Source organism: Myxocyprinus asiaticus, chromosome 2 (assembly GCF_019703515.2).
Source record: "Myxocyprinus asiaticus isolate MX2 ecotype Aquarium Trade chromosome 2, UBuf_Myxa_2, whole genome shotgun sequence".
In the NCBI taxonomy this organism is placed as follows: Eukaryota; Metazoa; Chordata; class Actinopteri; order Cypriniformes; family Catostomidae; genus Myxocyprinus; species Myxocyprinus asiaticus.
The window spans coordinates 37530203-37602291 of record NC_059345.1 but is presented as its reverse complement, the minus strand read 5'-3'; the positions used below and the strand labels follow the sequence as shown (position 1 = coordinate 37602291).

Genomic DNA, 72089 nt, shown 5'->3' with positions numbered 1-72089 from the left:
ACCGCACATATTTTTTACCACTTGTAGAGGCATGTTTGATGACTTGTTTAAAGTAAATAAAGGTAATTTAGAACTGACATTTTTTTAAGCCATTATTTGAAGATGTTCAATGGCATATGTGCTAACAGAGAAATATTTGACTGATTACAAATGATAACGAAGGTCTGGTAGACCCGATTATCTAACAGCCATTGTAAACATTACAGAATAAACAGCAAGATTTTATATACTAAAACACAACAATACAATCACATAATTTCAGATGTGTAGGTTACTAAGCATTTGATAATATAATAAATATCGGCCTATAGCCTAGCCTATATTTCAGCCAGAGGGGCACCTCAGCCCGGGCAAAGGGGCAGTTGCTCAGGCCAACGAAGCTACCCCCCTGCATACGTGTCCAGAAACAAGAATACTACAGAGAGATTTCATGTAGGAGTGGGATTTGAGCTAACTTTTTTTTACCGGGGAGCATGAGCGGTACTTGGGTTACACCGCTCCGCTTCGCTCACTTGCTCTGCTCTGGAATACATGTATTTATTTGTTTCTCTTTCATTTCTCTCTCTCACTGTGATCTCTTTCTTTTCTTGTTCCACTCATTGATAAACATTCTTTAAATGGATGAGATAAATGGGTCTATTATGTTTGATCTTGCATTGTAAAATAGCAATACTTATACTGGCAAGACCTAGCCAAAGGTTTTATTTTGGACTTTGGTGGTGGAGTAACCCTAAAGTCCAATTTATACTTTTGCATCAAACCTATGGCATAGGCTACACGTATTTTTGGAGAAGTGCACGTCAGGCTACAGCAGTTACGGCACAGCCTGACACCTCTCCAAAAATTTAACAACACGTTGCGTCGACACAGACGTCAACAGCTGTGCTTGATCTGCTTTGTAACCAGAGACTGCACCCCAAGATGACATTTGAGGTAGCGTCACATTTTCTCAAAGATTATTTTAATATCTATTCATCATATCACATTGTAGTTGGACTCGGGAGCATTGTTTTAATCAGGAACATCTGCTGTTTTAATATTCCGTTTATGCTGATGAAGCGAAAACGTGACAAAAAGACACATCTGTTTACAAACAGGCAACTTTCCTGGGGCTTTTACTTGAAATAAATGTGTTTTGTGAGTGACACAATACTTATTGTATTCTACTCGAGAACTTTCTGATCTGTACTATGTTTTGACCGTAAGTTTGACAGTATTATGTACAGTAAATATTTATAGTTCATAAGTTATGAAAACGGAACACTTCAAATTTTTCAGCAAATTAAAAAGTACCTGTTTAGAGTTGGTTATATTGCCTATGTAACAGTAGCCAACTGGTAGATACCTTTGCAGTGTGTAAACCTCACTCCTCTGGCCTCAAGGGGCGCACTAGCGACTGAGGCTAGGGGCTGTAGCCATTAGCCTCCTCGTTAGCACGCCTCCTTCCCATGCCAGAGATGCTGGTTCGAATCCCACTCGGAGCGGGTCGAGGAGGACTGGTTACACCTTTATGCACTGTAAAGTCCAGCTTTTAAGTTTTAAAATGACACACATTTTGTGTTGGTCAAGAGAGTAGGCTAGTTATTGACTAATTTGATGGGGGGTTTTGTATTTCAGCATAGAGTGTAAAAGTATGCCCAAATATTCATTTATGATTATTCAAGTGATTCAAGAGCAAGCATACAGTAAATGCCTGAAAAATTTTCTCTCTGCATGGCAGACAACATGTTTAATAAATAATACAGTATGTATATACATCTCAACATGTTCCAGTTGCACTTGCTATAGATGTGGCTGTCTTGTCGGGCACTTCTCGTGCCCCTTACAGTCTAGCTGATCCCATAAATGCTCAATGGGGTTAAGATCTATAACACTTTTTTCCAATTATTTGTTGTCCAATGTCTGTGTTTCTTTGCCCACTCTAACCTTTTCTTTTTGTTTTTCTATTTCAAAAGTGGGTTTTTCTTTGCAATTCTTCCCATAAGGCCTGCACCCCTGAGTCTTCTCTTTACTGTTGAACATGAAACTGGTGTTGAGCGGGTAGAATTCAATGAAGCTGTCAGCTGAGGACATGTGATGCGTCTATTTCTCAAACTGGAGACTCTGAAGTACTTATCCTCTTGTTTAGTTGTACATCCGGCCTTCCACATCTCTTTGTGTCCTTGTTAGAGCCAGTTGTCCTTTGTCTTTGAAAACTGTAGTGAACACCTTTATATGAAATCTTCAGTTTTTGGCAAGCATTGTATAGCCTTCGTTCCTCAAAACAATGATTGACTGACAAGTTTCTAGAGAAAGCTGTTTCTTTTTTGCCATTTTTGACCTAATATTGACCTTAAGACATGCCAGTCTATTGCATACTGTGGCAACTCAAAAACAAACAGGAAGACAATATTAAGCTTCATTTAACAAACCAAATAGCTTTCAACAGTGTTTGATATAATGGCAAGTGATTTTCTAGTACCAAATTAGCGATTTAGCATGATTACTCAAGGATAAGGTGTTGGAGTGATGGCTGCTGGAAATGGGGCCTGTCTAGATTTTACCAACAATGACTTTTTTCAAAGAGTGATGATGCTGTTTTTTACATCAGTAATGTCCTGACTATACTTTGTGATCAGCTGAATGCCACTTTGGTGAATTAAAGTACCATTTTCCTTCTGAAACAGCTAAATCTGTACATTATTCCAAACCTTTGGCCACCAGTGTATGTAAACATATGATTTAATTAGTTTAAAGCTGCACACCGGTCGAGGAGCCCAATGCAAAGGTATTACACACAGAACACGACAATGCGATGAATAAAGTTGACAGTCCAAAACAGTGGATTTGCAGTAATCACTGTACAGACAAAAGTTACATATAAAGGTTTTTGCATGTTTTTAAGAATGAAAAAAGTGACACTGATGAGTTTGCAGGTTGGTGCATGAAATAAAAAAATAAAAAGACTGCACAAACTGAAAGGGTAACACTTTATAATAACAGTATATAAATTATTATGAATTAATACCTGAATTAATAGTTACTTCCACCTAAATTAATAATGAGTTAAGGAATGGACTAATCAGGAACTAATAAAAAGCTAACATTAACTACAATATGAATCATATGAATTCATGCATTAATAATGGTCACATTAATGACATGTTAGTACATGGTTGATAGTTAATGCATTAATTAACATTAGGAAATAAACTAAATCAAACAGGCTTTATAAGAAAGAATTTGAAGTACTTCAACCTTGAATTAAATGTGCATAATTTAATATGGTCATAATTATAATTTATAACTTTTGAGGTCTTCAATTTTGCCACAAACATCACTAGGCACAATCATGATTTCAAGAGCAATTACATTTTATAGTGCTTGATGCATGCTTAGAGTGCTAGACGGTGCAAGGAAGTGTAATCGAGTTTGAAATCATGATGGCCAAGGACATTTATTGTGAAAAAATAGTTATATTTTGGTCTGATCTCACCGAAAACCATTTGGACAACTTCAGAAGACATGGATTAAACCACTAGAGTCTTATGATCTTCAACCTTTTGCACCAGTGAAATAAGACCAATATTTTTTTTAAAGATCTGCTTATTTGAAAATACAAATCCACTAGCATATATGACATTAAGAAACACAAAATTCAAAGGGAAAAACACCTTTAGTGTGAAGGAGAAAAAAATAATAATACTGAAAGACAAGGGTCAATCTTCCACCAAGATGCTTTAAATGAATTAAATCTCTTTTGAAACATATGCAGATTCAAAAGAAAAACCAAACATACCAACAATCAAAACCAACAATCATTATCATCATTTTGAATTTGAGTACTGATGAAACTCCCAAAGTAACCATGAAAAATATTAAGAAATAACAAAAACAAATATGGCTGCAAGCAGTGATGACGGGCATAAACATCATGGGTCCATTTCCTTCCGGTGGCTTCCGGAAAACAATGCAAGGTGGACATATGTATTTAGCATTTGACATTATTCTAAACAATTTTGAAGCAATTTGGATAAATATAAGAGGTCTATTTTAAAGTCTGTTGTAAGAGCCTCACTTCCTGCTGCCAGATGGTGGCATTATGACCGTGACTCAAAATAGTCAAATATATGTGATTAGCCCCCAAGACTAAACATACATCTCAGTTTTGATCTAAATCACACATTGAACACAGAAGATACGAGACATTTCCTGTTCCCCATTTTTCGCCATCAATTTAATGCATCTTCAATGTCTTGGCATAATGTTTTCTAAATGTAGTGACAGTCTCATGAATTCCCTAGGAGGAGGATTTAAAAGTTCAGAGATTGGAATTTTCAAAAAATCCAAAATGGCCAACTTACTGTTGGGCGGAGCTAATAACTATTATTATGAAAGTTGTCTGGCTTGATGAGAACTATATATGTACCAAGATTGGTGACACTAGGTGAAAACGGGGGTGCTACAGAGACCCCGATACATGCCCATTTTAAAGGGGACACTACAAAGCCTACATGCCCATGTGTGAACGTTTTCCCAGTCCTAATGGCCGACGACTCTGATGTGTGTGCAAAATTTCATGAAATTTTAAGCATGCCAAGTGCCTCAAAAACACCCAAATATAGGTAGAAAGGAATAATAACAATTAATGCATTGCCATGGCAACAGTATTTAAGATATAAAATATTCCTTTACAAGTTTACATCAGCAGTGTCTTGACATTATTCTAAAGAATTTTGAAGCAATTCATGTAAACACAAGAGGGCTATTTCAAAGTCTGTTAAAAGTGTCATATTTCCGCCAGTTGGTGGAATAATAACTGCATCAATGTGATCAGCCCCATTACCAAACATACAGATGAATTTTACTTAAAAAGTTTTTTTTCTTACCAGGAGATGGCAGCAATCTGCCCCTAACAAATGGCATAATCTCCATATATATAATTGAATAATGTAGATATTCATTGAAGTGAATTTAACATAATTTTTTAACATAAATGTCTTATTTTATGTGCAAATTATTTGTATAGTTTAGTAATTTTGAGGTAAATCAGGCAAAAAAAAAAAACAAACAAACAAAAAAAAAATAACAGCACAAATTTAGAGTTTTTAAATAATTGAAGAAAGTGATATAATATTTGTAAAAAAAACAAAAAAAAAACTCCTCATTTCTGTACAATCACACCATTAGTGTGTGGGGTCAAAATTGACCCCCAATACATTTAAAGTAAAACATAAACAAAGAGAATACAAGGGTTAAGCAAGACAAGTGCCAGAATATACAAAGAAAAGAATAATATTTAATGTGTTGCAACACTATTTAACATTCTGGAATCCCTTCAAAAAAATTTAATCAGCAGTGTTCTGACATAACTCTAAACAATTTTGAAGCGATTTGGGTAAATGTAAAAGGATTATTTCAAAGTCTGTTGTAAGTGCCACACTTCCTGCTGCCAGTTGGTGGCACTATGACTGTGGCCTACAATAGCCATATCCATGTGATCAGCCCCCAAGTAATTTATTGCCTTGCCATGGCAACACTATTCAATATATAAAAAATCTGTTCGCAGTTTAGCATCTTCAATGTCTTGGCATAATATTGCCTAAATTTGGTGACAATCACATGAATCCCTTAGGAGGAGTATTCAAAAGTTCAGGGCCTTCAATTAAAAAAAAAAAATGCACATTCAATCCAAAATGGCTGACATCCTGTTGGGTGGAGCTAATGACTGTAATTTTGAAAGTTGTCTTGCTTGATGAGAACAATATATGTAGCACGTTTGGTGACCGTAGAAGAAACTGACCCCACCACTTTTGTCAAAAGGTGGTGCTACAGAGCTCCCCAGCCACACCCCTGTGTTAACTTTTGCCCAGGCCTAATGGCTGACAACTCTGGTGTGTTCAAAATATCATGGAAATTTAAGCATGCCAAGTACCTAAAAAATTTAAATTTACATAAAAAGGAATAATGACATTTCATGCGTTGCCATGGCAACTCTATTTATGATATCAAGAATCCCTTCAGAATTTTAAATCTGCACTGTCTTGACATTATTCCAAAAAATTGAAGCAATTCAGGTAAACATAAGAGGGATAAATTCAGGTAAACTTAAGAGGGATATTTCAAAGTCTGTTAAAAGTGCCACACTTCCTTCCGCCAGTTGGTGGCACTACGACCGTGACTCACAATAGCCACATCAATGTGATCAGCCTGCAAGGCCAAACATATGGCTCAATTTTTATTTAAATCACATGATGCAGGCAGAAGATATAAGACACTTCCTGTTTCCCAATTTGAGATGTTAATTTATCGCGTTGCCATGGCAACACCTTTTGATATTTCAAAAATCTGTTCACAATTTTGCATCGACAATGTCTTGGCATGATTTCGCTCACATTTGGTACCTGTAACATGAATCCCTTAGGAGGAGTATTTCAAATTCCAGAGCATGCATTTTTCAAACAATCCAAAATGGCTGACTTCCTGTTGGGCAGAGCCTATGACTATCAGCACGAAAGTTGTCCGGCTTGATGAGATATATATATATATGTGCAAAGTTTGGTGACTGAAGCTCAAAAGGGATGTGCTACAGAGCCCCCCAAACATGCCCATCTTCTAGGTGGCACTACAGAGCCCCCTCTACACCCCCATGTATTAACTTTTTGCCAAACCCTAAACTCTGGTGCGTGTGCAAAATTGTATGAGTTTTTGAGCATGTTAAGTGCCTCAAAAGTCCCTGAAACCTTGAAAAAACATTATGCAAAAATATAGCTGCAAGCAGCGATGATGGGCCCAAGCACTACGGTGCCATCACCACCTGGTGGCTCTAGGAAAACAAAGAATGGTGGGCACATGCATTTGAGAGGGTAAATATAAGAGGACTATTTCAAAGTCACACAAAGTGTCACACTTCCTGTTGTCAGTTGGTGGTGCTATGACCATGACCCACAATAGCCACATCAATGCGATTAGCTGACATGACATCATTTTGGTGACTGTAGGTAAAAATGGGGGTGCTACAGAGGCAGTCTTAGGGTGTTTTCATACACGGTCCATTTCAGGGGTCTCAGCTCAGTTAGGGGGATATTTGGCCCAAATGTGAACACATCAAATGATCTCAGACCCCTTAAAAGTGAACCAAGCCGAGACCATCTCAGGAGATGGTCTGAGTACGGTTCGCTTGCAGCCTTTGGTTAAGTTTGCTAATAACGTGCATTGTGAACAAAAAGCACTCCGGGATCATTTGAATTTCCCATTCACGTAATACCAAACATGTTTGGCACTGACAGGTTCCAGTACTCAGAAAATGACAATGCAAGCACCAGAGAGATGCAACGAGCCGCTTGCTTTGTTTCTATGGATATGACAGAGGGAGATGCATATTAAAACTATTAAAACTATTGTAAACTGCACACAAAACAAACTCAAAGGTCTTTCTTTAGTGCTCTGTGCAAATGAAGATTCGAGGGTTTAACTGGATGCCTTGAAAGCCGCATGAAAGTTAAGAAATTACGATTTATGAATGGAAGTAACCTGAGGCTGTCAGTAAATTAAACAAATTGTGATTAATCTTATTGTTTGTTGTTAATAAGACTTTAGTTAAGTTAATACGATTTTGCCTCTAAATCCAGTATTTTTGATATAAAAATACAATGCATTCAATTCTATTACATAACTTTTCTTTGTAATAATATATAATTACATAACATTGATGCCAAAGATCAATAAATGACGTTTTATTGAATATAGACACATGTTCTTATGCTGCTTATTCATTTTGAGAGCTTTAAACATGTTTATTTTATCTTTTAAGTTAATACGTAGAGCTATTTGTACTCTTAACATTAAATATAGCCCTAATAATTATAATACATACAATAATTGTTAAAGTGTGTTCTGTCCTACAAATGACACAGAGTGTGAATGCAAAAAGGACTGAGACCCCGTAACTGGTAAAGTGGACCAAAAAGAGATCTGAGCCCACTTACAAGCTCTCAGACAGTGTGAATGCAAAGAGAACTGGGTCCTTTTTCACTCTGTCCACTTTTTGGTCCACTAAAAGGGGTCTTAGTTTGGTTCTTTTAAAGAGGACTCAAGTGTGAAAACACCCTTACACACCCATTTTAAACCTGTTAAATGTCACTGGCTAATAGGTGGGCCGTTTGAGTGTGGCTATAAAACAAATGCTTTGTTCCCATACATCAATGTTCACATACATGGTATCAAATTAAAGCTTAAAAACTCAACTTTCATCTTCTGCAGTCTATTTTGCAATTACAACATTACAGTGAAAACATATTTTAAAATGTTAAAAGAGTGCATTTTTTAAAACATGCGAGCGACAGTACTTATGTTGCATGTTCTCTGCTTATGATCCGATCCAAAAACAGCATGCATTTCATTAGGCTCATTTGAGATGAGCAAGTTCTGCACATAACCAATCACTGGTGGTCACGGACAGGTGCATGCTGGTTAGAAATCTGTCCGACTTGCTGTGATATCACGACCACGTATGTCAAAAATACTCCTGCAAGAGCGAGGCGGACGCAGTTGTAGCAGGCAGGTGGCACAGTTGCTTTTTCCGAGCTGTGTGAACTGCAAGCACGATGGGAAATGACTTGCTGACGACACGGCTTAATGCTCATTGGCTTAAGAACCGTGATGTTTTGTTCTCTTTTAAAATGTTTGATTTTTTTTTATCACTAATATCATGTTTTTAAATTTAAGACCACCCACACCTTAATCTGTGATTCACAGCCAGAGATTTCATTCAACACAGACCAGACACACTGTGGTATTACCAAATGCAGATTGGCTGTTTACCTAGATCAATCCGGCCAATAGATCTCTAGTAATGGTTTGACTGACAGGTCATGTAGGCAGTAGTGTGAGGTTTCCATAGTTACATGGGCTGGTGTTTCTTTTGAGCGATCCAGAGGAATTATCTTGTACTATTTATAGCAGATAAAATATAATATGTTTGTTGAAAATGAAAATAGTTGTTAGCTCCAACTGCTAACAGCACTTACATTGTAATAGGGCTGGGCGATATGGACCAAAATTCATATCTCTGTATTTTTAGGCTGAATGGTGATGCACAATATATATCTCTGTATTTTCTAAAGAGTGAGCTAAATGTTCAGTTGTAAGTCAAAGCCATATGTGAGATGGTAAATGAAGCTAGCATTGCACTTTGTTTCGGGGCAGAAGACATTTTGGGTTGCAGCAGCACAAAGTTTAACTCTTTGTACTGCAGTTTATGGTGCTGTTGTAAATGGTGGAAGAGATCTGAAGTGCTTCCACATTTTGGATGCAACCTGTTTATGGCATTCTCTACAGATGACATGCAGGGGTCGAAATTAAGCATTGTGATGTGCTTGTCCTTTGGACAAGTATATTGGTCATTCACTTGTCTGAGTAAAAAGTTCCCTGTCTGTCACTCACTCGACATTGTGTCGATGTAGTGACACTAGGGGTTTGCTCTTGAGAGCCCCAATCACCTTTGCTTTATTCAGAAAAGGCCAATGAAAACTGGCGAGTGGAATTTGCATGCCACTCTCCGCCCCGGACATACGGGTATAAAAGGAGATGGCGTGCACCACTCATTCAGACTTGTTCTTTCATCACCTTACTTTCTGCTGCTGGAATTACAGCGCATATCAGCGGTCACCCTCGCACGGATGAGTGTTGTGTCACCAGGTGTAAAAAGAGTATATTCAAAAGAGTATATTTTCTCTAAAAGATCTCGCACAAATGATTGGCGTCTTTTGGCACGGCTGGATGATTGGTTTCTGGGCTCGGAGCGCAACTCACATCCGCACCCCTGGGCCTGCACGAGGTGAGTACCCTCGCAACATCGCCGGGTGCCTTCTGGGCCCCGGCACCCAAATTGTCAATAAAAGAGTAGTTTCCTTATTCCCTGGGTCATTCTCCAATGCTCAGCCCTTCTGGCCCTCATGCTCATGACGGCCAGGCGCTGAAAGTCTTTCCGTCGAAAGAAAGCCGGCAAACAGGTAAGTGCGGCGGTTCTTGGGGCCGCTCGCCCACCCCAGCCACAGGCCACCGTTGCGGGCTCGTGGGGCAGCATGCCTCCCCGGACGATCTTCCCAGTGGGGTGTCTGCTCTGCCTCACTGTGAACCACCCACCCTGGGCGTGATAAAACCAATCGTACCCCTGGTGCCGTTAGCGCAGAGGCTGGAAGCCTGGTTAACGCTTTCCAGCCAGTCGAGATGGCTCATCAGGACAATCCTTCTCAGCTACGCGATCCAGTTTGCCAGACGGCCACCCAGGTTCAGTCCACTTTCTGGCGAAGGGAGCGATAGAGCTCGTCCCCTTAGCTGAGGGGGGGGGTGTTGTGCCCGATTCTGGATCTGCGTACCTTGAACAAGGCCTTACACGGGCTTCGGTTCAAGATGTTGACGCAGAAGTGCATCCTGGCATCAGTACAACATCAGGATTGGTTCACGGCCATCGACCTGAAGGATGCGTACTTTCACGTATCGATCCTTCCTCGACGAGCATACCAGTACAAGGTCCTCCCTTTCGGTCTATCCCTGTCTCCTTATATCTTTACCAAAGTCACTTACACTTAGGACAGAGCTCCTTCAATGAGGCGGATGTACGCTCTGAAGTGGCGTCTCTTTGCAAATTGGTGTTTTTCCCACAGGGAAGATCCACAGAGATGTGCGGTCGGGTCTGTGTTGTCCTTCCTATAGGAGAGGCTGGAGAGATGGCTGTCTCCCTCCAACCTGAAGGTGTACATGGCTGCTATAGCAGTGTATAACAATACACTGGATGGGAGACCCTCACGGCAGCATGACCTGATCACCAGATTCCTCAAAGGTGTGAGGAGAATGAATCCCCCTAGGCCGTGCCTGATTCCCTCTTGGGATCTCTCTGTGGTCCTAAGTGCCCTACAGAGAGCCCCTTTTGAGCCCCTGGAGCAGGCCGAGCTCAGCACATTGTCACTGAAGATGGCCCTCCTGGTGGTGCTCACTTCTATCAAGAGGGTTGGGGACCTGCAGGCGCTCTCTGTCACCAGCGAATGCCTGGAGTTTGGGCCGCACACTTTCACGTGATCTTGAGACCCCGGCCCGGTTACGTGCTCAGAGTTCCCACCACTCCCTTTCTGGATCAGGTGATGAACCTGCAAGTGCTCCCTTCAGAGGAAGAAGACCCGGCCTTGTTGTTGCTGTGTCCAGTTCATGCCCTGCACATCTATCTGGACCGCACGCAGAGCTTTAAATGCTCGGAGCAGCTCTTTGTCTGTTTTGTATGGCAGCAGAAGGGGGAAGCTATCTCCAAACAGAGGCTGGCCCATTAGATTGTGGATGCCATTTCTCTGGCTTACCAATAACAAGAACTGCCGTGTCCTTTGGGAGTCTGGGCGCACTCCACTAGAGGTGTTGCATCCTCCTGGGAAATGGTGAGGGATTTCTCTCTAATGGACATATGCAGAGCAGCAGGTTGGGCTACACCCAATACCTTTGCAAGGTACAACCTGCACATAGAACCTGTTTCGACCCGAGTGTTACGGGGTAACAACAGGTAGGCCGGGCAGCTGGTCAGGTGTATCGCTTGCATTTGCACCTTTCCCCTTTTAAGGTGATGATGTGCACTATCTTGTCCACAACAGTTCCCCACAATTGGTGAACACTGGACACCTCTTTAATTTCTTAAGCACTATTCGGTGACGAACTCGGCAGAGGAGTAACGCTGCCATGCCCAATACACTTGGTATACCCCTTTTCAGGTGAGCCCGCTTACTTGGGCTCAGTGCTCCATACATGGTGATTCCCCCCTCGGTAATCCCATATGATGCATTTCCACTGTTTGGTTCCCCTCAGGTGAACTCTGTGTTTCCCCTCGACAGAGCTCTGCTCTGCCTCGGCCACTGTTGCTGTGTATCCTCTCCATAGATAGGGTCCTCCCCAGTGGCATCATTCCATATGTGAACTTCCCCGTTGGTAAGTCCATGTGAGGTATTCTCCACATATTAACCTCCCTCTGGTAGGATGTGGTCTCCGTGGTGCGCTCCCTCCTGGAGAGAGAAGAGCACTTCCCCAGTGCTATTCTAGCAGGTGCTCGGCAAGAAATTGCTTAATACAAAAATCAGGAAAGGCAACCACCTATAGCCTCCTCGGGTAAATGCCTCCTCCCACCCTTATCGGGACCAGGGAGATGCCTTACCTAACTCGCTGGAAGGTCACGACTTGGTTGAGCGCTCACTGTGAGGCATGCAGCAGCCTACCCGTGTCCACTCCTCCATACCTCGTGACATGGTTCAGCACCTGCGGCGTTTCATATAGGAACCCCTAGTGCCACTACATCGACACAACGTTGAGTGAGTGACAGACAGGGAATGTCTTGGTTACTGATTTAACCTCTGTTCCCTGATGGAGGGAACGAGACGTTGTGTCCCTCCTGCCGTGCCGCTGAACTGACCGCTGACATGGCCGGGACTCTCTCTCGGCTCCTCAGCACAAATCTGAATGAGTGGTGCACGCCATCTCCTTTTATACCTGTATGTCCGGGGTTGAGAGTGGCATGCAAATTCCACTCGCCAGTTTTCATTGGCCTTTTCTGAATAAAGCAAAGGTGATTGGGGCTCTCAAGAGCGAACCCCTAGAGTCACTACATCAACACAACGCCTCGTTCCCTCCATCAGGGAACAGAGGTTACATCAGTAACCAAGACGTTACTTGTCCAGAGAAAAAAAAGGACATGTATTGGTTTCATGATCAAGTAACATGTCAGAGTTTCTGTTGTATGTTTTCTAAAATTATGACATGGCTAACCTAATATTATTATACCTATGCAATCAACTAGATTATCTGGGACAGAAATGTAAACTGCTCTGGGTAGAGGAGGTTATTTTATGTTACATGTACATTATACGTTATAAAATAATTAAGTTCTCAAGTTATTATTCAAGAGTAGTAAACAGTCAGTAATAAAATAACAAAAGAAAATCAATGAATAGAAAAAAACACTATAGACCAAAAAACATACAAATTAAGAAAACAGTGTTTTTTTACAGCTTTTTTAAAAAAAATAACAGTGTCAAGTATTCAGTTAAACATTCAGAATTATTTTGACATAAAACTACTACTGGTCTTCCCTGTATGAATAATTCTTTAATATTTTTATACTAGAGTTATACAGCCAAGAGCAGTGAGTCGTTTGCTTGTTATTTTTTTTTTTTTATTAACATTAAGGATACACTAGACAGCGGCAGGTCTATTAGGTTACATTTAAACCTACAAGTCATACATTTCAATAAAAATCAGCTTTTCTCCTAATGTTTATGTTTAGACATCACTCTCTGTGTTTACATGAACACCTGACCAAGACAGGTATTTTTGCAGATTTTTTAAATGTATTTGACTTCATCAATGTTCACAAACTTGGTATCAAATTAAAGCTTAAAAACTCAACTTTCATCTTCTGCAGTCTATTTTGTAATTACAATGAAAAATTATTTTTAAATGTTAAAAGAGTGCATTTTTAAAACATGCGACATGTAAGCGCGACAGTACTTATGTTTCATGTTCTCTGTTTATGATCCAATCCAATGATTGAAGAAAAAACTGCATGCATTTCATTGTGAGAGTCCACTGATGAATATAGACTCAACCATTTTATCCAAAACATCGAAAGTAGGGGGTAAAATGGGGGAAAAAAAGCTGACTGATTCTCTATTTTTATGTTATCATGGAATCAGAAATGTCTCATTTCAATTAAATATTGATACTAATTCATTTTTATGTTATTAAAATCAATGTCTCCCCAATTCTGTGGACTTTTCCATGTATTTTGAGCCCAACCACACCTTGATCTGTGATTCACAGCCAGAGCTATTATTCAACACAGATCAGACACACCGTGGTATTACCAAATGCGCATTGGCTAATTGCCTGGATCAATATGGCCAGTAGATCTCAAGTAATGGTTTGACTGGCAGGTCATTTAGGCAATAGTGTGAGGATGGGCTGGCCTTTCTCAATTTAGAAAGCAACATCAACCACGTGATCATTTCGATCATTTCGACAGAGGAATTATCTTGTATAATTTATGGCAGAACAAAATATAATATGTTTGTTGTAAATAAAAATAGTTGCTGGCTCCAACTGCTAACAGCACTTGCATTGTAACCATTTATTTTTGTAAACATCTTATATAATGTTCTGCAATAAAATGTTGTCACTTCACATGTGGTTTGAGAGGTGTTTTTAATATTAGTTTTATTTAGATCCCAAACATTATATCTTACTCTCCCACCTTTATCACATTTTATGAAAGAAAAAAAAAGACTTGTCCTGTCCTTAGAAAAAGCTTTCATATAAATTATCTTTTTGTATTATTGTTCTCAAATTCATATTGTGTATTTATGCCAATTCCTGCCTAGTTTACTCAGATTATTTTGCAGATGTGAACTTTTGGTAATCATTCACCAGTGGAGCTTGGCTGTCCTCTATTCAACATTTCTGGTACTGCGTCACAGCACACTGCCACTTGACCTACAATTTGGAACAGAAAATGCTTTGATTTTGTAGTATTTTTACATTTCAGCTGATATTTGTATTATTTTTTATTTAAATAAAAAAATAAAAAGTTTGTGCAATGCATTTTCATTACAATAAACTTAAACTTCTATAGTTTTTTATTTCACTTTAAAAACTGATTTCCCTTACACACTAAACTGCCATGGCAACAGTATTTTAGATATCAGATATCCCTTTACAATTTTACATCAGCAGTGTCTTGACATTATTCTAAAGAATTTTGAAGCAATTCATGTAAACACAAGAGGGCTATTTCAAAGTCTATTAAAATTGCTTTACTTCCTGCTGCCGGTTGGTGGTGCTATGACCGTGACCCACAATAGCCACATAAATGTGATCACCCCCATTACAAAACATACAGCTGAATTTTCATCAAAATCATACAATGCACACAGAAGTTATAAGGAACTTCCTGTTTCACATTTTTGCCCTTAATTTATTGCCTTGCCATGGCAACTACGTTCAAAATATCAAAAACCTGTCCACAATTTAGCATCTTCAATGTCTTATTGCATAAGTTTGGTGCCAGTCACATGAATCCCTTAGGAGGAGTATTCAAAAGTTCAGGGCCTACAATTTTCAAAAAATGTACATTCAATCCAAAATAGCTGACTTCCTGTTAGGTGGAGCTAATGACTGTAATTTTGAAAGTTGTCCGGCTTGATGAGAACAATATATGTAGCAAGTTTGGTGACCATAGAAGAAACTGACCCCACCACTTTTGTCAAAAGGTGGTGCTACAGAGCTCCCAGCCACGCCCATGTGCTAACTTTTGCCCAGGCCTAATGGCTGACAGCTCTGATGTGTGTGAAAAATATTATGGATATTTAAGCATGCCAAATTCCTCAGAAACATGTGAATATACATAAAAAGGAATAATGACATTTAATGTGTTGCTATGGCAACACTATTTAAGATATCAAGAATCCCTTCAGAATTTTAAATCTGCACTGTCTTGACATTGTTCTTAAAAAAATATAAGCAATTCAGGTAAACATAAGAGGGATATTTCAAAGTGTGTTAAATGTGCCACACTTCCTTCTGCCAGTTGGTAGCACTACGAATGTGCTCCACAATAGCCACATCAATGTGATCAGCTCACAAGGCCAAACATTTGGAACAATTTTGTTGTAAATCACACGATGCACGCAGAAGATATAAGGCACTTCCTTTTTCCCATTTTTTTGACATTCTTTATCGCATCGCCATGGCAACACGATATATAATAAATCTGTTCACAATTGAGCATCGTCAATGTTTTGGCATGATGCCACCCACATTTTATACCTGTAACATGAAATCCCTAGGAGGAGTATTTCAAATTCCAGAGCATGCATTTTTCAAACAATCCAAAATGGCCAACTTCCTGTTGGGCAGAGCTTGTGACTGTCAGCATGAAAGTTGTCTGGCTTGATGAGATCTATATGTGTACAAAGTTTGGTGACGGTAGCTCAAAAGGGATGTGCTACAGAGCCCCCCGAACATGACCATCTTCTAGGTGGCGCTACAGAGCTCCCCTGCACTTTCAGTGCTTGGGCCCAAATAATAATAATAATCTTAAGATGAACAATAGGGCTTCTGCACTTTCAGTTCTTGGTCCCTAAATATTGATTGAGCAACATAAAGACAACATTTCCTATTTCTATGGTCCGGATGACAAGTGAATTGAGTGGTAGGGTGAGTATGAAATGAAAGGGATGGAGAATAGCATAAAATGGGTTGAGATTAATTTATTGGTTATCATTATTATTTGTGTGTTTTTTATATCACTTTAAAATATTTAGGAATTATACTGCGTCATTCACTGTGGTGAAACTGCAGACAGCTTAAAGTATAAAATATTTCAATTATGACAATATTAAATTTGCATGTTTGATTCAATGTCGAAAGTACTTTACATTCTTTCTTATGAAGGCTGTTTGATGTAGTTTATTCCCTAATGTTAATGCATTAACGGTCACACTTTATATTAGGTATCTTTAACTACTATGTACTCAGGGGTGGGTTTCTGATTTCTGAGGCCCCAAGCAACTGACCAACCCGTGGCCCATTTCGAAAATTGTCCAATGTCCAGTTTGCCATTATAATATAAATATATATATTTCACCTTGTATTCTAATGCTGCAGTGTATTGTTCACCATGTTGCAGAAGGCTGTATTTTTTGTAAGCATCGTAGGCAACATTCGTAACAGTGGGTGCCTCGTGCCACTCCCATAACCCCCCCCCCCCCCACCCACACACACACACACACAAGATGCTGCCCTGGGCAACTGCCGATGTCGCCCATGCCTAAATAAGCCACTGAAGACACCTAATAAAAAGTGGGACATCATTAACCATCAAACATGTTCTAACAAGTAATTAAGGTGGCTGTTATTAAAGCATGAATTCATACGACTCATGTTGTAGTTAATGTTAGCTCTTCATTAGTTCCTGATTAGTCCATTCCTTAACTCATATTTAATTAATGTGTAAGTAACTTTCATTTCAGGTATTAATTCATGATTTTGCATGTACTGTTATTATAAAGTGTTACCACTGAAGGATAATAAGGGTGATGTGTATTATTCAATTTCTTTGTATGAAGCCTAGGCTTCATTCAAGCTGTCAAACCATAAAAAGACATATTGATACATTGTATATAGACTGAAAAATTATCTACAGGTATATACAATGTATCTTTTAGCTGAGAATAAAGTCAATAATGTCCTATATTACTTGATAATGGTTTTGGTTGAATTTAATGTTATTTAACGGAAAACTAGTGAATGGCGCTCTATGGTGTGGCAGAATTTAAGCAACCCAAAGTCGTAGCTGGATGCCACCAAAGGAAGGCCGAGCGTTTATTTACTTTGCACTGCATATTCATAAAACACAAAGCATACAAGTGTTTGTTTTTGTTTTGTTAAACCAAGCAAACTTGCAACTGCATATCAGCAGATGTACTGTATAAAAGAAACAGACATACATTATTTTTAAACTTTATTTTGTGATTGTGAAGGGAGAGTGGGCAGCTGATGAGTAATAGATAAGAAGAGCTATGTGCTGAGGCAGCGCCCTGTGCTACACTACAGGAAAGAATCAGTGCTATTAATTAAATTCACGGGGACCAGGACAAATTTTTTATGGGTTCTCAATGAGTAGGCTGGACCATATAAAGACCTTAGTAGACTCCCTTTGAGCAAGGAGATTTCTGGTTCCAGTAGCATTTCCACTTGAACATGGTTTGAAATGGTGCGATTACAAACTGTTAACAGTTTAGCTAACCGTACTCAACCATGCTGGTGGAATTGTTTTAGTGATTAGATTTCCACCAGATGTAAGCAATCTGCCCCCAATGCATGACACATTCTTATATCTTATATTTTCTTCATGTTTCATATTACAAAACTGTAGGTTTTTACTGAAGTGAAGTTAACATAAATTTGCTTATTTGCATTTGCAAATTAATGGTGTAGTTTAGAAATGTACAGGTAAATAAGATTAGATTAAAAATAGAACTACATGATTTTATTGTTATTATTTCAGAGAAGAAGAAATGTTATAATTTCTTCTTAAAAAAAATAAAAAAATAAAATAAAAATAAAAAATAAAAAATAAAAAGTTACACCTGTTCTATTTCCGGTCAAAAATGACCAAGAACAGTCAAGAATTGACCTTTATTGAAAAGCCTAGGAGGGCTAACATTTTGAAACTCAGAGAACAAGCACATGCTGTAGTGAACAAGGAATTAACAATACACAATAATATATACTGTAAATACACATACACATTTTGATTCAGGAGATGGTATACTTGCTTTATCTTGGTTTATTTTATTGTTTAAACTGACATGGTTAATTTGATGTAACATCCATTTAACCATTAGTTATTTCATGTTTTAAATAATACTATTGAACAAAATGACCTTTGACTGTTGTGTTTTTGCTTGCAAATGATATGTGAATGAGCTTTTGAACACTAACTCACTCACTCACTCACTAAAACACAGACACACACACACACACACACACACACACGTTGGTGCAGCTATCATTATGAGCACTCTCCACAGATATAATGATTTTTATACTGTACGAACTATAGATTCTATCCCCTATCCCTAACCCTACCCCTCACAAAAAGGTTCTGCATTTTTACATTTTCAATAAAACATCATTTAGTATGTTTTTTTAAGCGATTTGAATTATGGGGACACTAGAAACGTCCTCATAAACCACATTTATAGCATAATACCCTTGTAATACCAGTTTGTAACCTAAAAAAAAAGTCCTCGTAAACCACTTAAACCTGCCACTTAAACTAGTTTCTAGTTCACTCAATCTATCTCACACAAAATAACGCTCTCTCCTGTGCAGTGCAGGATCTGCCTCTCTCTCTACCTCTTCAATGACAGCTATAAATTCTTGTCTGCACTGACTTGATGGAAGGCTAACAACATTTTATATTGTTTATACACTCTAGACTATGGCTACATGTTCTCAATTACTGATGAAAGATAGATGGTAACCTGGTTACAAATGGGCTGCACAGCTTGTATGATGTCAAACACCTTTATCAGACTCTGCTGTGTTCACTGCTCTGACTCATCATGCTTTTCTCTCTCTCTCTCCATTTCTCTCTTTCTCTTCTTATCTCATCCGCCACTGTACAATTAATAACTGTCCGCAGTAATGGCTTGTCCTGTACTACACACACGGACAGACACAGAATGATGCTTTTATCATAGTTTTTGAGTGGATGACAGCTTGACTGTTGTGACATGTTTTAGCAGTGAGGCCTCTGTGAGAGTATAAAAGCAGCAGTGAAAGGAATGCTGGGCTCTTTACAGTAAGAGACAAATACACACAAACACACTCGTTCTGATGATACAAACTGCTCTCACAGGAAATTCAATGACAGGAGGTTGAGGGTTTTGTAAGCTAAAATTGGTCTCTTCTTTCCAAATCTCTGAACTGGCTCCAGTAGCTGAGGTTGGAACTACAGTTGTGCGCATGTGCAACATTACTAAGACCAAAACTGTTTTAATTACTTTTTTCAGAAACATTTTAGTAGTTATTACATTACAGTTTATTTTTACAATTGGTTATGTGCTTTTCTGAATTGTAAGTACCCTTTTTGCACACACTTCACACAGTTGTCTTTTGGAACATGCAGCTTGACATATCAGTTACTGTAATTGATCTTCCAAAATTCACTAATACAACCAAAACACTTTATACATGTCTCAAAATTAGCTCGATCTACCATAACATAGCAAACATTCTCACCCAGCAAACACAGTTTGTCATTCATAACACAATGACCACAAAATACTTGGAACATTTGATGTATAATTTATTTATTTATTTATTTATTTATTTTTGCAAAGCATCTTGGATTTTTACAATCATGCACAGGGTGTGTAGGATGGACTCAGTGCAAGATATATTAACAAAACATAAATGTAATTCTCCAATATGGCTTTATTTGGACTTTTCTGAATAGAGTAGGCCAATAATGTCAACACATACACAAAAAAAGCTAAACACTCAATTCAAAAGGGCAATTACTAGTAGTGCTAGTCAATGCAGTCCTCTGCCTTTCGCCACAAGTTCTCATTTACCTCACATTGAATGTGTTTTCTGACGATACACTTTAGGAAGACCTCTAATCTTTGGTCTTCCTCTCAGTTGTGTTGCACCTCGCATTCACACTCCTCTTTCTCTTCCTTGTTCTACTAGTCTATCTGCTTTGTGAGCCATGTTTGAATAACACAGTCATTACAAAGTTGGCCCCATTCACGTAAAGTATATTGATGGCCAACACTGATAAAGCAAAACAGTTGAGTAGGTCATCAGCTAAAAGAGAAATATGGTTTTATCAGGTTTTACTAATTATTTTACATTTTATTTATTTTTTATATCTTGAGGATTCTTCAATATGAAATTAGGGTAGAAATAAAGCATATTGCTATCTAATTTAGTTTATTTTCCGTCTTTCGGATGAGACGTTAAAACAAGGTCCTGACTCTCAGTGGTCACTGAAAATCCCAGGGCACTCCTCGCAAAGAGTAGGGGTGTAACCCCGGTGTCCTGGCCAAATTCTCCCCATTGGCCCTTATCCATAATGGCCTCCCAATAATCCCCATCCATGAATTGGCTATATCAGTCCACTCTCTCCTCTTCACCAACAGCTGGTGTGTGGTGAGCGTACTGGCGCACTATGGCTGCCGTTGCATCATCCAGGTGGATGCTGCACACTGGTGGGGGTTGAGGAGAGCCCCCTGTTCAATGTTTAAAATGCTTTGAGTGTAGTATCAGAAAAGTGCTATATAAATGCAACTTTCTTTCATTCATTCATTCATTTATTCATTCATGCGTTCATTTATTTTACTGTTTTGAACATAAATTTAACAGTTTGGTAAACAGAATGTAAAAGTGTGTAAATTGGCACAGAGTTTTTCAAATGGTTGAATTTGAGTGATTTTGAAAGATGGGGTCAATGAATGCATTTTTTAACAAAGCATTGACAAGATTATCCACAGTGCACTCCACACACACTGATGTTGTGTTGATAGTATAAAGAGTTTTGAAAATGTATACTAGGTATTGAGATAAGCATGTAACCAATTGTAAAAAAAAACTGTATATCATCATAAGAGTAAGGTCATACACGTGTGCCATGCAAAGGGATCAATTTAATTATCAAAGCAAACTGTGGGAGGGATTGAAGGACTAAAGAGGTTATAGTATTAATTCAGCACATTTAGATTATCTTTTCTATGAGCTTCTTTGATCTTAAGACATGATAGGTGTAATGTGCATCCTTTAAAGTCTTCTGTTTTGTGTTTCATCATAAGAGCTAAAGAATGAGGTGAGGAGGTAGTAAAAGGGTGAACAAGCAAATGTAACTAACTGTTTTTATAAGCACTTCTTACTGTGTGTGTGTGTGTGCGCGCGCGCGTGTGTGTGTGTGTGTGTGTGTTTCAGGGTTTCAGGGCTCAAGGTCTACAGCTTGAATGTAAATGTGTTCTTACATAATGAATGAACTTTACGCAGGCTAAAAGACAAACATCAGAGCCTTATACATCAACAGTGTATTTCAGGAGCTGGATATATTCTTCCTCTCTCTCTCTCTCTCTCTCTCTCACACACACACACACACACACACACACACACACACACACACTGCTGCACAAAGGTTTCTTTTAAACCACTCTCATTTTATTCCTAGACAATAATGAGAACTTTGGAAAGAAAAGTATTTTAACAGATAGAAAGGATTTCAGACTACTTGTTATCCTGCTGGAGGAGGGAATGAAGAATAAAGTGATGGGACATTAAATCTCTTTCAATCAAATAGTGGGTAATTAAGCAAAACTTAGCTCTTTTTTTTTTTTTTTTTTTTTTTGGATATCTCAATGAATTAATCATGCATCATGGACTCTCACCCCTTTTACAATTATACACACACTAATGCATGCGCACAGCTGCTGTGTTGTTTATAAGGCCCATTTGAGATGTCTTATAATGCATTGTGTCATGCAGTATTGGGTCAGGCCGATGGAAATTAAACTCTTCAGACTAGATAAATATTATATTACATCATTACCCTTTACAACACATGTAAATTAAAACCATTATCTTACCGATTATCCATTCATCCTCACCTTCACCGCTTTCTCAATCCCTCACCACACGTTGGCATCTCTACCACCCCCCCCCCCCTTCTCTCAGTCCCTCCCTACCTTCAGTTTGGCATTGGTTCAGTCATCTCTTTTGTCCTATCAGACTGTGACTGTTTGAGCTGCCCATTTTCCTTTGCTGAATTAAACATTAAGCATTAATGCTGTCTTACAGCAATAAATAACATTTAGCACAATGGGGATCTTATAATGACCTTACTATAGGCTGGTCCCCATTAGATCCTTCCTTTGACAACTGCTGAAATGTAATTATTAGGTAGCTGTCTGAGGCAACTGTATCTTTATAACTTCAGCATTGGAAGGGGCTCTGATCTCCCCTACACATGAAATTACAGCAGAGATCTGTTTAAATTACTTTTTTCTCTCTAACCAATTATCATTCAAATCAAATGTATTATTCAAGTTAATTCCCAGCACAGACATATGTGTGTGAAGATAAACACATAATAGTGCTTCCAAGACTGCAAATAATAATGTCGCTGTTAGCGTAAGTTGTGTGCATGTGTGTGACTTTGTATTTAGCATAAACTGTATTAATGCTTTTGTACTAGTTCTGCTCAATAATACATACACTAGGTCACAGTCAAGGTCTAAGTTCAGATCTACTGTATATTTCACCTCAGTGTGAGTGACTACACTGAAAACAACATGGCCAGGGGCGGGTTTATGATTTCTGAGGCCCCAAGCAACCGACCAACACATGGCCCCATTTAGAAACTTTTTGCTTAAACAACTGCATAAAATATATTTTAAATCATAATTTTAAATTCATCCTATCAGCCGTCATTGCCAAGTAAATTAAAAACGTTTAATGAAATAGTTAAAGATAATGAATGCATGTTTTCCAGTTTTTCCACAATACAGTGATAAAAAAGCAATATTTACCTACATTTATTTGACAAAACTCTTTTTTAATGAACAGGGTGTGCAAAACCTACTGCTTCACTCAATAACATTTCAGAATTCAGTTGTTATTTATTATTATTATAACCCATCAATTATTTATTAATGTCCAGATTGTCATTATAATATGATACAGTATTGTTATTATTATTATTATTTTGAGGATTTGTTGTATACAATAGTAATATACTGTAAATCTGTCTTATTTACTTTAATTTCACCTTATATTCTAATGCTGCATTGTATTGTTCACCATATAGCAGAAGGCTGCTCTTTTTGTAAGCATCATAGCAACATTCGTAACAGTTTTGTAACAGTAAACAAGGCACGGCGGCCCCTCAGCACACTAGAGCAAAAGGTAAAAAAAACATTTATCAAGCGCTTTGCTTTGTGCAGAACAATCTGGAATAGTGTTAAACAATGAAACAGTCACCCTTGGGAGATGGCCGCATCGTAAAAGCGAACCTTCTTGCCATCATGCATCTACGCAAGGTTGAGCCCTTGGACTACCAGAGTGGACATCGTTTGTGAGGTCGGTCGTGGTATGCAGTTCCTGCATAAGCCCTGGGTCGGTTTTACCCTCATGCAAATCTTTCAACGCCTTGGCCTGGTGGACCTGCAGGATGGCCATGTCATGCGGCCTGACCCGTGGTCTCGTAAGCCTTCATCACCAACAAGGAAGAGAACTTACAGGCCTTGGAAGGGAGCCTTGGTCGGTCCCTCCAGGTGGCTGTGCCCTGCGGGCATAAATGCACCGCTATGGCGCGCTACACCTGGGGGAGCTCTACATATCCCTTAGCCGCTCCGCCGTCGAGGGTAGTTAGGATGGACGAGCCCACGAAGCGTGTACGGGCAGAAAAAGGTGCCTTCCACGACATCATTAGCTCCTCGTGCACTTCCGGGAAGAAAGACGGCGGGGCGGGGCATGGCCGTGAGTCACGCTCCGATCCAAGAAACCAATCATCCAGCCACAAATGCTCAGGGCAAGGTGGAGGGTTCCACTTTAGCCTGATGTTCGCAGCTGCCCGGGCAAGCACGGCTGCCATCTCAGCGTTCGCCTCATCCTGAGCTCTACCACCCTTGGGCGGGAGCTCGGAAGATTCATCTGCTTCCAACAGCAGAAGCCCACCTTCCGATGCTGTGACCGATAACTCATCCTCGTCACGACCTGCGAACGAGACATTAAAATCCGCCCTGAGGCGGACCGCCTGCATCACTCGTGAACTCTACCGGGCAGAACGAGCGTGCTGGGGGATGGGAGGTCTGCAGGGGCTGAGCTGGCGGAAACGCTCACATGTCTACATCCAGATCGCCTGCGGCGCTCGCCGACCCGGCCGCCTGAGTTTCAGCCCAGGATGGAGCAGGTTGGGAAGCAGCCGCATTGGCTCCTTGCTTCATGAAGAAGGAAGTGAGCCGCGACCGCAACATTCTCATGGACATGTTCTCGCAATGAGAAAAAAAGCTGCCTCAGTGTGCTGGTGCCCCAAGCAATCGAGACAGATTTCGTAGTTATCCGGAGGGGAGAGATAACGGCCACATCCAGTAGCACAAAGGCGAAAGGTCGACTTTAAAATGACGGCAATCGTTTGTGCAAGCACTTTTAGTAGAAAATATACTCTTTTAGAATATACTCTTTTAGCACCTGTAGACTCGGCTGCCGAAGCACCCAGGGGAAGCACAACACTCGACCGTGCAAGGGTGACCGCTGATATGCGGCATAATTCCAGCAGCGTAAGCGTAGGTGATGGGATGAACACAACACATGCATTCAGCTCCGAAGAAAAAATCTGAATGAGTGGTGCACGCCATCTCCTTTTATACCTATATGTCCGGGGCGGAAAGTGGCATGCAAATTCCGCTCGCCAGTTCTTATTGGCCTTTTCTATTTTAAGCAAACGTGATTGGGGCTCTCAAGATCGAACCCCTAGTGTCACTACATCGACACAACGTCGAGTGAGTGACAGACAGGGAACAATCTAGACACACTGCAAAGAATGAAACAGAACACAGGTGTCTTGACATGCATTTTTGAGACCTGAAGTTCTTTTTAATTTGACACAGAGTCTAAAAATGTGCCGGTCCTGCGTGAGACACTGAAGAAACAGTGAGACGCGGTACAGGAGTCAAGGACGTTCATCCAGCACATTTACATAGGAAAAAAATGGAAAAAAAGAGCAAACGCATGCAAAAATGCGATCAGTGTGAACGGCCCCTCATCCATTCGCACGTATCTTTGAGTGAGAACACGTGGGCAAAACAAGTTCAGAAGGCCTTCATATTTTTTCATAAATTACAAACCCGAACCCAAGGTCCTACTTGAAAAACTAACCCAAGCCACATGTTACTCCTCCAGTGGTTATTGCGGAGTTTTCCTAACAGGGCAGGGGGCCCCCCAACGTCCAGGGCCCCGCGCAATTGCATGGTTTGCGTGGTCAGTAATGTGCATTATGTACTTCAGTGTTTTATACAGTCAATCTGTGTAAATTATATTATTATATTAAATTATTCTCACATATATTGGTAGCAAAAACGTCATGGTTACTGGTGTAACCTCCGTTCCCTGATGGAGGGAACGAGACGTTGGTGTCGATGTAGTGACACTAGGGGTCACTCTTGGGAGCCCGAGACACCTCTGGTCTTTGATAAAAGGCCAATGAAAATTGGCGAGTGGTATTTGCATGCCACTCCCCCGAACATACGGGTATAAAAGGAGCTGGTATGCAACCACTCATTCAGGTTTTACGCTGAGGAGCCGATATAAGGTCTGGCCATTTCAGCGGGTAGTTCAGCGTTGTGGCAGGAGGGACCAACGTCTCGTTCCCTCCATCAGGGAACGGAGGTTACACCAGTAACCATGACGTTCCCTATCTGTCACTCACTCGACGTTGGTGTCGATGTAGTGACACTAGGGGTCCCTATACAAAACGCCACAAGGCTGAACTGTGTTACGTGAACTGGCGGTGTGTGGTGGGCAGACTTGCTGTGTGCCTCATAGCCAGCACACCAGGTCGACACGTAACCTCCCCCAACACAGTTATGAGTGTCAAACGGCCCTTTTTGGGGACAAGTCGACTACCCAGAGATAGAGACAGGCTTAACGCAGTCGTGGCCTCTTTCCCCTTCTCTTTTTCCACTCCCTAAAAAAGAAGGGGGATTATCTGACTGGGCCGCCAGGTCTAGTCGGGGGTGTCCCTCCCAAGGGGAGGACACCGCGGAGACCACACCTCGCCCCAAGAGAGGGGGGGATATTTAAGTGGAAGAATACATCACATGGTCTTTCCAACCATGTGGAGAGTCTTCAAGGTAGATCCTGCCCAATGGGGGAGAAGTTACTACAACATGGAGACTGAGGGGCTCTGCCCAAGGAAGACGCAGTTTGCCAGTAGGGAAACGAACTAGCGGAAGATATAGATCGCATGGGGTTAGCCTCACAGGGAACCGCCACATGCGGAGCACCTACCCGAGAACCGGGCTCTTAGTTAGCGCGTGTACTGGGCCGGCAGCGAGTCTCTCCGAAAACTCGACTGCCACAGGGCTCGGAGGAAGTCAACCAGGGAACAACTTTTGTGAACACTACTGGGAATTAACAGCGCACGTCTTCAGCTCAAAAGGAGGTGGAAGGCGCTATGTGCAAGCGATACACCCGGCCGGCTATCCCGGGCTTATCCGCTTGTGTTGCGTGCCACTACCTGGGATGAAACCGGTTCCACCCGGAGGTTGTAGAACCTTGCAAAGGTGTTGGGTGTTGCCCAGCCTGCTGCTCTGCAATGTCTGTTAGAGAGGCACCTCTGGCCAGGGCCCAAGAAGCCGCTACACCACGGGTAGAATGGGCTCGTAGCCCTACCGGGGGCGGCATGTTTTGGGCGAGACATGCCATAGTTATGGCGTCAATGAGCCAGTGGGCGATCCTCTGCTTGGAGACAGCGCTTCCTTTCCGCTGTGCACCAAAGCAGACAAAGAGCTGCTCAGAGATTCTAAAGCTCTGCGTGCGATCCAAATAGATGCGTAAAGCGCGCACCGGACACAGCAATGACAGGGCTGGGTCTGCCTCCTCCTGGGGCAGCGCTTGCAGGTTCACCACCTGGTCCCTAAAAGGAGTGGTGGGAACCTTGGGCACATAGCCCGGTCGGGGGTCTCAGGATCACGTGAGAATAGCCCGGACCGAACTCCAGGCACGTTTCGCTGACAGAGAACGCTTGCAGGTCACCTACCCTCTTGATGGAAGTGAGCGCAGTCAGGAGGGCAGTCTTCGAGGAGAGTGCCTTAAGCCCGGCTGACTGCAAAACTCAAAGGGGGCTCTCTGTAGACCCTGAAAAACTACAGAGGTCCGATGAGGGAACAAGGCGCGGCCTGGAGGGATTCAGCCTCCTGGCGCCTCTTAGGAACATGATGATCAGATCATGCTTCCCTAAGGACTTACCGTCAACTGCGTCATGGTGTGCTGCTATGGCAGCAACGTACACCTTCAAGGTGGAAGGGGACAGCCTCCCTTCCAACCTCTCTTGCAGGAAGGAAAGCACTGATCTGACTGCGCACCTCTGGGGGTCTTCCTGATGGGAAGAACACCACTTAGCGAACAGACACCACTTAAAGGCATACAGGCGCCTCGTAGAGGGAGCCCTAGCCTGAGTGAACGTGTCTACCACCGCAGGTGGGAGACAGCTTAGGTCTTCCGCGTCCCGTCCAGGGGCCAGACATGGAGATTCCAGAGGTCTGGGCGCGGGTGCCGGATGAAGCCCCTTCCCTGAGAAAGAAGGGCCTTCCTCAGGGGAATTTGCCCGGGGGGAGCTGTCACGAGGAGCGTGAGGTCCGAGCACCACGTCTGGGTGGGCCAGTAGGGTGCTTACCAGGACGACCTTCTCCTCGTCCTCCCTGACCTTGCACAGGGTCTGTGCGAGCAGGCTCACTGGGAAAAACGCATATTTGCGAATGCCAGGGGACCAGCTGTGTGCCAGCGCGTCTATGCCGAGGAAGGCCTCGGTGAGGGCGTACCAGGACAGGGCAGTGGGAGTATTCTTGGGAGGCGAACAGGTGCACCTGTGCCTGACTGAATCGACTCCAAATCAGCTGGACCACCTGAAGGTGGAGTCTCCACTCTCCCTTGAGGGTAACCTGTTGTTACGGCGCGTCCGCCGAAGTGTTGAGGTTGCCCGGGATGTGAGTGGCTTGCAGCGACTTGGTGCTGCTAACTCCGTTGGAGGAGACGGTGGGCGAGTTATGACATACAGCGGGAGCGCAGACCGCCTTGGCGGTTGACATATGCTACCGCTGCCGTGCTGTCTGTCCGAACTAGCACGTGCTTGCCCTGGATCAACGGCCGGAACCTCCGCAGGGCGAGCAGAATTGCCAGTAACTCGAGGCAGTTGATGTGCCAACGCAGCCGCGGACCAGTCTAGAGGCCGGTGGCTGCGTGCCCGTTGCCAACAGCGCCCCAGCCCATTTTGGAGGCGTCTGTCGTGACCACGACGCGCCTGGAGACCAGTTCTAGCGGAACACCTGCTCGTGGAAACGAGAGGTCGGTCCAAGGGCTGAAAAGACGGTGACAGACCGACGTAATGGCCATGCGGTGTGTCCCGTGGCGCCATGCCCGTCTCGGGACTCGAGTCTGGAGCCAGTGCTGAAGCGGCCTCATATGCATCAACCCGAGCGGGGTGGCCACCGCCGAGGACGACATATGCCCCAGGAGCCTCTGAAAATGTTTCAGTGGAACCGCTGTTTTCTGTTTGAACGCCTTCAAACAGGCCAGCACCGACTGGGAGTGCTCGTTCGTAAGGTGCGCCGTCAAGGAGACTGAGTCCAACTCCAAACCGAGAAAAGAGATGCTCTGAACCGGGAGGAGCTTGCTCTTTTCCCAGCTGACCCGAAGCCCCAGTCGGCTGAGGTGTGAGAGCACCAGGTTCCTGTGTGCGCATAACCCGTCTCGAGAGTGAGCTAGGATTAGCCATTCGTCGAGATAGTTGAGAATGCGAATGCCCACCTCCCTTAACGGGGCAAGGGCAGCCTCTGCGATCTTCGTAAAGATGCGAGGAGACAGGGACAGGCCGAAAGGGAGGACTTGTACCGATACGCCTGACCCTCGAACGCAAACCGCAGGAAGGGTCTGTGTCGAGGAAGGATCGAGACGTGAAAGTACGCATCCTTCGGGTCTACCGCCGCGAACCAATCTTGATGCCGGACGCTCGCTAGAATGCGTCTTTGCGTCAGCATCTTGAACGGGAGTCTGTGTAAGGCCCGGTTCAGTACTTGCAGGTCCAAGATTGGCCGCAACCCACCGCCTTTTTTCGGTACTGTACCGGCGGGTGGGGCCTCGCGGCGGGGCGGAGCTTGAGGTGCCACACCACATCGTGGCCGTGCTGAGTCCGAGGACATCGAAGCACTTACCTGGCTCCTTGTGACCACCCCCGGAACAGCCTGGGACGGGGGAGGAAGAGGCCTGTCCTCATGACCCATGGAGACTGTCACATCGGGGGCGGATTTGTGCCACTGCTGGGCGCTCAGGGCGGGAGACCGCCGCTGGAGCGCCAACCTGCCAAATGGAGTGGTGGACGGTGGTCGTGATGCCAGCCGTACACACCGAATATGTGACCCAGGGAACAAGGAAACCACTCTTGCGGAGCTCTTGAGTACTGCAGCCACTTGGGCATGCAGCGCAATTAAATGCAAAAGGTAACAAAAAGAAGATCTGCTTACCAGCTCCAGAGCAGCGGGTTTCGTTGTCCTGGGTCGCCCGTCTCAGGGGCGCTTCGATGACCTCCGTGGGTTCTTCGGTGCCGGCTGTGAGACGGGTGGCGTCGGCTTCCTGCGGTGGGCTCCACGCCGGGGCCGGGCCGGAGGGGCGGGCTGCGGCGGAGCCGGTGCAGTCACCGCAGGGGGATGCCCTCGGCGATGAGTAGATGGGGTGCAGGATCTTGAGCCACGCCGGGGCAGGACAAGCCGGCTAGCATCCATCTACTGCTCTACCATCGAGAACTGCTGGGCAAAGTCCTCGACGGTGTCGCCGAATAGGCCCGCCTGGGAAATGGGGGCAGCAAGGAATCGTGTCCTGTCGGCCTCACCCATCTCGACCAGGTTGAGCCAAAGGTGGCGCTCCTGGACCACTAGTGTGGCCATCGTCCGCCCGAGAGACCGCGCCGTGACCTCCGTCGCTCGGAGAGCGAGGTCGGTCACCGAGCGCAGTTCCTGCATCAATCTCGGGGCGGAACTACCCTCGTGCAGTTCCTTTAGCGCCTTGGCATGCAGGGCGGAGGCGGCTTGTCCAGCAGCGCCGTAGGCTTTGACCGTCAGAGACGACGTAAACCTACAGGCCTTGGACGGGGGCTTTGGGCACCCGCGCCAGGTGGCGGCGCTCTGCGGGCATAGGTGCACCGCGAGCGCCTTTATCCACCGGGGGATTGCAGAATAACCCTTGGCCGCCCCACCATCGAGGGTAGTGAGAGCGGGGAAGCTGAAAAGATCGGGACCGGGCAGTAAAAGGTGCCTCCCGCGACCTTGTCAGCTCTTCATGCACTTCCGGGAAGAAAGGAACGGGGCGGGGCGTGGCTTTGAGCGGCGCCGCGAGCCCAGGAACCAATCACCGAGCCGCGAGGGTTCAGGGAAGAGCGGTGAAATCCACTCTAACCGACGCTCGCGGCTGTCCGGGAAAGCATGTCGTCATCTCCGCGTCAGCCTGTGACTGGGCGATCGACCCCGAAGGGAGGAGCCCAGCTGAGGCTTCCGACTGGACGAGCCCGCTCTCCGATGCTGCGCTCGAGAGCTCATCACTTTCGCGGGCTCCGAATAAGAGGTCGAACTCGCCGTGAGACGAGCCAGCGGACTCACCCGGAAGCCCGATCGGGGCAGACAAGCGTGCTGGGGAATGGGAGGTCCGCGGAGGGATACCCGGCGGAGGCGGTCCCATTGGGGTCCCCAAATCGCCCCCAGTGCTAGCCGCACTGGCCTCAAACCCGTGGGTAAAAGGACCGAGGCGGGAGCCTCTGGGGTTGCTCGCTTCCTTACGAAGGCTAGCCGCGACCGCAACATTGCCATGGACACATTCTCACAATGAGAATGTGACCATCCACGAACGCTGTCTCCGCGTGAGCAGTGCCCAGACACAAAAGACAGTGATCGTGACCGTTAGAAGGCGAGAGATAACGAGCACAACCAGGAATAACACACAATCGGAAAAGCATCTTTAAAAAGACGCGTCTTTAAAAAGACGTTCCGTGTGTGCGCTCTTTTAGAGAAATATATACTCTTTTAGAGGGGAAAAATGCTCTTTCAGAAAATATACTCTCTAGTTTTTCTGCCGAAGCGCCCAGGGGCATTCTCTGCAGTGCACCAGTGCAGAGGAGGGAGAAGCCGCTGAAATGCGCCGTCAGATCCAGCAGGTGAATGAACAGTAGTATTCAGCTCAATGAGCATAACCGTTCGGCTCCGAAGAGAAAATCTGAATGAGTGGTTGCATACCAGCTCCTTTTATACCCGTATGTTCGGGGGAGTGGCATGCAAATACCACTCGCCAATTTTCATTGGCCTTTTATCAAAGACCAGAGGTGTCTCGGGCTCCCAAGAGTGACCCCTAGTGTCACTACATCGACACCAACGTCGAGTGAGTGACAGATAGGGAACAATAATGAGCTGTCAGGTTAGAAAATATAACAGTAATGCATGATATCACAAACATATATACACTCACTGAGCACTTTATTAGGAACACACGTCGTGTGCAAGGTTCGACGTGTTGTGCATTTTTAGATGCTATTCTGCTCACAACAATTGTACAGAGTTACTGTAGCCTTTCTGTCAGCTCGAACCAGTCTGGCCATTCTCCACTGACCTCTCTCATCAACAAGACGTTTCCATCCGCAGAACTGCTGCTCATTGAAAGTTTTTTTTTTCCTTTTGTTTTTGGCACCCTTCTGAGTAAACACTAGAGACTGTTGTGCGTGAAAATCCAGTATGGAGCTGAAGCTTTAAGTGAGATCTTGTGTGTAAATAAGGTGGAAATACACATTACTGAGTTGTGAAACAACACATATAACCGTATTTACCACGAGCAATATTGGTGAATGTGGGGTAACACTTTACATTAACATTCCCTTTGTAAATGGTTTATAAAGGGGCTCATTAATGATTAATAACTCATTTACAAATGCATTATAAATCATTTATGTGCAGTTATAACAACATGAGTAAAAAGGGTGACTTTCATTCAATACTTGCCCAATAGTGAGCCAATTTTAACTCACATGTTATATATGCTTAATAAAGTTACTTGTTCATTCTTATTTTAATCAAAATCATGAAATGTCTTAATTCATCATTTATGTAATGATCCAGCTAAAATAGACTAGTATAGAGATTAAAAGGTGTTGTGTCTATATTCATTATTGTAATGTCTATGACTATGACACTTTCCTGGTAATGTTAATGTAAAAAGAATGGTGTTACTCTGAGTGGTGTCTTACACAGTCCTCTGCAGGTCTTCATGCTCACACACAGCATTGTATGACAATTCAAATTTTTTATTGTTTATAAAAAAGATTGTTCATGAATCTTTAATTTTATTGGCTATTTATAAACTAACTTTAATCGTACCTTATAAAGTTTTTAGATGAATATATCAACCTTGTAACCTCAGAAAGGGTACCTTAAACCAAAATGGACACCTATGTTGTTTATTCATGAGTTAACCATGAGCCATTTATTACCAACATTAACCTATGAAAATGTACTTTATATATTAATAAGGTACCAAAATTAATAAGCTGAAAGTGTACCTTAATGTAAAGTGAATACCTGTGAACCATTTATTACTGAAGTTACAAACATTAGTAAATGGAAATGTGTAGTTTAATGTAAAGTGAACACCTGTGAACCATTTATTAATGAGTTACAAACATTAGCATATGAAAATGTGTACCTTGATGTAAAGTGACCACCTGTGAGCCATTTATTAATGACTTTCCAACATTAGTAATCACTGAGAGTAAAATGTATTGTAAAGTGCACAATAAATAAACCTTTATTAAACTAGTTTCCAACTCATGCACTCCATTTATTAATGAGTGATTTTTTAATTTTTATTATTATTATTTTTTTGGGATTTTCCCCTTTTTCTCCCAATTTGGAATGCCCAATTCCCAATGTGCTTTTTAAGTCCTTGTGGTCGCGTAGTGATTCACCTCAGTCCGGGTGGCGGAGGACGAATCCCAGTTGCCTCCGCGTCTGAGACCGTCAACCCGCGCATCTTATCACGTGGCTCGTTGAGCGCGTTGCCACGGAGACATAGCGCGTGTGGAGGCTTCACGCCATCCACCGCGGCAACCACGCTCAACTCACCACGCGCCCCACCGAGAACGAACCACATTATAGCGATCATGAGGAGGTTACCCCATGTGACTCTACCCTCCCTAGCAAGCGGGCCAACTTGGTTGCTTAGGAGACCTGGCTGGAGTCACTCAGCATGCCCTAGAATTCGAACTAGCGAACTCCAGGGGTGGTAGCCAGCATCTTTACCACTGAGCTACCCAGGCCCCCCAATGAGTGACTTTTAATGCTTCAAGATTACATAATTTATCATACATATTATTCCATTCATAAATGAACATACATCATGTAATATAGTTTGATAAACATTACGAACTTTACATAAAGCAAATAAACAGTATAACAGACATTCATTAACATTAACACTCACCATAGAAAAATAGACATAAACTATCATTAGAAATAAAACACATGGATATGTATATATACTAATGCTTTATTATTACATTAGCCTAGCCTATATGTACTATAAATAGTAGACTATTATTAGCAAAAAGAAATAAATAAATATATTTATAAATGAAGTTCAGAACACATTTCAATCAGGTCATTGTTTATCTAAAACATAATTAACAAACACATTTGGCAATTTTTACAGGATGCATTAAGAGTTATTAACTAAACATACATCTGATATTGTTTCCAATAACCTGCACTCCTCCAAAAGTGTGACAAGTTGCCCTTTAAAACAGTGGAGATGATAGTGGACTTTAAGAGGGACACCATAGCATAAACCCCGTTCACCATTCTGAACAGCACTGTGGCTGAAGTGGAGTCATTCAGGTTCCTGGGCACTACCATCTCACAGGACCTGAAGTGGGATACCCAAATAGACTCAATTTTGAAAAAGGCCCAGCAGAGGTTGTACTTCCTTTGCCAGTTGAGGACGTTCAACCTGCCACAGATGCTGCTAATACAGTTCTACTCAGCAGTAATTGAGTCTGTCCTCTTTACTTCTATGACTTTCTGGTTTGGTTCAACTACCAAGTCAGACATCAGAAGACTTCAAAGGACAGTTTGGACTGCTGAGAGGATTATTGGCAGTCCCCTACCCACCCTGCTAGAACTTCCAGAGTGACGAAAAGGGCTGGTAAAATCACTCTTAACCCCACTCACCCAGCACACTTCCTTCTCGAACTGTTGCCCTCTGGCCGCCGCTACAGAGCACTGAGCACCATATATGTCAGTGCTCACATTGTCCAAAATGTGTGTGTGTACATATATATATATATATATATATATATATATATATATATATATATATATATATATATATATATATATATATATATATATATATATTTTTTTTTTTTTTTTTTTTTTTTTTTCATATTATATTAACAGCTTCTTACTGTCACTGTGACCACTGACATATAAAAATAAACTTTCTGTGAAGCCTTTGTCCCTATCTCGGTGTACCACTTCCCAGCCAATCACTGTGTTGGGCCTCATGTGCTCAGATAGGAGACAAAGGCAGGCCTACACACAGTCACCCTCCCTCCTCTCATGTATTATAGGCATATCTGTTACTGTATCTAATCGTGTTACTGTTTAGTTTTGTCACGTTTATGCGTTTTGTTCTTGTTTTCATGTCTTATTTTTAAGCTTAGTTCCTGTTCCTGTTCAGGTCATGTGGTTTCATGTCATGTGAATTCCTGTTTCCTCATGTGTTCCTGGTCATGTGATATCCTGTTCCCCTCCATGTTCATGTGTCTTGTTTTCATTGGTTCATTTTTTTATCTCATTATCAGTCTTGTTATGTCATTGGTTCATGGTTCATTGTCTTATTAGTTCAGTCTTGTGATTGGTTGTCTTGTTTACTTGTTACCCATGTCTGTGTATTTAAGCCCTCATGTTTGCCATTGTCTCTTGTCAGGTATTGCTAATGTAACATTGTTGGTGTAACCTCATTTCATGTCAAGTCAAGTCAAGTCAGGTTTCGTCAAGTTTCGTCAAGTCTAGTCAAATTCATGTTAATGTTTTGTTCACGTTTGGATTTACTGCTTTTGGATTTCATGTATGTATTAAACTGCACTTGGGTTCTTCACATCATCTCATCTTCGTCTGCCTGACATTGTCATTGCCAGCCACTGTTACAGAATACCTGACCACCACAAGATGAACTCAGCAGTTCAAATCCTGCGTCTTCACCAGGGGAATCAATCCCTGGAAATTTATGTGGAGGACTTCTGCACTCTGGCCTGCCGGGTGGACTTTAATGAAGTCGCCCTCAAGGACATTTTCCAGGTGGGACTGAGTGAGCCGGTTTCCTCCTTGATGCCTGGCGGTCGCAGTCCCCTCAATCTGGCTCAGTATATCGACCTTGCCCTGCAGATAAGTGGTTCACATTCACTGTGGGGGAGGCGGATGATGAGCCGGAGTCCCACGTCATATCCGCCAACCCAGAGTTCCACGTCATGGCCGCCAAACTAGAGTTCCACGTCATGGCCACCAAGCCCGAGACCCACGTCATGGCTGCCGAGCCCGAGTCCCACGTCATGGCCAATGAGCCAGGGTCCCACGTCATGGCCGCCGAGCCAGGGTCCCATGTCATGTTTGACGAGCCAGTGTCCCACGTCATGGTCACCGAGCTTGTGCCACCTTCTGCCCCGGATCTTGAGTCTGCTCCATGCCATGTCACAGCCATGCCTCGGCCTGCTCCATGCCATGTCACAGCCATACCTGAGTCAGCTCCATGCCATGTCACAGCCACGCCTCAGCCTGCTCCATGCCATGTCTCAGCCACGCCAGAGTCAGCTCCATGCCACGTCACAGCCACGCCAGAGTCAGCGCCATGTCACAGCCATGCCAGAGTCAGCTCCATGCCATGTATTATGTGGAAAACAAAATATGTTAGACAGAATGTTAGAGACTGACAGTCTCGGTCACCATTTACTTTCAAAATATGGAGAAAAAACACATTCACTGAAAGTAAATGGTGACAAAGGCTAACATTCTGTCTAATATCTCATTGTGTTGCATGGATGAAAGAAAGTCATACAGGTTTGGAACAACATGATGGTGATGATGACAGAATTTCCATTAATTATAATAATAATTCTGTAATACATGTTAAATGTGTATTATGTAATGGAATATAGGGGAGTTAACGTCTATTATGTCATTTGTGAAAGTAACGAGTTACTCACTCACTTGAGTACTCTTTTAATTGGATACTTTCTTACTCTTACTCAAGTAATTATTTATGTTAGTACTTTTACTTCTACTTGAGTACAGTTTTTGGCTACTCTATCCACCTCTGATATATATATATATATATATATATATATATATATATATATATATATATATATATATATATATATAATATATAGTACACACACACACTACCAGTCAAAAGTTTTGAAACACGCATTCTTTATTATCATTTTTTTTCTTTCTTTTTTTCACATTTTAGAATAATAGTAAAGTCATCAAAACTATAGAATAACATAAATGGAACTATGGGAATTATGTTGTGACTAAACAAAATCTAAAATAATTCAAAACTGTGTTATATTTTAGCATCTTCAAAGTAGTCACCCTTTGCCTAGAATTTACTAGAATTATGGAATAACATAAATGGAACTATGGGAATTATGTTGTGACTAAACAAAATCCAAAATAAATCAAAACTGTGTTATATTTTAGCATCTTCAAAGTAGTCACCCTTTGCCTAGAATTTACTAGAATTATGGAATAACATAAATGGAACTATGGGAATTATGTTGTGACTAAACAAAATCCAAAATAAATCAAAACTGTGTTATATTTTAGCATCTTCAAAGTAGTCACCCTTTGCTAGAATTTACTAGAATTATGAAATAACATAAATGGAACTATGGGAATTATGTTGTGACTAAACAAAATCCAAAATAAATCAAAACTGTGTTATATTTTAGCATCTTGAAAGTAGTCACCCTTTGCCTAGACTTTTCTCAACCAACTTCTTGAGGTATCACCCTGGGATGCTTTTTAAACAGTATTGAAGGAGTTCCCATCTATGTTGGGCACTTATTGGCTGCTTTTCTTTATTTTTTGGTCCAAGTCATCAATTTCCAAAAACTTTTTTTTTTAATTATATTTTAGTTTTATAATGAAATAAATATGTTGGCACAATTATATTTTTGTCTACAAAACTAATTTCAAACATTTAAGCATACGCCTTCAGATCAAAAGATTTTTAAGATCATGAGAAACATTTCAGTCAAGTGTTTCAAAAGTTTTGACCGGTAGTGTGTGTATGTATATATATATTAGTGTATGTCCCCCACAGTGTAACCCACTGAACATCGAGTTAGTCTGGGATTACATGAAGCTACAAAATTAATTGAGACAGCCTAAATAGATAGAAGAACTGTGGTGAATTCTCTAAGAAGCTTGGAACATCCTATCTGGAAACAACCAAGAAAAACTGTGACCAGGTGTACCTAGGAGAATTGATGCTGTTTTGAAAGCAAAGGTGGTTGCACTAAATATTGATTTAGCTTTTTTTACAAGCTAAGTTTACTGGACTTTGTATGATATTAATTGATTTATGAAAATGTCTCAGTTAAGTATGTAACCTTGGATCTCTGAGAGGGAACGAGACGTTGCATAATGACAAAATTGGGAACATGTTAGTGGGTGACGTGGTCTGAAGCCCCTATACAATCACGCCAATTCATTGGCTGATGCCGCTTAAGCAATGCCCGTAAGGAGCTAATTATGGGCTCCTTATAGGCACTCGCTTCAGCTCCATTTCCTCAGATTTTCTGCAAAAGGCATGAGCCTATGCAGCAACTAGTGAATATGGCCAGCTACACAACGTCTCGTTCCATCTCAGGGAACCAAGGTTCCATACGTAACCGTTCCCTTTCAAAGGAACTTCTACATTGTGTAATGATGCAATTGGGAAAGAATACCCTAACACCATGCGAACAGTAGCTGCCAAATATACCTAAGCCCATATGTCAAGCCTACAGCAGCGCACAAGTGAGCTAAAGTATATAAAAATTAAGAATTGACTCCTGTTCCAACAGAAAGAACCTGGGAAGCAGAAGTAAAACTCATCCAGATTATAAAATCTAGCAAAAGTATGTGGAGTGGACCACCCTGCCACCATACAAATGTCCTCCATGGACGCACCTCTAGCCAAAGCCCATGAGGATGCCACACTCCTTGTAGAATGGGCCTGAATACCCAGAGGTGAAGGCAAACCATGCGCCTCATAAGCACTCGAAATTGCATCAAAAAGCCAATGAGACAGTTTTTGCTTGGACACAAAAACACCTCTGTTGCGGCCATCAAAGCACCAAACAACTGCTCTGACTTATGCTACTGGCTAGTACGGTCAACATAAACCCACAGAGCCCATACTGGACAAAGCAAAGCAAATTTTCATGATCCTCTGACTCAAATGGGGGAGGAGAGAAGGACTGCAAATTAATAGTCTGCGCGTGAAAGGATGTAGTGATAATCTTAGGCAAACAGCCCAAACAAGGTCTCAATATGACCTTTGATAACCCTGATGAAAAATCCATACACAAGGTATTGATCGACAGGGCATGTAAATCACCAACCTTCTTAAACTTTGCCAATGCCAACAGCAAGCCTATTTTAAGAGTTTGATCTAACTGATGTTAAGGGCTCGAACAGGGCAGCCGAGAGTGCCTCTAACACCATAGATAAATCACATAAATGGATGCGGACGGGATGAAAAGGTCTCAGCCTGCATATTCTGTGCATAAAACAAGAGACAAGAGAATGTTTAACAATAGAAACTCCATTCACAAGCCCATGTTCAGCCACTATAGTCGCAACATAAACTTTAAGCATAGCTGGGGCAACCCTGGACCCAAACGATCCAGCAATGAACCAATACGGCAGTGAACAGGATCCTCACTATGCGCTGCACACCAATAGGCGACAATATGCCACTTGAATGTATATAACCTCCTCATTGATGGAGCTCAAGTATTTAGAATGGTATCAACCACAGCTGGGGATAAACCATAATTCAAAAAAGTGCCCCGTTGAGAGGCCAAACCCATAACTTCCATAAGTCTGTCCACAGGTGCCAAATGCTGCCCTGCACCTGAGACAACATATCCGTTCTGACTGGAATCTCACAAGGCATCTGCTCCAGGAGAGAGACCAAAGTCAAAAACTAACATGAGATGGCCAATACTGCGGCACTAACAAAAGCCGAATCGGATCCTCCTGAACTCTCTGCAGAACTGCATGCAGTAGGCTGAATGGAGGAAATAGGCAAAGACACACTATCGGCCACTTATGCGCCAGCGCATCAATGCCCAGCAGTGCCGGGGGCAAGATAGATAACCAGAGGGGACAGCTCAATGTCTCGCTCGACACGAACAGGTCCACTTCCGCTCTCCCAAAACTCCTCCAGATTTGTTCCACAACTGAGTATGTAATGTTCATTCTCCGGGTATCAGACCCTGTCTGGAAAGGAGATCTGCCCCCAACTTCAATCAGCCTAGAACATGTACGGCTCGTAGAGATAGTACATTGTTCTATGCCCACAGAAGAATGCGATGTGCCAGCCTCAGCATGGCATGACAGCACACTTCTCCTCGAATTACCCAATTCAATACACTAATGAACTGCTGTCAAGCCGCTAGACTGGCTGACAGAGGAATTCATGCATGATTATCTCTTGTAGCGCAACATGTAACCACTAGATGGCGCTCTTGGCTTACTTTTGGCAGCTGCCCTGCTATTAGCAGCACAGCGGATGGGAGCTTTTGTGCTTCTGTTACTGTGGCTGATTGAATGGGGTTTTATAAAGTTTTTGCTTTTATTGTATTTAGGCATAAATTACTGGGCCCTGAAATGTGCACAGCAGGGACACTCACAGAAAAAATGGGGAAGAGTGTGTGAACATTGGGGAATTGTGAACACTTGTGCTTATTGTACATCGAATTCTGTTATGCCTGTCCCGAGACCTTTGGTCATGGGGACAGAGGCCAAATTCGATCAGGCAAGTATAAAATAGGGTCACTCTGATTGTATTTACAGCAGAGATGCTCAGATAAACCATCTTACCTAGCATTAGAATGTGGAAGAATGCGTGAACATGGGGGAAATTAGGAACAAGCAGGTTTGCCACAATGGCCCCAGCATTATTATGGGGGGACTGTGTGTGTGCTTATGACAGTGTGTTATGTGTACACTTGTGCTTGTTGCACATTGTATTCTGTTACACATGCCCCGAGACCTTGGTCTTGAAGACATAACGTTTGTTGTTTTGCACACAGGGAAAAGCATGTTTGAGACACATTTTCATCACGTTTTCGAGGCATGATGAACAGCGAACATCACTCCATAATGTCCGAAGTGCAGACCAGGGAGCGGCAGGAGCATATGAATGGCCTGTTATGTCTACTGAATGGGGCTTCGGCTGGCTGGATGAATGTGCCGATCCAAACTCCAAGTGCTCACGTATCAAGAGATGCAAATATGCAGGGGAAAACGTTTGCAAACCTCAATTCGTAGGAGGCATAACCCCTTTTCCATGTCTCTTTCACAAGCAAAAGTATCGCCTTGACTCACCAAGCAGCTTTCAATTTATTAACTCAAACAAATACTACTTAAAGCATTGCACTTGGTTGGACTGCAAAACCATCGTGTGCAAATCCAACAGCTGTTGTAGCGAAATCCATGCTGCCACCGAAAAACTGAGCAGAGATTGCAGTCAGCATTTCTTCTCTTGTGTAATCCAAGAAACGGAATAAGATAAAGGAGTTCAAATATTTTGTCTTTCCCTGATAGAAAACCCTAGAGAAAAATGGCACAGATGAAGCACTCCACGCATTAGTTCAGCATCACTTAATTGGGGAATATTCTCCTATTCCAGCCTCCTCGTTCTGCAGCCGGGCTTCACCGGTCCATTAAGGATCCCCTCCACCATGAGCAGCGCTCCGAACGGGTAGGGGAGAGAGGCCGAGGCTGCACCTCCATTGCCTTATTTATGTGCATTCTCCCAGAACAACACAGAAAAAGACATTAGGGACAAAGCCATTTTGTTTTCTTACCATCCAATGACGAATCCTCTCATACAGCATTTCTTAATGGCAGCGGCTCACAATGGGCATGGTTATCTCGCACACATTGTTCTTCAGAAAAGAATGTCCAACAAAACTTACACTTTCGTTCAGAGGGAGGGTGACAAACACGAGGAGGATTCCGGTTTCCATCCGCACTCCATATTCTCAGACAAAGAGCCGAAATCCCAAATGGCTCCAGCACACGGAGCTCCAAATTCAGAGGCCATAGAACTGGAAGTGGGGATAGCGCCTCGTGGCAAGAAATTGTGGGCCTCTGCGAAGCGCCGTTGTCCTCATCGGTCCTTTGTAATGTGTAAAACCACATTGAAATTGCTCTGACATAGCTCCATATTGGCGTCACTTAAGCACCATCAGCCAATGAATTGGCATGATTGAATAGGGGCTTCTTTTAGGACATCTACTTTATGCATGACACAAGTCATTTTTCCAGCAATTGTTTACAGACAGATTGTTTCACTTTTAATTGACTATATCACAATTCCAGTGGGTCAGAAATTTACATACACTAAGTTAACTGTGCCTTTAAGCAGCTTGGAAAATTCCAGAAAATTATGTCAAGCCTTTAGACAATTAGCCAATTAGCTTCTGATAGGAGGTGTACTGAACTGGAGGTGTACCTGTGGATGTATTTTAAGGCCTACCTTCAAACTACATACCTTTTTGCTTGACATCATGGGAAAATCAAAAGAAATCAGACAAAAAAACATTTGTGGACCTCCACAAGTATGGTTCATCCTTGGGAGCAATTTCCAAATGCCTGAAGGTACCACATAATCTGTACATACAATAGTATGCAAGTATAAACACCATGAGACCACACAGCCGCTCAGGAAGGAGACACATTCTGTCTCCTATAGATTAATGTAATTTGGTGTGAAAAGTGCAAATAAATCCCAGAACAACAGCAAAGGACCTTGTGAAGATGCTAGAGGAAACAGGTAGATATCTATATACACAGTAAAAATGAGTCCTATATCGATATAACCTGAAAGGCTGCTCAGAAAGGAAGAAGCCACTGCTCCAAAACTGCCATAAAAAAGCCAGACTACAGTTTGCAAGTGCACAAGGGGACAAACATCTTACTTTTTGGAGAAATGTCCTCTGGTCTGATGAAACAAAAATTTAACTGTTTGGACATAATGACCATCGTTTTGTTTAGAGGAAAAAGGGTGAGGCTTGCAAGCTGAAGAACACCATCCCAGCCGTGAAGCATGGGGGTAGCAGTATCATGTTATGGGGGTGCTTTGCTGCAGGAGGGACTGGTGCACTTTACAAAATAGATGGCATCACGAGGAAGGAATATTTTGTGGATATACTGAAGCAACATCTTAAGATATCAGCCAGGAAGTTAAAGCTCGGTCACAAATGGGTCTTCCAAATGGACAATGACCCCAAGCATACCTCCAAAGTTGTGGCAAAATGGCTTAAGGACAACAAAGTCAAGGTATTGGAGTGGCCGTAACAAAGCCCTGACCTCAATCTAATTGAAAATTTGTGGGCAGATTGAAAAAGCATGTGCGAGCAAGGAGGCCTACAAACCTGACTCGGTTACATCAGTTCTATCTGGAGGAATGGGCCAAAATTCCAGCAAATTATTGTGAGAAGCTTGTGGATGGCTACCCAAAACATTTGACCCAAGTTAAACAATTTAAAGGTAATGTTACCAAATACGAACAAAGTGTATATAAACTTCTGACTCACTGATAATGTAATGAAAGAAATAAAAGCTGAAAAAAAAATCATTCTTTCTACTATTATTCTGACATTTCACATTCTTAAAATAAAGTAGTGATCCTAACAGACCTAAGATGGAATGTTTACTACGATTAAATGTCAGGAATTGTGAAAAACTGAGTTTAAATGTATTTGGCTAAGGTGTATGTAAACTTCTGACTTCAACTGTATGTGTATATACACTATATTGCCAAAAGTATTCGCTCACCCATCCAAATAATTGAATTCAGGTGTTCCAATCACTTCCATGGCCACAGGTGTATAAAATGAAGCACCTAGGCATGCAGACTGCTTCTACAAACATTTGTGAAAGAATGGGCCGCTCTCAGGAGCTCAGTGAATTCCAGCGTGGTACTGTGATAGGATGCCACCTGTGCAACAAGTCCAGTCGTGAAATTTCCTCACTACTAAATATTCCACAGTCAACTATCAGTGGTATTATAACAAAGTGGAAGCGATTGGGAATGACAGCAACTCAACCACGAAGTGGTAGGCCACGTAAAATGACAGAGCGGGGTAAGCGGATGCTGAGGCGCATAGTGCGCAGAGGTCGCCAACTTTCTGCAGAGTCAATCGCTACAGACCTCCAAAGTTCATGTGGCCTTCAGATTAGCTCAAGAACAGTGCGTAGAGAGCTTCATGGAATGGGTTTCCATGGCCGAGCAGCTGCATCCAAGCCATACATTACCAAGTGCAATGCAAAGCATCGGATGCAGTGGTGTAAAGCACGCCGCCACTGGACTCTAGAGCAGTGGAGACGCGTTCTCTGGAGTGACGAATCACGCTTCTCCATCTGGCAATCTGATGGACGAGTCTGAGTTTGGCGGTTGCCAGGAGAACGGTACTTGTCTTACTGCATTGTGCCAACTGTGAAGTTTGGTGGAGGGGGATTATGGTGTGGGGTTGTTTTTCAGGAGCTGGGCTTGGCCCCTTAGTTCCAGTGAAAGGAACTCTGAATGCTTCAGCATACCAAGAGATTTTGGACAATTCCATGCTCCCAACTTTGTGGGAACAGTTTGGGGATGGCCCCTTCCTGTTCCAACATGACTGCGCACCAGTGCACAAAGCAAGGTCCATAAAGACATGGATGAGCGAGTTTGGTGTGGAAGAACTTGACCGGCCTGCACAGAGTCCTGACCTCAACCCAATAGAGCACCTTTGGGATGAATTAGAGTGAAGACTGCGAGCCAGGCCTTCTCGTCCAACATCAGTGTCTGACCTCACAAATGCGCTTCTAGAAGAATGGTCAAAAATTCCCATAAACACACTCCTAAACCTTGTGGAAAGCCTTCCCAGAAGCGTTGAAGCTGTTATAGCTGCAAAGGGTGGGCCGACATCATATTAAACCCTATGGATTAAGAATGGGATGTCACTTAAGTTCATATGCGTCTAAAGGCAGATGAGCGAATACTTTTGGCAATATAGTGTATATATATATATATATATATATATATATATATATATATATATATATAATATATATGTAACGATGCTGGCAACAGGCAGACGAATAGATGATGATGATGTGAAGAACCCAAGTGCAGTTTATTTACATGAGTGAAATCCAAAAACCTTAAATCCAAACGTGAACAAAACAAACATGGACTGGACTGGACTGGACTGGACTGGACTGGACTGGACTGGACTTGACACAAACAATACCTGACAATGGACAATGGCAAACAAGAGGGTTAAATACTTGGACAATGGAGAACACATGACAATGAAAACCAATGAACACTTAGAACTCTAAACAGGATAACAAGACTGCTCACAACCTAATGAAACAATGAACCAATGAGGGCAAGACACAAGGACATGGGAAACACATGACAAGGTCACATGACAAGGAAACAGGAACTAACATAAAATATATATATTTGATCAAGTTTTAAAATATTATCTTTAAGGGAGAAAAAGCATGGACTCTGTGGGAATGTGAAATTCTCGATTAATTAATACAAATGATGTGATGAGAGATGGTCGTTTGTTTTTATGTCTGTTTATTAGATTTCATTTGAACTGATGCTGAACCCTTACAGCTGCTGAGGACACCATGTAATTTGTAATATTAAAACCAAAATCTAAAATAGAGAAAGCAATGTTAATGGCAGTTATGCATTTGCTTTTTCACCCACACTCACAGCAGTATGAAAGTAATTACTTTTCCTTAGGTTGTTTGAATAGAAACTGATAAACATCTGTGTTTTGACCCCACTCTCTTAATCACACATTGAACGATTCCAGCCAGGTGTGTGATTTCAGGCAACACACACACACACACACACACACACACACACATTTAACAATAGTATGAGTTGTGTGTTTCTACTTTAACAAGGGTGAGCTCACTGCAGTCCTTTGCATTTTGAAACATATGTCATGCTTTTAAGCATCTATCCACTTGATGAGATGAATTTTCTCTCTCTCTCTCTCTCTCTCTCTCTCTCTCTCTCTCTCTCTCTCTCTCTCTCTTTCTCTCTGCCCTTTTTCATCTTTTCTTTTCGACTTCTTATCCCAGACAACTTGAGTAAAAAAGTGCTCTGTTCCAGGCAGAAAATAGAGTGAGCGTTACATAATCAATCTTCTAGAGAAGTTTTCAAAAGTCATAATATTGAGAGGAGATGTCAGCCGAGCCATTAGAGTGATTCATTCCTACCGCCCTACATTTACAGTCCCTACAAGAGAAACACTGCTTCCCTCTTTGTGCCTCTGACACAATTTCCTCTCCACATTCTGGGGGGGGGGGGGGGGAGAAACAAATTAGTTTCTTGTATTTTCCTGGGCAAACACAAAACATCCTATTTATTTATTTATTTATTTTTGCAATCATTTCAGTAAAAGGGTATTATGTAAAAAAATAAATAATAAAAAGTAAAAAAAAAAAAATAAAAAAAAAAACACTAATTAAATCCCAATAACCCCATCCATTTTTCAATTCAATGGCAGAGGATAGTGACTCACTTTGAAGATTAACCCTTTAGGTGAAGATGTTCTTAATAATTTCCTGTTTCAATGGATGCCCAAAATTAAAGACTTATAAAAAAAGAAAAGTTTTTTTTATTTTCTTAAAAAGAGGTTCAATTGTTTGGTCTAATTTTAAAGACTTTCCCTTTTTTTTTTTTTTTTTTTTTTTTATGATATAGATTTTGATCAATTATGAGACCCTCAGCCTAAGAAACTGCTGAAAGATCATAAAAAAAACTTGAGCCAAAAATTGGCTCTTATTTTTCTGATTTGACATCATACAGTATATCGCAGGGTGCAAATAAGGTAGCTCCAATGATATATATATATATATATATATATATATATATATATATATATACATAGAACTGGATCACTGACACAACAATAAACTGCCAGCAGGAAGGGAAGCCACCCGAAGTGTTCGAGTGGCCATCTTGGTGTGCCCCAACTGCCATAGAGCTTCAATGACTGACAGCTGATAACGCTGCCCTTTCACCATCTCCAATCTCCAGATACAACGCATTTCGCCCTCTAGTGACAATTATGATTAATGTTTAATTTGCTTGTTATGGATTATATTTGTTAAGAGGTTGAAGATATAAACCGGTTGGGATGTCAGAGCATTCAGTGCAGCACAATGATCACCAAGGGATGTGGCAAAACTCTCCACAAGTTGTAATGTAAGTTTGAAAAGCTTTAATATCTGCTTGTTTTAGGGTGACAACACGTCCTTTCCCTCGGAGGGTTCGTAAAAAAGTCAGACCAGGATTTCTCGCCAAAAATGCCTGGGATTTGCCTGTTTTCCTATTGAAGTGCTCTCTGCAGTCATACATAGAACATGTCGTATATTCTGTGTGTGTTTGCCATTTAAACCTAGCATATCAGTATAACAATCTTTGCTTTGCTTGTCTCTTTCCCTCTCTGCGTGCCTGCTGCGTGTGTGTTATAGAGAGATAGTGAGAGAGAGAGAGAATACGTGCTCTCAGGCAAGTGACTGCGAGGGACTTTTTAACGAAATGTGAGGTGAAACTAACTCTTAAGCGAACACTTTCATGTTCACAATAAATATCTCTGAAAATTTCTGCTTGCATCTTACCTCAGTTTCATATGAATGTTGAATGCATTCTCTGTTACATGATGTTGTCTTCAGACCATCATATTTTTTTTAGATTAGTATTTTTCCACCATGGAAGTAAGGTAACATTATTTGCATAGGTGAGTTAAGAGTTAACCAGGTTGATAACAGCCAAAACTGATAAGCATTGCTAACTTTCTGGCTCAAACTGAAACAATCTGAAAGTAATATTTAGATGTTGATATTTTTTATAGCATGCCTAGCTGAAAAAAAAAAAAAGCTAAAACTTGCTAAAGCTAGCCAGCAAACATGAGCAAGCTAGCAAGCCACCAAGCCAATACTAACCAAACTTTCAATTATGCACTAGCAAAATTTCTAGCCTTAGCTAACAAAGCATAAACTTTCCTCCATTATTGATTTTGGTGGAGCTTAGGGTAGTGCTACATTCTGCAAGTTTATGGGTACAGTATATTCTCTGCTACATGATGTTATCCTCAGACCATCATATGAATGTTGACATCAAGTCATCACTTCTTTATTCTCTGTTACATGATGTTATCCTCAGACCATCATATGAATGTTGACCTCAAGTCATCACTTCTTTATTCTCTGTTACATGATGTTGTCCTCAGACCATCATATGAATGTTGACATCAAGTCATCACTTCTTTATTCTCTGTTACATGATGTTATCCTCAGACCATCATATGAATGTTGACCTCAAGTCATCACTGCTGTATTGTCTGTTACATGATGTAGTCCTCAGACCATTGTATCAATGTTGCCCTCAAGTCATCACTGCTTCATTCTCTGTTACATGATGTTGACCTCAAGTCATCACTGCTTTATTCTCTGTTACATGATGTTGTCCTCAGACCATCATATGAATGTTGACCTCAAGTCATCACTGCTTTATTCTCTGTTACATGATGTAGTCCTCAGACCATCGTATCAATGTTGCCCTGAAGTCATCACTGCTTTATTCTCTGTTACATGATGTTGTCCTTAGACCATCATATGAATGTTGACCTCAAGTCATCACTGCTTCATTCTCTGTTACATGATGTTGACCTCAAGTCATCACTGCTTTATTCTCTGTTACATGATGTTGTCCTCAGACCATAATTTCAATGTTGACCTCAAGTCATCACTGCTTTATTCTCTGTTACATGATGTTGTCCTCATACCATCATTTCTGTGTTGACCTTAAGTCATCACTGCTTTATTGCTGTCGATGTAGTTACACTAGGGGTCCCTATACAAAACGCCACAACTAGCTGAACTGTGTTACGTGGACTGTCGGTGCGAGATGGGCAAACAATTGTGGCCAGTACACCCGGCCGTCACTTAACCTCCCCCAACGCTCCAACGAGCGTCGTACGGTCCCCCACACCTCGGGGACAAGTCGACTGCCCAAAATGGGGACAGGCCGCCCCAGCCGTGGACTCTCCTCTTCTTTTCTTCCCAAAAAAGAGTGGAAATCGTTCAGCTGGGGGCCATAAGCATCCACGAATTCACCTGCCACAGGGCTATGGAGGAAGGACATCCATGGTCCACGGTCTCGGTCTCAGCTGGGGGGTAAAAAGCGCACATGTCCCCCTCCAGGAGGGGAAAGGTGCTGTACGCAAGCGGTACACCTGGCCAGTTGTCTTACCTACTTACCTGTTCTTACCTGACAACACACGGGATGAAACTGGCTCAACCCGGAGATTGTAGAATCTCGCGAAGGTACTGGGTGTTGCCCAGCCCGCTGCTCTACAGATGTCTGCTGAAGAGGCGCCATTGGTCGGGGCCCAGGAGGCCGCCACACTTCTGGTGGAGTGTGCTTGAAGCCCCAAGGGGGGCAGCACGTCCTGGGCATGGTATGCCAAAGCGATGGCATCAATGACCCAGTGGGCGATCCTCTGTTTGGAGACAGCGCTCCCTTTCCGCTGTCCTCCGAAGCAGACAAAGAGCTGCTCAGAGCATCTAAGGCTCTGCGTGTGATCCAAGTAGATGTGAAAAGCACGCACCAAACACAGCAATGACAAGGCTGGGTCTGCCTCCTCCTAGGGCAGCTTCGCTTGCAGGTTCACCACCTGATCCCTAAAGGGGGTCTTGAGAACCTTGGGCACATAGCCCGGTCAGGGTCTCAGGATCATGTGAGAGTATGCCGGACCGAACTCCAGGCAGGTGTCACTGACAGAGAACACCTGCAGGTCCCCAACTTCTTGATGGATGTGAGCGCAGTAAGGAGGGCAGTCTCCAATGGGAGCGCTTTTAGCTCAACTGACTCTAGGGGCTCAAACGGGGCTCTCCGCAGGCCCCGCAGGACCACGGAGAGATCCCATGAGGGAATGAGCCGTGGTCTGGGAGGATTCAGCCTCCTCGCGCCTCTAACGAACCTGATGATCAGGTCGCGAACCAATCTTGATGCCGGATGCTAGCCAAAATATGTTTCTGCATCAGCATCTTGAACAGGAGTCTGTGCAAGGCCTGGTTCAGTACTCGCAGGTCCAAGATTGGCCGCAACCCACCGCCTTTCTTTGGTACAATGAAGTAGGGGCTGTAGAACCCCTTCTTCATCTCAGCTGGAGGGACAGGCTCTATCGTGTCCCTCCGCAGAAGGGTCGTGACCTCCGCACACAGGGCAGCGGTGTTCTCACCCTCCACTGAGGTGAAACGGATGCCGCTGAACCTGGGCGGGTGAACTGAGTCGCATAGCCGAGTCGAATGGTCCTGGCCAGCCACGCCTCCAATCTCTGGGCGAGGGGTCCAAGGGGACATCCACATCTGACATACATGCAGGTGGGGCCTCGCGGCAGGGCGGAGCAGGAGGCACCATGTCGAGGGGGCTCGGATCCCTAGCTCGTGGCTGTGCTGAGTCTGGGGACATCGAAGCACTTACCTCACTCCGGGTACCCACCATATGGACCAGTCAGTGACAGGGGAGGAGGGGAACCATCCTCGTGATCCGTCACAACTGCCTGGGTGTGTGTGTGCCGCAGCTGGGCGTGCGGGGGGGGCCTTCTCCGCAGCATTCACGACAGGCACGTCATCCGGCGATCATGATAGCCACGGCCGTAAACACCGGGTGTGTGACCAAGGGAATGAGGAAACCGCTTTTTTTTAAATGTGGGTACTGCAGCCCCGCAGGCATGTGGCAAAATCAAAAGATTCTCCTCCTGGCCCTCCATCGGGGGATGGAGTGATCTGTTCACCACCTCCAGGCCTGTAGCGAGTCTCCACGTCTCTGAGTCGCCTGTCTCAGGGGCACTTAGAAGCCTTCCTAGGGTTCTTGGTGGCGGGCCATGAGTGTCTGCTTTCTGCAGGGGGCAGGGGGCAGGATGGCCTCCGTCTGCTTAACCGGCGAGAACTGCTGGGCAAAGTCCTCAACGGTGTTGCAGAATAGGCCAACTTGGGAGATGGGGGCATCAAGGAACCGTACCTTGTCAGCCTCCCTCATCTCGTCCAAGTTGGGCCATAGGTGGCACTCCTGGACCACCAAGGTGGACATCGCCTGCCCAAGAGTCCGCACCGTGACCTTCGTCACCCGGAGGGTGAGATCAGTCGCTGAGTGCAGCTCCTGCATCAGTCCCGGGTCAGAATTACCCTTGCGCAGTTCTCTCAGCGCCTTGGCTTTGTGCACCTGCAGGAGAGCCATGGCATGCAGGGCAGAGGTGGCCTGTCCAGCGGCACTGCAAACCTTAGTCACCAGTGATGACGTGAACTTACAGGCCCTGGATGGGAGCCTCGGACAGTTCCGCCAGGTGGTGGCGTTTTGCGGGCACAGGTGCACCGCAACCGCCTTGCCCACCTGGGGAATCGCCGAGTACCCCCTGGCAGCCCCACCATCGAGGGTAGTGAGAGCGGAGGAGCTCAGAGATCGGGTATGGGCAGTGAAAGGTGCCTGCCATGATTTTCTGAGCTCCTCATGCACCTCCGGGAAGAATAGGACCGGGGCAGGGCGTGGCCGTGAGCAGCGCTCCGAGCCCAGGAACCAATCAACAAGCCGTGAGGGTTCAGGGCAGGGTGGAGGATTCCAATCCAGCCTGACACTGGCAGCCGCCCGGGCAAGCATGGCCGCCAGCTCCGCGTCGGCCTCAGACTGGGCGACCGCACCCAAAGGTAAGAGCCCAGCCGAGTTCGCGGCATCAGACTGGATCAGCCCACTCTCCAATGCTGCGATCGAGAGCTCATCCTCTTCGTGAGCCCCGAATGAGACCGCAAACTCACCCTGAGGTGAGCCGCTGGTCTCATCCGTGAACTCGACCGGGGCAAACGAGCGTACTGGGGAATGGGAGGTCCATGGGGGGGTTACCCGGCAGAACGGCTCCCATTGGGGTCCCCCAAATCGCCCCAAGCACTAACTGATGTGGCCTCATACCCGTAGGTAGAAGGACTGGGGCGGGGAGCGGCTGGAGTGGCTTTTCCCTTTAAGAAGGAAAGCCGCGACCGCAACATTGCCATGGTCACGCTCTCGCATGAGCCATCCACGAACGCTGTCTCAGCGTGTCTGAGCCCAGACACACGAGGCAGCGATCGTGACCATCAGAGGCAGGGAGGTAACGACTGCAACCAGGAAATATACACAGACGGAAAGGCATCTTTAAAAAGATGCTCTCCATCAGTGCCAATCTTTTAGAGAAAATATACTCTTTTATTTGCAAGAATATATACACTTTTAGGCTGTCGAAGCGCCCAGGGGCGTTCTCTGCACTCAATCAGTGCACAAGGGGGAGAAACCGCTGTAATGCGCCGTAAATCCAACAGCATGCAGAGGTGAATGGACCGGGAGAGGAATTCAGCTGGCTGAAACACAACCGCTCAGCTCCGAAGAAAAAATCTGAATGAGTGGTTGCGAGCCAGCTCTTTTTATACCCGTATGTCCGGGGGAGTGGCATGCAAATTCCACTTGCCAATTCCCATTGGCCTTTTCTCAAATATCAGAGTGTTTGGGGCTCCCAAGAACAACCCCTAGTGTCACTATATCGACACAACGTCGAGTGAGTGACAGATAGGGAATTGCACAGTTGTCTGCAGCAGTTGTCATGTAATGAGATAGAAGGATGCGGCAGCACATATTCTTTGCAATTGCTATAATGAAAATACTTCATACTATTAATTCTTCAAGAACCAAAGAAATCAAATTATTAGGCCAAACACAGTATCATAATAACAACATAATATCAAGTCATACTGTACCTGATTCAGATTCAGATTTTTAAGCACCGTAGTTTTTGTGCTTTGAAATACATGAATAAGGGATCTGCTCTATGATATGTTCATATCATCGAAATAGTTCCGTAACGAATGAAGAAAAATACTGCATCCAAAAATTATTCAGTCATATAAATCATGTGCTTGTAGTTACAGGAGAACTTATCTTATCTCACACCATGTTGTTATAAACATGCTGTTGCAGTGTTTTCAAGTCAAATGGGCATTTTTATTTTCATTGTTAATGAGAACCTAATGTGCTTGCAAAAATGTGTCATCTATGAATTATTCTTCATCTTTGTAGATGTTAAGGCATTAATATGTCTTCAAAAGAAGAGGCCAATGTTCACAGTGTGAAGTGTGGGCCATATAACATCCAAGTGAAAAGTTTGAACACTTTAATGGAGGACGACAAGGTTTCTGATGAGGTAAACTAATATCCTTTTAGTACATGGCTATGTAAATTCTTTTAACACTAATATTCCACCCCCATCCCGTCCACATGCCCTACCACCAAACACCAAATCAATCTGCTTCACTTCAGCATGGAGATCGATAGGCTTACAGTTCCTTGTTGAAAATGCATTTCTATCCAATGTAGGTGCATACTGTAACTGTTATCCAGTTTTACCCTTCTGGGTTGTCATAAATTTGATTTATCATTGCAAAAATAGGGAAGTACTCTGCATGATTAAATTTTTGCATCATGCAGTGCATTTGGCGTTGTTATAAATTAGTTTGAGGTGCTGTTTGAAACAATATGTTTAATCATGCACCCCGACAGTCAAAACTACGGGTGTGTCAAGTTCAATCTTGGGACACCTCGGTAAAAACTTATCCTGTGCAACTTATCCTTTTCTATTAAATGTATTACTACTCCTGTGCAAACAGGGCTTTTGGATTCTCTTTGATTTCTAGATTTAGGATTGATTGTTGCATGTTCACAAATACTAACTGATTTGTCCTGGGGCATAGGAAGAACATACATGTATCTGAGTTCTAATAAAGGGGTGACATTCCCTTTTAATTGACTGAAAGGTTTAGCTAGTAATTACATTTTTGTAGACTGTCCCACATTGCAAACGAGTAACCTTGACATGAGTTCTGACATATTTTTGAACAGAAGGGACAGTTATGGCCATGTTGGAGGCCATAAGGAAACCTATGGCCAGTTGCAGTGAGGAAGAGATGAAGGAGGAGGACAAGGATGGAAGAGAAGCATGAGCAACACAATGAAGAAAGAGATCGGGAAGATGAGAGAGTGGAGGAGAAAGAAAGGAAAGTGTACAAAGTGTTAAGAAAGACTAACAGCGCAAGGAAAGACTTACCTGGTAGATGAAGAAGAGTTGAGGAGGAGGGTCAAAGGAGAAAACATGTCCACAAACATGTTCCGAATGTTGGTAAGGGTTTGTGTTTATATTATATGCATACATTTTAAGTATAAAAGCACAAAAACAGGCATAAGATTTAATTGCAAATTAAAATAGTTCCAAGACTGCCAATCTGTAAGAAGCATAAATGTCTTTGCTGTTTTTTAGATGCAAAGCATCCCATCTTGAAGTATGAGTGACGGCAATGTCACTCACTCCACTCACTCACTCACTCACTCACAGTTAGCCACTCTGCCACTCATAGCTGTTCACAGGCATGGCACATGATTCATATTTAGAAAGCCTGCTCTCATGCTTTGCATCTGTGACACTGTACTTATTCGTACATAGGTTGGCAAAAAAGATGTTACACCCAATGTGCTGCAGCAGCCTAGAAAGGCAAAGACAAAGATGACAATATTCAGCACCTTAACAGAGGGAGAGGTGGAAGACATTGCCAAGGGGTTTGGCATGGCACTGGCCAAACATGTGCCAAAAGAGAAACTACTTGCTGGGATACCCAAGGAGGACATCCCAGCAACACTGTAAGTGTGTCTGTGTAAGCTCTCTCTCTCTCTCTTACACACACACACACACACACAAATAAACTTTTGGTATCATGTCTTAGAAGATCTTGATTGCTTCACCTTTTTTTCTTTTTATTTAATTTTTTTTTTCATGAGAAAAAAGACCATACCGTATGCCAGTGGTGCCCAAACATTTTGGACACAAGGCACATCAAAAGTCAAACCAGAATCTCAAGGCACACCAACTTATTGTCACTGTAATCAATCAAACCATCACATATTGGTGGAAGTTAAAGGTCAATGGTTGGTGCCATATAAAATTGCCATACACGATTAGAAAAGGCCCTAAGGAATAATTTGAGATGCAACACTATATCAATATTTTCTTCCTATTAATTGAACATCCTGTTCAACTCTGTTTTAGTATGATGACCTCCTCTGTGCTGGAAACTGTCAGAGGAAGGCTTTATCAATGGGAAAATGACAAAATGCTTAGGGATGAAATATTATACCTACTGCCTATTATAGAATTTTGTTTTTAAGTAATAAGTTAATTTAAAATGTCAGTAATGTAAACATATTTACTAAATAGATGTACCCTTTCCCCAGACAATGTAGACATCCTTATCTTTTTGAAAAAGAATTTGTTATAAGCTCAGGTCTGCTTTGCTTGAATATTTTAGATATTTTAAGATTTTATATAAAAATTGGACATGTTGAATGTTGTTTTCATTTAAGACCATGGGCAAAAGTTCCTTTCTTTAAGTGTTTTACAGAATAAATGGAAAGCAAAGTTATATTTGCCTCCCCTGTTTTCTTTTTTTTTATTTTTTATTTTTTTGAGGATCCGAAAAATGGTCCGATCTGTGACTCAAAACCGTGATAGGATCTGAACTGTGAGTTCGGATGCTATCGCAGTTTTGAGATGGGTGATCCATTGCACCCTTAATCGCTACTTGCTGGTTCCTGACTATATATTTAATGCTACGCTACACTAACTCCAGATCACATACTCTAGTGGCTAGCGTTGCTGACCTCTGTGACCAAATTAGTTTAAAAGAAAATGCGGTAGCACCGTGGGTCTGGGCGGTTTCGTGATTTTCTTTTTTTTACCTTACAGTATAAATGTGGGGTACATTTACATATGTTCTTGAAGAGTTTGTTCTGTTGATGGAAAATAATATTTTTGGAGATGTCTTCACCCTTTGTAAAACTTAATAGTCCAAATGTGTGTTTTATTCCAATATTGCCAGTGTACAAACCTTTTCCAGCCTTTTGTCTAGTCCCAACAGGGCTGTGATGCAAGGGACTAACAATCCCATTTTCTGATATCTAACACACATCTGATTTGATAGCAGCTCTGGTATTGACAGAATACTAAAAGAGGACACATACATGACCCACCATTGAGGTGACTGTATAGTTACCAGGATTGGGGAGTAACGGAATACATGTAACTGGATTACGTATTTAAAATGCAAAATATAAGTAACTGTATTCCACTACAGTTACATTTTAAATCATTGGTAATTAGAATACAGTTACATTCAAAAAGTATTTTGATTACTGAAGAGATTACTTTGCATTTTATTGTCATTTGTTTCATTTAATATTTAGTCCTTTCAGATGGAAAACATTTATACATATAAATGATGCGATCCAAAGTGCATTTGAACAGCGGTGAAACACTTTCTTATGATGTGTTACATTCATACGAGCAGACAGAGAAGTAAGTTTGAAGTAAGTTTGGAGCAGAAGAAATAGAAATAAACCTTGTGTAAATTGTCAGCTTTACGCTAAGCTAAAATGCTATTTCTAGCCATTTTCCATGCACGTTACCAGGCATGATCATAATTGGTTTTTATCAAGAAAATTCACGTTAGATAATCATTTCTTTTTTTCTAGTAAGACCTATGATATTAGGGCAAAAATTATATTCTTGATAATTTTTTTTTATTGTTTTCCTGTAAAAAAATATCTAAAAATCAAGATCAGTTTGATTTATCTTGTTTCAGAAGCAACACTGCATAAGATATTTAGGTTTTTCAGAGAATGTATTTTTAATATGTATTTTGTCTAACTGTACTGGCAGAGTTTTTATAATCAAAACAAGTGAAAAAAAATCTACCAGTGCTGAAGAAGTATTTAGAATACATTACTGACCTTGAATAATCTAATGGAATATGTTACAAATTAGATTTAACAGCATGTATTCTGTAATCGGTAGTGGAATACATTTCAAAAGTAACCCTCTCAATCCTGATAGTTACTCGGGTAACATGAACATTTTCATTTATTTGCAGGCGGAGCATTGAAAGAATGAAGATTAATGGGAAAAACCTTGGTCCTGAATCAGAGCTGGATTTGGTCACTCACCGCTTTGGGCCCACAGGCGGCTGATGTTTTCTTTTCCTTTTTAGAGGATTTTATGAAATGAACTCAGTACCCAGGAGGGACTCACATGCACTAAAATGCACGCACACATGTACTAACATGCACGCGTGACCAGCCCGGATTTGTAAACACAGAAAAGAAAAACTCATATTACAAAACACAGAGGGAGTGTCACTTGATTTGATTTGAATTTATTTAGCACATTTAGAAGAACAGGAGACAAAATACAAGCTTTTTTAATTCCTAGTAACTGCAGGACTCAAATAGATGTAGTGGAGTACAAATATAAAGTTTGATAAAATGGCAAAAATAAATAAATAAATAAATAGACTTGAGTAAAAGTACTTTGATTCTTTCAACCCTTAATTTTTGTATTATGTTTTGGACCACTGTTTGCTCTCTGTTTTCTTGACTTGATAGGAAAACTTGATGTGATATCTTTACTTGTCTCTGAGGCAATGTCTCTGTGAGTCTTTCTTTTCTATTTGTAAATAGTGGGCATATTTGACATGAGTTGTCCTCATCACAAAGTCTCTCAAATCTTTTAATGTTCAGATTTTCTTCTTTTATTTGCACTTCTAGTTCATTGACTTTATAGGCAATATCCTCAGGAATTCTCTCTCATGTCTGTAGAGTCTTCAGTATGTTTTCTGATAGTTGAACTAGGCCTATCTTTGTCTTCAATTTCATTTTGTATAGGCTCCACTAAATTGTTAATAGCATTTTCAGATTTTGTCTCACTTATCTCATTTATAAGTATCTTTGCAAGTAGTAGACAAGCAAACTTTTATGATATGAGAAAGTATAGCAGTCACATACATTTTCCAATCCCAATGCATGGTTTTGATACTACTCTGCCAAATAACCTTTCAGCCTCTAACTATTTTGAGGCTTTGCAGAAACCAATTTGTTGTTTGTTCTGTCCTCTTTTTGAAGGAAACATAGGTTCCCTATCTGTCACTCACTCAACGTTGTGTCAATGTAGTGACACTAGGGGTCACTCTTGGGAGCAGGAGACACCTCTGGTCTTTGATAAAAGGTCAATGAAATTGGCGAGTGGTATTTGCATGCCACTCCCCTTTGGAGCCGAACGGTCATGCTCACAGAGCTGAAAACTACTGTTCATTCACCTCTGCTGGATTTGACGACGCATTTCAGTGGCTTCTCCCCCCTCTGCACTGGTGCACTGCAGAGAATGCCCCTGGGCGCTTCGGCAGAAATAAAAGAGTATATTTCTCTAAAAGAGCAGCACACACGGAATGTTTTTTTAAAGACGCGTCTTTCTAAAGATGCTTTTCCGATTGTGTGTTATTCCTGGTTGCGCTTGTTATCTCTCACCTTCTGATGGTCACGATCACTGTCTTTCGTGTCTGGGCACTGCTCACGATGAGACAGTGTTCGTGGATGGTCATGTTCTCATTGCGAGGATATGTCCATGGTAACGTTGTGGTCGCGGCTCGCCTTTGTAAGAAAGCAAGCCACCCCAGAGGCTCCCCGCCTCGGTCCATTTACCCACGGGTATGAGGCCAGCGCGGCTAGTACTGGGGGCGATTTGGGGACCCCAGTGGGACCGCCTCCACCGGGTATCCCCCCACGGACCTCCCATTCCCCAACACGCTCATCTGCCCCGATCGGGCTTCCGGATGAGTCCACCGGCTCTTCTCACGGCGAGTTCGACCTCTTATTCAGAGTTCGCGAAAGTGATGAGCTCTCGAGCACAGCATTGGAGAGCGGGCTCGTCCAGTCAGAAGCCTTAGCTGGGCTCCTCCCTTCGGGGATGATTGCCCAGTCACAGGCTGACATGGAGATGACGACATGCTTTCCAGGGCGCCGCTCAAAGCCACGCCCCGCCCCCGTTCCTTTCTTCCCGGAAGTGCATGAAGAGCTGACAAGGTCACGGAAGGCACTTTTTACTGCCCGGTCCCGATCTTTTCAGCTTCCCCGCCCTCACTACCCTCGATGGTGGGGCGGCCAAGGGCTATTCGGCAATCCCCCGGTGGATAAAGGCGCTCGCGGTGCACCTATGCCCGCAGAGCGCCGCCACCAGGTGCGGGTGCCCAAAGCCCCCGTCCAAGGCCTGTAGGTTTACGTCGTCTCTGCCGGCAAAAGGCCTATGGTGCCGCTGGACAAGCTGCCTCCACCCTGCAAGCCATGGCTCTCCTGCAATTCCGCCAAGGCGCTAAAGGAACTGCATGAGGGTAGTTCTGCCCTGGGATTGATGCAGGAACTGCGCTCGGCAACCAACCTCGCTCTCCAAGCGATGGAGGTCACGGCACGGTTTCTTGGGCAGACGATGGCCACACTAGTGGTCCAGGAGCGCCACCTTTGGCTCAACCTGGTCGAGATGGGCGGGGCCGACAAGACACGATTCCTTGCTGCCCCCATTTCCCAGGTGGGCCTATTTGGCGACACCGTCGAGGACTTTGCCCAGCAGATTTCGATGGTGGAGCAGTAGACGGATGCTAGCCGGCATATCCTGCCCCGGCGCGGCTCAAGATCCCGCACCCTGTCTACTCATCACCAAGGGCGTCTCCCTGTGGTGACTGCACCAGCTCCGCCGCAGCCTGCCCCTTCGGCCCGGCCCCGGCATGGAGCCCACTGCAGGAAGCAGACGCCAACCGTCTCACGGCCACCCAGAACCCGTAAAAGGCTTCAAAGCGCCCTTGAGATGGGCGACCCAGGGACAATGAAACCCGCTGCTCTGGAGCTGGTAAGCAGATCTCTCCATCTTTTTGTAACCTTTTGCATTTAACTGCACTGCATGTCCAAGTGGCTGCAGTACTCAAGAGCTCAGCAAGAGCAGTTTCCTTGTTCCCTGGGTCACGTATCCGGTGTGCAGGGCCGTCATCACAACCACCGTCCACCACTCTATTTGGCAGGTTTGGCGCTCCAGCGGCGGTCTCCCGCCCCTGAGCGCCCAGCTGTGGCACAAATCTGCCCCCGATGTGACAGTCTCCATGGGTCACGAGGACAGGCCTCTTCCTCCCCCGTCCCAGGCTGTTCCGGGTGTGGTCACAAGGAGCCAGGTAAGTGCTTTGATGTCCTTAGACTTAGCATGGCCATGACGTGGTGTGGCACCTTGAGTTCTGCCCTGCCGTGAGGCCCCACCTGCCGGTACATCCGATGACACTGTCCCTTTGGTCCCCCTTGCGCGGAACTTGGACGTATGGCTTGCGTTTTCCAATCGGTCATGAGGGGGGCTGGTCCGGACTGTCCGACTCAGCTACACGATTCAGCGATGTCCACTTCACCTTGGTGAAGGACGAAAACGCTGCTACCTTGCGCGGAGATCGCTACCCTCCTACGGAAGGGCGTGATAGTACCTGTTCCTCCAGCCGAGATGAAGAAGGGTTTTTTCAGCCCCTACTTCATCATACCAAGAAAAGGCAGTGGGTTGCGGCCAATCTTGGACCTGTGAGTTTTGAACTAGGCTTTACACAGACTCCCGTTCAAAATGCTGATGCAAAAACACATTCTGGCGAGCGTCCGGCATCAAGATTGGTTCACTGCGGTAGACCTGAAGGATGCATACTTCCACGTCTCGATCCTTTCTCGACATAGACCCTTCCTGCGGTTTGCATTCGAGAGTCAGGCGTATCAGTACAAAGTCCTCCCTTTCGGCCTGTCCCTGTCTCCTCGCGTCTTTACGAAGGTCGCAGAGGCTGCCCTTGCCCCGTTAAGGGAGGTGGGCATTCGCATTCTCAACTATCTTGATGACTGGCTAATCCTAGCTCATTCTCAAGACATGTTGTGCGCACACAGGGACCTGGTGCTCTCACACCTCAGCCGACTAGGGCTTCGGGTCAACTGGGAAAAGAGCAAGCTCCTCCTGGTTCAGAGCATCTCTTTTCTCGGTTTGGAGTTGGACTCAGTCTCCTTGATGGCGCGCCTTATGAACGAGCGTGCCCAGTCGGTGCTGGCTTGTTTGAAGGCGTTCAAACTGAAAACCTGCTGTTCCACTGAAACTTTTTCAGAGGCTCCTGGGGCATATGGCATCCTCGGCGGTGGCCACCCCGCTCGGGTTGATGCATATGAGGCCGCTTCAGCACTGGCTCCAGACTTGAGTCCCGAGATGGGCATGGCGCCACGGGACACGTTGCGTGGTCATCACGCCAGTCTGTCACCGTCTTTTCAGCCCTTGGACCGACCTCTCATTTCTACGGGCAGGTGTTCCTCTAGAACTGGTCTCCAGGCGCGTCGTGGTCACAACAGATGCCTCCAAAACGGGCTGGGGTGCTTGCAACGGGCACACAGCCGCCGGCCTCTGGACGGGTCCGCGACTGCATTGGCACATCAACTGCCTTGTGTTGTTGGCAATTCTGCTCAACCTGCGGAGGTTACGGCCGTTGATCCAGGGCAAGCAGGTATTAGTTCAGACAGACAACACGACAACGGTAGCATATGTCAACTGCCACGGCAGTCTGCGCTCTCGTTGTATGTCACAACTCGCCCGCCGTCTCCTCCTCTGGAGTCAGCAGCACTTCAAGTCGCTGCAAGCCACTCACATCCCGGGCAACCTCAACACTACAGCGGACGCGCTGTCACGACAGATTACCCTCAGGGGAGAGTGGAGACTCCACCCTCAGATGGTCTAGCTGATTTGGAGTCGATTCAACAGGCACAGGTGCACCTGTTCACCTCCCAAGAATCCTCCCCACTGCCCGCTCTGGTACGCCCTGACCGAGGCCCCCCTCTACATAGATGCGCTGGCACACAGCTGGCCCCCTGGCATGTGCAAATATGCGTATCCCCCAGTGAGCCTGCTTACACACCTGCGGTGGTAGACATGATCACTCAGGTTAGGGCCCCCTCTACGAGGCGTATGCCTTTAAGTGGCGTCTGTTCACTAAGTGGTGTTCTTCCCATCGGGAAGACCCCAGGAGATGCGCAGTCAGATCAGTGCTTTCCTTCCTGCAGGAGAGGTTGGAAGGGAGGCTGTCCCCTTCCACCTTGAAGGTGTACGTTGCCGCCATAGCAGCACACCATGACGCAGTCGACGGTAAGTCCTTAGGGAAGCACGACCTGATCATCAGGTTCCTAAGAGGCACCAGGAGGCTGAATCCCTCCAGACCGAGCCTCGTTCCCTCATTGGACCTCTCTGTAGTTCTTCAGGGTCTACAGAGAGCCCCCTTTGAGCCTTTGCAGTCAGCCGAGCTTAAGGCACTCTCCTTGAAGACTACCTTCCTGACTGCGCTCACTTCCATCAGAGGGTAGATGACCTGCAAGCGTTCTCTGTCAGCAAAACGTGCCTGGAGTTCGGTCCAGGTTACTCTCACGTGATCCTGAGACCCTGACCGGGCTATGTGCCCAAGGTTCCCACCACCCCTTTAGGGACCAGGTGATGAACCTGCAAGCGCTGCCCCAGGAGGAGGCAGACCCAGCCCTGTCGTTGCTGTGTCCGGTGCGCGGTTTACGCATCTATTTGGATCGCACGCAGAGCTTAAGAATCTCTGAGCAGCTCTTTGTCTGCTTTGGTGCACAGTGGAAAGGAAGTGCTGTCTCCAAGCAGAGGATCGCCCACTGGCTCATTGACGCCATGACTATGGCATATGTCGCCTAGGACATGCCGCCCCCGGTAGGGCGACAAGCCCATTCTACCAGGGGTGTAGCGGCTCCCTGGGCCCTGGCCAGGGGTGCCTCTCTAACAGAAATTTGCAGAGCAGCAGGCTGGGCAACACCCAACACCTGTGCAAGGTTCTACAACCTCCGGGTGGAACCGGTTTCATCCCAGGTAGTGGCACGCAACACAAGCGGATAAGCCCAGGATAGCTGGCCGGGTGTATCGCTTGCACATAGCACTTTTCACCTCCCTTGGAGCTTAAGACGTGCGCCATTAATTCCCAGTAGTGTTCACAAACTTTGTTCCCTGGTTGACTTCCTCCGAGCCCTGTGGCAGTCGAGTTTTCGGAGAGACTCGCTGCCAGCCCAGTACACGCGCTAACTAAGAGCCCTGTTCTGGGGTAGGTGCTCCGCATGTGGCGGTTCCCTGTAAGGCTAACCCCATGCGATTGTATATCTTCCGCTAATTCGTTTCCCTGTTGGCAAACTGCGTCTTCCTTGGGCAGAGCCCCTCTGCCCCAGTCTCCATGTTTGTAGTAACTCCTCCCCCATTGGGCAGGATCTACCTTGAAGACTCTCCACATGGTTGGAAAGACCATGTGACATATTTTTCCACTTAAATATCCCCCCCTCTCTTTGGGCGAGGTGTGGTCTCCGCGGTGTCTTCCCCTTGGGAGGGACACCCCCCGACTAGACCTGGCGGCCCAGTCGGATAATCCCCCTTCTTTTTTAGGGAGTGGAAATAAAGAAGGGGAAAAGAGGCCATGACTGGGTTAAGCCTGTCTCTATCTTTTGGGTAGTCGATTTGTCCCCAAAAAGGGCCGTTTGACACTCATAAATATGTTGGGGGAGGTTACGTGTCAACCTGGTATGCTGGCTATGAGGCACACAGTAGTCTGCCCACCACACACCACCAGTTCACGTAACACAGTTCAGCCAATTGTTGCGTTTCTTATAGGGACCCTTAGTGTCACTACATCGACACAACGCTGAGTGAGTGACAGATAGGGAACATCATGGTTACTTGTGTAACCTCCGTTCCCTGATGGAGGGAACGAGACGTTGTGTCCCTCCTGCCACAGCGCTGAACTACCCGCTGAAATGGCCGGACCTTATATCGGCTCCTCAGCATAAAACCTTAATGAGTGGCTGCATACCAGCTCCTTTTATACCCATATGTCCGGGGGAGTGGCATGCAAATTCCACTCGCCAATTTTCATTGGCCTTTTATCAAAGACCAGAGGTGTCTCGGGCTCCCAAGAGTGACCCCTAGTGTCACTACATCGACACAACGTCTCATTCCCTCCATCAGGGAACGGAGGTTACACAAGTAACCATGACGCCTTACATCCTTTGGCCTTACGACTTCGGGGCATGCATGCTCCAGAGCGTTTGCATGTAAACAAGAAATATCCATCTTTCTGATTTTGCAGACTTGCAGAATTCACACTCCTAAAATGAGCATCTTTGGAGGTGTTTATGGTGGTGAATCTTGAATGAATTCATAAGCATCAGAATCATTTTCCAGAACATGGACTGTTATATCTGTCTTTTTGTTGTTTCCTTTAAATCTCTCCTCTTTGTATACAGTTGTCTTTATAAATTCCTCCATCTTGCAGGTTGTGGTGTACAAAACCTAGAAAGCAAAGGGAAACCAACAATTAGGCTAAAAACATCAATGATGTAAAGACATAAAAATGTATGATAATCTCAAGAAAGTAATGCACGTTGTGAGCTCAACCTGTATGGAGTAAAAGGAAAGATGGATGGCCTTAATAAAGAGGCCTTAATAACCTTAATAATAGACCTTCCAACCAACTGTACCTTATGTAAATAAAAATATGTGATGTCTAATTCGTATTACTGTCTATGCTTCCTATGCACTCCAAGCAGGGCACTGTATCTGGCACTGTTAGACGAACAGTATCACTTACTGCTGACTACTGGAAGTCTTTACCCTACTAGGTCTTATGGTACCCAATTGTAAGTCACTTTGAATGAAAGCATCAGCTAAATGACTAAATGTAAATGTAAAACAAACAGCAATACAATACTGGAAGCTAAAAATCTAAGTCTGCACTATGTAAAGAAATTCATGAGAATCTCAAATAATTATATGACATCCACAGCTTAATATAAGTTTACAGTACAATGAGAAATCCATGATGATCTCAACCAAACACCACATGTAGAAAAAAAAATATATATAATGTTCTGATGCTAAATGTACAATCAAACATAGGCTATTTGATTCAAACAGCAACACAAGGGTAGCCCCCACCCCAGAAATCCAACATTTAATTTTTCAATTCTGACACAATTACTGATACAAACCTCTTGATTTAAGGACTAACAGATTCTAACAGTATAATGCCAATTTTTCCATGTGCCAGTACGCAAAGTATCAGATATGATGGTCTGAGGACAACATCATGTAACAGAGAATAAAAAGGTGATGACTTGAGGTCAACACTGATATGATGGATTGAGGACATCATGTAACAGAGAATAAAGCAGTGATGACTTGAGGTCAACATTCATATGATGGTCTGAGGACAACATCATGTAACAGAGAATAAAGAAGTGATGACTTGAGGTCAACACTGATATGATGGATTGAGGACATCATGTAACAGAGAATAAAGCAGTGATGACTTGAGGTCAACATTCATATGATGGTCTGAGGACAACATCATTTAACAGAGAATGAAGCAGTGATGACTTGAGGTCAACATTGATATGATGGTCTGAGGAATACATCATGTAACAGAGAATAAAGCAGTGATGACTTGAGGTCAACATCATGTAACAGAGAATAAAGCAGTGACGACTTGAGGTCAACATTGATATGATGATCTGAGGTCAACATCATGTAACAGAGAATAAAGCAGTGATGACTTGAGGTCAACATTGATATGATGGTCTGAGGACAACATCATGTAACAGAGAATAAAGCAGTGATGACTTGAGGTCAACATTGAAATGATGGTCTGAGGACAACATCATGTAACAGAGAATAAAGCAGTGATGACTTGAGGTCAACATTGATATGATGGTCTGAGGACAACATCATGTAACAGAGAATAAAGCAGTGACGACTTGAGGTCAACATTGATATGATGGTCTGAGGACAACATCATGTAACAGAGAATAAAGCAGTGATGACCTGATGGTCTGTGGACAACATCATGTAACAGAGAATGAAGCAGTGATGACTTGAGGTCAACATTGATATGATGGTCTGAGGACAACATCATGTAACAGAGAATAAAGCAGTGACGACTTGAGGTCAACATTGATATGATGATCTGAGGTCAACATCATGTAACAGAGAATAAAGACAGTGAGTGAGCTTGAGGAGGTCAGCAACATTCATATGATGGTCTGAGGACAACATCATGTAACAGAGAATAAAGCAGTGATGACTTGAGGTCAACATTGATATGATGGTCTGAGGACAACATCATGTAACAGAGAATAAAGCAGTGATGACTTGAGGTCAACATTCATATGATTGTCTGAGGACAACATCATGTAACAGAATAAAGCAGTGATGACTTGCGGTCAACATTCATATGATGGTCTGTGGACAACATCATGAAACAGAGAATAAAGCAGTGTTGACTTGAGGTCAACATTCATATGATGGTCTGAGGATAACATCATGTAACAGAGAATAAAGCAGTGATGACTTGAGGGCAACACTGATACGATGGTCTGAGGACAACATCATGTAACAGAGAATAAAGAAGTGATGACTTGATGTCAACATTCATATGATGGTCTGAGGACAACATCATGTAACAGAGAATATACTGTACCCATAAACTTGCAGAATGTAGCACTATCCTAAGCTCCACCAACATCAATAATGGAGCAAAGTTTATGCTTTGTTAGCTAAGGCTAGAAATTTTGCTAGTGCATAATTGAAAGTTTGGTTAGTATTGGCTTGGTGGCTTGCTAGCTTGCTCATGTTTGGTGGCTAGCTAAGTTTTAGTTTATTGTTTTTATTTTTTTCTCAGCTAGGCATGCTATAAAAAATATCAACATCTAAATATTACTTTCAGATTGTTTCAGTTTGAGCCAGAAAGTTAGCAATGCTTATCAGTTTTGGCTGTTATCAACCTGGTTAACTCTTAACTCACCTATGCAAACTAATGTTACCTTACTTCCATGGTGGAAAAATACTAATATAATAAGCAAATATGCATTTTATTATCATCATAATAATAAAGCAATAGTAGCAGAGTTGTGTAAATTAATAAGAAAAGATGAAAACTTTGATGTTGGTCTCACCTTGTAACTTGCGTGTTTTTGCAAAGCCGTTTTTTTTTATAATATATATATATATATATATATATATATATATATATATATATATATATATATATATATATATATATATTATTATTATTATTTATTTTTTGCAGGAATCGGCAGGGGAGCAGGGCTCTGGGTGATGACAACACAAACGTTGATTGGCTGAGGCAGTTGTTGTCCCAGGGCTATCATACAAAATGTTGGTCTCAGGACAACAACCACTTGGCAAAATCAGGACGTGCCAACGGCACAAGGCATGCTCTCTCTCCAGAGCATGCAAGCATTAGTAACAAAATCTCATTCTGATCCTCATCGAGTCTGTGTCACGTTCTTGGCGCCATCTCCTGGTGGCCATAAGTAATTAGAGTGAACAGTCCTCTCTGCCCATATTTGGATGATTTCCACCTCTGGTTGCAGCGATCTGAATCTTAATACGACTGGTTTAGCATTCCATGATGCTGGGCAACGTACTACATCATTTCCGATGAAGTCATACTGTATGATCTAGGCAAGCTAACTTGTTTTTAGCCAGATAGCACACTATGTGCTGTGTGCACATTGTGCTTTGTGTGGATTATCTAATTATATATGCATCCGATTAATGATCTAGGTTGTGTGTGGGCTCATTTTAACAGGAATCCTGTAAGTAATGGTATGTGATAGTTTATGTTCTGCTCATTTTTCGTGAAGCAAGACCTGTTTACATGTAACATTTATGTCAAAGACATGTACTTATTTATTACTCTTTTTTCTGTAAGTAAAACTAATAGGCTGGTTGTTTTCTACTATTTGAGAGTTTCCCAACAACTTTAAAGGGTTAAAAAGGACCCAGTATCATAAAAGTACTGTAAATGTGACTCGTGCAAGTCTTTTGAAGACATATGATGTTAAAGTTTTTTTTACAGTGAAAATCTTGACTTGCATAACGCATTCATGAGTGCTATAAGAGAAGCTTGTCCAAAGTGGCTTGCATGTTTACACAAGACCTTTAGTTGTTTATAGTGCTAAACAACGCAAGTTCTTGCATGAACAGGTTCATCACTGTGAACAAGTTTCTCTTATACCGCTCAGAAGCGCAGAAAGGATATTAAGATTTATTTTTGCATTTGAATGCATACTGCAGTTCCTGAAAGAGAATGAAATATAGAAAATGGACATCTGTAAAATAATGACATCATTTATTAATGAAACTAAGACCTCTCTCAAGCATACCAAGACCTATTTCAAACTTTTTATTGAGTCATTATGATGAATAATTAAAGCATAACTGTGATAACTATTTGGCTTGGTCAGCCCACCTCAATTACCCTCTAAATCACAACAGGAAGAAATCTGAGAATGTTCACACCAAATCTCTTGCAGCAATTAGCAAAGAGTCTATGTAATTGTTTAATTTGATTAAGTACCCAGGGCTTCATCGCTTGTGGGCTAATTGACTGACTCTGGCAGTTTTTGCAGTGTTTATAATCTGCTGACTGCAGAGAAATATAGAAGGTTCTGAATCCTACAGCTGTGATTAAATGTCTGTCCGTCTGTCAGCGCTCCTCTCAAAGTAGCCCTCTGTTTGCTGTAGCAGTGCTTGGCAACAGAGAGATCGCTTGAGAAGGACTTATATACAGCTGCTGGACCCTAGCCAAGATTCAACCTTGAGAGAGGGATCAATTGCCCACTCCCTCACTGTACTGCAACAATTATATATTTCACTAAAATGACTTGTTCTGATTGTAACATTCCCTGATATGTCAGTTCTTGCAGGCAACCTTTTCTAAACCAGCTGTAAGAGGTGACATGTTGGTTGTTTGTGTGTGTGCAGAAGAGAAAGCTTTTCAGTTATGCAGTGCTTTTGTGGTTTTTAACGTGAATGAGTTGAAATAAGCCCAAATGCTGCTTAGTGTTTTTTTTTTTTTTTAATGGGAACTCTTTTAATCCTTGATATTGCCAGTAAACCCAACCACAGCTTCCATTTCATTTTATACAATTCCAACAGCATCAAACCACTGTGGTTCTGAGAGGTCTGTTGTAATTGCTTGCAGTCTAAAACACGACTGATATTGTAATGTTTTTGTACAAAACTGGTCATGTTTATATTGGTTCAACTGCCTGATGAAGGAGAAAGGGCTGCATTATGTGTTCTGTTGGAAAGCATTGGCACAACATATACATCAGAATTGTTGTAAGGTCAGTAAAATGGATTCCTACAGTAGTGCCTTATGACTGAATTTTTCAAATGTTTATCATGCCTGAATTTCAATGCTGTTTTCAATGCTGGCCTGCAGTGTTTTGTGGTGAGTCTTTTGTTTGACTTGTTTACTGTTGGTGAATTCCATCACTCTGTACAATTCCATTTATACACAGAAGGGAGTGTCAGTTGTCTTTCATACAGAGAATATGTGTAACTGAGAATGAATGGCCTTTTCTTTATGTTTGTGTCTAAGCTGATCTAGAGAGGACACACAGAACATGAGAACATGCTTTGTCCACTCATATTAATTTTAGTACTGAATACATTGCACAACAGCTCATAAAAGTGTCAAATCCATTTCAGGCATGACAACTCTCAGAAAGATTTATGATGTTAATGTGGGTATGACATACTGATAGGATATTGGCCTTGCCGGACTAGATCTATTATGCTGCTGGTGCTGCTGCTGCTTCTGCAGAGCAAGTACTGAGACTTGTGTTATATTGTCATTTTAAACTTCTGTTGTTTGCTTATTTTATCTATCATTATTCTATGATGCTTGATATTATTTTGTCAATTTAAACTTTTGTTGATTGCTTAATCTATAAGCCTGCTTTTTTATATTTAAAAATCTGTCAACTCAATGTTAATGTGGGTATGACATACTGATAGGATATTGGCCTTGCCGGACTAGATCTATTATGCTGCTTGTGCTGCTGCTGCTGCTGCTTCTGCAGAGCAAGTACTGAGACTTGTGTTATATTGTCATTTTAAACTTCTGTTGTTTGCTTATTTTATCTATCATTATTCTATGATGCTTGATATTATTTTGTCAGTTTAAACTTCTGTTGATGGCTTAATCTATAAGCCTGCTTTTTTATATTTACCTACACTACCTTTCTTTTCTTATGGAAAGAAATTGGTACTTTTATTTACCAAAGTGGCATTCAGCTGATCATAATGTATAGTCAGGACACTAATAATGTGAAAAATCACTATTACAATATGAAAGAAATGTTAAGAACTTCTTAAACTACTTCAGAGATTTCTCATAAAAAAATCCTCCACGTGCAGCAATGACAGCTTTGCAGATCCTTGGCATTCAAGCTGTCAGTTTGTCCAGATACTCAGGTGACATTTCACCCTACGCTTCCTGTAGCACTTGCCATAGATGTGGCTGTCTTGTCGGGCACTTCTCACGCACCTTACAGTCTTGCTGATCCCACAAACGCTCAATGGGGTTAAGATCCATAACACTCTTTTCCAATTATATGTCGTCCAATGTCTGTTTCTTTGCCCACTCGAACCTTTTCTTTTTGTTTTTCTGTTTCAGAAGTGACTTTTTCTTTGCAATTCTTCCCAAAAGGCCTGTACCCCTGAGTTTTCTCTTTACTGTAGTACATGAAACTGGTGTTGAGTGGGTAGAATTCAATGAAGCTGTCAGCTGAGGACATGTGAGGTGTCTATTTCTCAAACTAGAGACTCTGATGTACTTATTCTCTTGTTTAGTTGTACATCTGGCCTTCCACATCTCTTTCTGTCCTTGTTAGAGCCAGTTGTCCTTTGTCTTTTAAGACTGTAGTGTACACCTTTGTATGAAATCTTCAGTTTTTTTTTAGTTTTTTTTTTTTTTTTGGCAATTTCAAGCATTGTATAGCCTTCATTCCTCGAAACAATGATTGACTGACGAGTTTCTAGAGAATGCTCTCTTTTTTTGCCATTGTTCACCTAATATTGACCTTAAGACATGCCAGTCTATTGCATACTGTGTCAACTCAAAAACAAACACAATGACAATGTTAATCTTCATTTAACAAACCAAATAGCTTTCAGCTGTGTTTGATATAGTGGCAAGTGATCTAGTACCAAATTAGCAATTAAGCATGATTACTCAAGGATAAGGTGTTGGAGTGATGGCTGCTGGAATTGGGGCCTGTCTAGATTTGATCAAAAATGACTTTTTTAAATTAGTGATGGTGCTGTTTTTTACATCACTAATGTCCTGACTATACTTTGTGATCAGTTGAATGCCACTTTCGTGAATTAAAATTACCAATTTCCTTCCGAAACAGCAAAATCTGTACATTATTCCAAACTTTTGGCCGCTAGTGTATGTCTGGGCTAAAATGCGAAGGTACTGTTTGTGTATGTATGTCTCTCATCTTTTTAAGCCAGTGTCAAAGGCACTTTTCCATTCTATGACAAATTGAATTAAATAATAAAGTTTAAACAAACAAACAAATACTACTAAAACATACACACAAATACCGAGTGAAGCATGTGGATATGCTGCTGGTGCTCCACAATCAGAAAAACGCCCTGGTTACTTGCGTAACATCCGTTCCCTGATGGAGGGAACGAGACGTTGTGTCGATGTAGTGACACTAGGGGTCCCTATACAAAACGCCACAACTGGCTGAACTGTGTTACGTTAACTGTAGGTGTGTGGCAGGCAGACTACTGTAGAGGGTCAGGCACCTCATAGAGGGGACCCTAGCCTGAGTGATAGTGTCTACCACCATGGGTGGTAGGCCACTTAGGTCTTCTGCGTCCCGTCCAGGGGCCAGACATGGAGATTCCAGAGGTCTGGTCGCGGGTGCCAGATAGTGCCCCGTCCCTGAGAAAGAAGGTCCTTCCTCAGGGGAATTCGCCAGGGGGGGGCTGTCGCGAGGAGCGTGAGGTCCAAGAACCACGTCTGGGTGGGCCAGTAGGGTGCTACCAGGACAATCTGCTCCTCGTCTTCCCTGACCTTGCACAGGGTCTGTGCAAGTAGGCTCACTGGGGGAAACGCATATTTGCGCAGGCCAGGGGGCCAGCTGTGTGCCAGCGCATCAATACCAAGAGGTGCCTCGGTCAGGGCGTACCAGAGCGGGCAGTGGGAGGATTCCTGGGAGGTGAACAGGTCTACCTGTGCCTGTCCGAATCAACTCCAGATCAGCTGGACCACCTGAGGGTGGAGTCTCCACTCTCCCCTGAGGGTAACCTACCGTGACAGGGCGTCCGCTGCAGTGTTGAGGTCACCCGGGATGTGAGTGGCTCACAGCGACTTGAGGTGCTGCTGACTCCAGAGGATGAGATGGCGGGCGAGTTGTGACATACAACGGGAGCGCAGACCACCTTGACAGTTGACATATGCTACCGTTGCCGTGTTGTCTGTCCGAACTAAAACGTGCTTGCCCTGGATCAACGGACGGAACCTCTGCAGGGCAAGCAGAATTGCCAGCAACTCGAGGCAGTTGATGTG

The 72089-nt window shown here is 43.2% G+C and overlaps 1 protein-coding gene across 10 annotated transcripts; it reads left to right on the top strand.

Annotated features, from left to right (window-relative positions):
* The first annotated feature begins 46680 nt into the window (after window positions 1–46680).
* LOC127450090 (uncharacterized) lies at window positions 46681–64254 on the top strand. Of its 10 annotated transcripts, none has more exons than XR_007898910.1 (7): window positions 46681–46899; window positions 47169–47242; window positions 52798–52921; window positions 53617–53893; window positions 54215–54408; window positions 56694–63340; window positions 63665–64249. XR_007898910.1 is itself a non-coding variant. In XM_051713854.1 (6 exons), the coding sequence occupies exon 6, from the start codon at window positions 60239–60241 to the stop codon at window positions 61736–61738; it is 1500 nt and encodes a 499-aa protein (XP_051569814.1). In that variant the 5' UTR covers window positions 46681–46899; window positions 47169–47237; window positions 52798–52921; window positions 53617–53893; window positions 54215–54408; window positions 56694–60238; the 3' UTR covers window positions 61739–64254. The 10 variants fall into 10 exon arrangements, 8 of the variants coding, with proteins under 8 accessions (XP_051569814.1, XP_051569805.1, XP_051569868.1 ...); XR_007898909.1 differs by having other exon boundaries at window positions 56694–63362; XM_051713854.1 differs by having other exon boundaries at window positions 47169–47237; window positions 56694–64254.
* The last annotated feature ends 7835 nt before the right edge of the window (window positions 64255–72089 follow it).

Bases quoted from the DNA above. Each gene is read 5' to 3' on its own strand.
- LOC127450090 (XM_051713854.1), top strand. From the start codon at position 60,239: ATGCTGATGCAAAAACACATTCTGGCGAGCGTCCGGCATCAAGATTGG.